At 38.4% G+C, this 72,089-nt stretch overlaps 1 protein-coding gene across 2 annotated transcripts; it reads right to left on the bottom strand.

Annotated features, from left to right (window-relative positions):
- Nucleotides 1–20,681: 20,681 nt before the first annotated feature.
- Nucleotides 20,682–67,925, bottom strand: GASK1B (golgi associated kinase 1B). Of its 2 annotated transcripts, none has more exons than XM_020994069.2 (5): nucleotides 67,659–67,925; nucleotides 65,291–66,407; nucleotides 45,072–45,286; nucleotides 27,619–27,845; nucleotides 20,682–23,515 (listed from the first exon to the last, which is right to left on the bottom strand). In XM_020994069.2, the coding sequence occupies exons 2-5, from the start codon at nucleotides 66,165–66,167 to the stop codon at nucleotides 23,308–23,310; spliced, it is 1,527 nt and encodes a 508-aa protein (XP_020849728.1). In that variant the 5' UTR covers nucleotides 66,168–66,407; nucleotides 67,659–67,925; the 3' UTR covers nucleotides 20,682–23,307. The 2 variants fall into 2 exon arrangements, with proteins under 2 accessions (XP_020849728.1, XP_020849729.1); XM_020994070.2 differs by lacking the exon at nucleotides 67,659–67,925 and adding an exon at nucleotides 67,146–67,206.
- Nucleotides 67,926–72,089: the final 4,164 nt, after the last annotated feature.

Raw genomic sequence — 72,089 nt, 5'->3', positions numbered from 1 at the left:
AGATCTACATACATAGGATAAATTGGAGATGGTCAACAGAGGAAAGCACTGGCATTAAGGGGTGTCAGAAAAGACTTTTTGAAGAACGAGAGATTTTGGCTAGGACTTGAAGAACCAACAAAGCCAGGAGACAAAATTGAGGAGGGACAGTATTCTAGGCATGGGGATCAGGCAGTGAAAATGCCTAGATTTGGGAGATGGAGTATCTTGTACTAGGAAAAACCAAGAGGTCAGTGTCAGTGAATACTCCCACAGAGTATGTGGGAGGCAATTAAGTGTAAGAATTAAAAAAAAAAAAGTAGGAGGGAGCCAGGTTATTAAGACCTTTAAATGCCAAACAGAAGATTATTTATACTTGATCCTGGAGGTGAAAGGGGGTGACTAGATTTTAGTAAGTAGAGAAGGTGATTTTGTCAGACCTATCGATTTGACAGCAGTAGAAGACAGACTAGAGTACGGAGAGACTTGAGGAAAAGGAACCAAACATAGCAGGCTATGTGCACTACTCCAGGCATAAAGTGACAAGGGCCTGCACCAGGACAGTGGCAGTGTCAGAGGAGAGTCAAGAACACAGAGAAGGGATGGTAGGAAGGTAAAATGGACAGGATTTGGCAACAGATTGGAAATGGAGAATGTAAGAGAGTGAAGAATCAGGGTATGTGACCATAGGAATAGGGCCACACAGTTACATTCTTTAACTCCATGATGGCTCTTTAAACTTGATTTGGGTTGAGGAGGAGAATATAGGTTACCATTTCAGACATGTATAGAAAGCCCAGTTTGTGAAGATGTTGAAGCTTGTATCACTGTATCTGTGAGCATAGGTACTCTACTTGGATACATCCAAGACCATCCCTGGACCACTAAATTGTTAGCAACATATACTCATGAAATGGAAGTTATGATCTCCAGTTCTACTCTCCTTTATATTTCATTTAAATGCCACCTAACAAATATAAAAACTATTGTTAACAGTAAGAGCCAGGTATCTCCCTACATGTCCAACTCATAATATTTGCCTAATAAATATTCACTGAATGAGTGAACAAAAAGTAGAGAACACATCCTGGGATAAAGAGGTTAATTTGATCATCAGTCTGACTATTTAGAAAGAGAAAAGAGAAGGATTAGTGATTTTAGGTAGAGCTGGAATGTTGAAGGTAACTGAATATGAGCAATAGAAGATAATTATGCTAAAGTGATAACTAGAAGCATAAATGGGATTATATGGTAAACTCTTCTGATTGATTTCAATTTCATTCTCTCAAAAAATAGTATCTAATCCCACACAGAACAACACAGTTTCCAAAATGTATATTCATATGTTTTCTACTAAAACATTTATGTGAGCAAGAGGCCTTGTGGTAGAGCGGACAAGGTAATGGGCTCAGAATCAGATGATCTTTGTGTGGTCTGGTTCTGATACTTCATAGCTGTATAACTCTAAGCAAATCACATCAATTCTCTAAGCCTCAGTCTTTATATCTGTAAAATGGAGTGATAATACTTGTTCAACCTATTTCACAGCATTACTTTTTGTAAACCAAGTTTTTATCCTTGAAGTTCAAGAAATACGTTGGGTTAATAAGCTCAAAGCCTGATAGACTTAAAATCCTAACGTTTTCTTTATCTTTGCTGTGATTTTCTTTCTCTCTACACCGCCCTCCAGTTCTTTCTGCTTGCTTTTTTATTTGTTTTTTTTTCACCAAACTCAAAATGATTAAGATAGGAATTTTTAGCTACACAGAAACAAAAGAACCAGCACACATAATTTATGATAATAAAACTCACTTCAAATACTGTTCATTAAATAAATTTAAGAAACTGTTGGAAATGAAAATACATCTCAACCCACATGTCTAATTTTCTTACAAGAAGTGTTTCCTTTGTGAAAAGATTAGGAGATAAGATAAAGAAAGAAAAGGAGGTGAAAATACATGAATAAATGGAATTTTAACACTTTTCGTCTTTGTATCCCCACTACCTCTCATATAGTAGGTGCTTAATAAATGCATGCTCAGTTGAATTGATTTTTTGCTATTGACTACTCTTGCTATTGTGATCAACTTCTCACCATTAATCTTTTAATGCTTTAAATTTGCCTTCTGTCAGTGCTCCTTTAATGTCTTTCTTCCGAATAAACTATTTTAATCCTCGAATTAGTGAAAATACATAGCTACTCATGTAAAATACTTCACACCCACCACCACCCTAGTCCAGATTTTTTATTATTTATCACAGGCCCAAATTAATACAACAAGATCCTGACTTGTTATTTCCAGTTTCTCCTTAGGGTAGATAGCAAGCCCATGGTTTAAAGTAATGTGCGCTAGATTTGGAATCAGAGGAGGTGACTTTAACCCCCCAGCTCTCCTACTACTTATTGCCTGTGTGACCTTGGCTAAGTCATTAAACCCTCTAAGCTTCAGCTTCCTCACTTAAAAAGCAAATGGAACTATAATTACAATTCTATGATTAGTCTACATAACATCCTATAGTCCAAAATCCTAAATTCTGTTCTACTTACTTCCTTATCCCCAATTATACCTAACATGGCATAGTAAGAAATGTGAATTAGGGGATCAGAGTATGGTTGTCAGATTTGGGCATAATTTCTATTCTCTGAGTCTCCGTTTCTTCATCTATAAAATGAGGGGATTGGACTAGCCTAGATTTTTCTTTGGCCATTGTAAATTCTCTCTTCAGCAGCCTCCTCTCCCCCTGGGCTGTGCCAGAATCACCTTGAACTGACTTCCAAGAGCCAATTTTTGAATTTTCAGTGTTAGCATTTCCATCCCAAAAATGACAAATGCTACAAATCAGGACAAGATGTATTGTTTTGCTGATTGTCTAGGATTAAGAAAGTGATGGAGAAAACATTAATAATAGCAGATTAGATTTTAAAATATGTCACATGTACATTTTTGCCCAGAGAGTCAATTTTAAACATGTACCAGCACACCTCTGCCTCTCCCCACATCCTATATCCGTGCTCCTAGACCCTGGGGAAATTAGTGCATTCTCATTTAAAACTCACCCCAAATACCCAGTTTGTCTTGATAGGTGACTGAATGAAAACCTAAGTACCTTTCTTAACATAAATTTAGGAAGGTTCAGAATACCCATAGTACAGTACAAGGAGACAGGGGTTCACAATAAAACAGCAAAGCAAGCTAGCTTAACTGAGGGGAGATACATACAAAATGAAAGAGGGAGAATGATGGAAACAGTATCAATTGGCCTCTACAGAACTGGGCCCCCTTCTGGGGGCCCAGAGTGAATGGGGCTCCCTTTCTTCTAAATGGTAGAGTTTGATAGATTTTTATAGGGGTTGTATTTGGATCTAACAGAACCAGGTTCTGGAAGAAGGGAGTGAGGATCCTGGACCTGGGAACTGAAGCTGATTCATGATTCATGTGGCAAGGAAAAATTCCTGTGGAACTGAAGTCCAGCTGATACCCAGCCTCTCACCAGTGGGAATAGGAATTTTGGACTGTTACTACTATTCTTACATGACTCAATTTCCCTGTCAGGAGTTTTTGACCTAGATGTCATCATGTAATGGGAATAGGCTATCATATTTACTACATACAGCTGGTCCAACACCAAGCCATGCTTAATCTTCCCATCCAGTTATCTCCAGAGCACTGTGCCATCTGCCTGACACTAAACTCCCACCTCTTAATCTGGGTACAGTAATCAAATCAATAGGGTTCTGTCAACCAACTTCTCTATGGATCTACTCACCACACTTGTGACTCCTCAGACCCTCCCTTCCCTGGCCACCTGTCTTTATATGTTCCCATATTAGAACTTAGGCTCTCTGAGGTTAGGTACTGTCTCATTTTTTGTATTTGAATCTCCATCACTTAACATAGTGCCTCACAGACAAGTTTACTAAACATGTTTTTTTTTTTTTCATTCATTCATGTGAATATGCTCACCTTCCATCTGAGAAGCTTGATCTATACTCTCTCTTGCCTGGAATGCTCTTTGTCCTCCTCTCTGATTACCTGAATTCTGTCTATCCTTCAAGGTCTAGGTCTCAAGCATCACTTACTTAGTAAAGATTGCCCTTCATTTTGAGATCCGGCAACAACACCAAACAGACAATGAGGAGCAAAGGCTTTGGATTCAATTCCAAGACAGGAGGAGGCCTACTAGGTACTCTAACTCAAGGAGGCCAGAGGTCAAGTCGAAGCAATTTGACACAGGCAGGGAGAAACAGAAAGCTATTGTGAATCTATGCAAGGAAGAGCTCCAGAGTCTGGAATAGCCAAGGAGACAGAATCAAGAATCTAGACTAGGACAGAGGGAGGCAACATGGTAGAGGAGAAAATGTGAATCAGGGGATATGAGTGCTGTTTGCAACTGTTTAAACTTTGGGGATCACTTCTATTCTCAAAATCTCAGCTTCATCTACAAAATGAGAGGGTAGAACTAGGCTTTTTCAAAGGTCTCTTCCACCTTCTAGCTATGAATCTACTAATACATGAGATAAGGTCTGGATCTCTGATCTCATTGGCATAGAAAATTTCTCTACCAATGTAACTAAAGGAAGGGATGCAAACGGAAGAAGAATTTACTGAGCACCTATTATGTGCCAGGCACTGTGCTAAGGGCTTTACAAATATTATCTCATTTGATCACCATTTGATGTGTCTGGCACATTCTCTGCAGCTTATAATGTTGAACTCAGACAGTGATCTCCAAATTTTCTTTGTTATCATCCAACATGATTTTTTAAAACCACATACATATGTATGCATATATATTTGTTAATTATTTATATGTAGTATACTAACACTTGTGTACATTATAAAATTTACACTAAAATTTTTAAAGGATTAAGATAAAGATGAAATAAATAATATTTGATCCTAGAATCATTGCAATTAATCCTGCACTTTGAGAAAATTACTTTGGCAGCTGTGTGAATGATTGACTGGAGATAAGGGGGACTTCAGGCGGGCACTCCACGTAAAAGGTTATTGTCGTAGTACATTAGAGACGTAGTCAGTCATCAACTAGGACAATAGTCATATGAGTAGAAAGGAGACAACATGAGAGGGGAAAAAGGTGGAAATGATGAGTTTTGGCAACTGACTGGCCATGTGGATGGCGAGTGAGGCTTCTAAGGTACCAAGGAGGTGAGAACACGGGAGGATGTAAGGATGATGGTGTCAAAAAAGGGATGTTTGGAAAAGGAGCGCTTTGGAGGAGAGGGGTATGATAGGGTAATGTGATTGCAGATCACAATCCACTCATTACTACCACCTTCTTTGTGACTCACTATCCCATCCAAAAAGAAAAGGTGAGAGGCAAGGTCTTGGTGACTGCCACCATGGCAAAACCCAACCTCTGAAGGTGTCTGCCACATCCATGAGGTGATCTGAGAGGCAGGGAATTAATAGCTGTGAGTGCCTGAAACCTCTGAAGGGCTAACACCTAGCTCAGAAGGGAAAAGGTGGAACCTTGCACAGAGGGGAAGGGGAACTGAGGAGAGATGGGAGAGAATGGTTGGATGGTTAAGATAGGTATGATTATATTGTAGGTAAGCCCAACATTAGCAATCACAAATAGAGTGAAGTAGGCAGTGGTAATGGTAACTGTTCAACAACTCTTTCTATAGAAAAAAATAGTATGCACAGCACAATTTTAAGTTTAATATTGTCTCTGTCACTTTCTTAAGGCTAGATAACCAATAAAACAATAAATCAAGCCCTGATTTCGTTTGCTGGTTTCCAAGGTATAAATGCTCCCACTGAAAATTTAACAATCAACTCTAGATAGCTAGTATGAGCTTGCTACAGCACACCTCTGCACCCCTGAACTCCTGTAAGTTCACTACAAGAAGTCCTAAGGATCTTGGAGACCATTGGTCTATGGTACTGAGAGGCTAAGTGACTTACTTACTTAGAGTTATATAGCTATCATATCTCAGAAGCAGGATTTGAATCCAGTTCTTCCTGACTCTAAGGCTACCTCCTCAGCCACTGCTTTGCCCTGCTTCTTGTAATGACACATACTGACTGCTTTAATAAATGCTTTTGTACTGACTGCTTATTTGTCAACCTCCTACCTATAGTGGACATTTCCTCCCTGGTAATATTCTCTCTTCCCTTGAGTTCCATGGCATTATTCATTAGGTTTTCCTACTACTTTTCTGACTATTCCTCTATTTCCTTCACTTACTCCTCTTGCTTCACCTATGTCCTTAATTCATTAAGGCTCTGCCCTCCCTTTCTTGGGAACTTATCAGCTACCATGACTTTAAATATCACATCTCTCTGAATACCTTATTTGCCTCTTGAAGTCCAGATCCACATTTCCAACTGTCTCCTGGAAAACTCCCTAAGTAAATGAATCTTGGCAGCACCTGCAGTTAGGCACGTCCCTTAATCAGGGCAAGAGCTGTCTTTGTTGAAGAAAAGCAGAGGTCGGCAATTTGGGGCAGGTGCTAATAATTATAGCCCAAGGCAGATAATTACAGGCACATAGAAAAAGCCACATCAGAAGTTCATCACCACTAATGCCTAAGCCACCCCATTGATTCTGGAGATACAAGAGTCATTATGGTATCATCTGGGCTATACTTCATGCACAGCTGGTTAAGATGGGGCTGATAGATTAGCCTAGTTTTCAGGCCCCCAGTCACAGTAGAATCTTTTTTTTCCCCTTAATGTCAGTTTTTTATGGTTCCCTAAGGTCTGTTCCTTTGGAAATTAACCACAGGAATCAAGTTGCATTTATATAATCTCTGGGTGAATGAAGATATCTGAGGAGTCTTCCATCACTGGCATGTGTCCATAGTCATAGAATTAAGCTAAGAACTTGGTTTATGAAGAAAGTCAACCCCAGGTTCTCCTGGGTAGTATATCTTCTTTGCTGATCTTACATTTCTTTCATGACAAATGCTCCAGTTCTTACTGGCAACCTACTCACACGCACTAGGTCCCTCTCTGTCTCCTTCTGAGGGCCTCCTTTTCACTATTTTGGAAACTGTGGGTGTTCCATGTCTCGCAACCATATAACAACACTGGTGGCATATTAGCTTTAAAAAGATAGCCTTCCTTTCTGGGAGAAATTTGGGGTCATTAAGGGAATTTTATAGCTTGCTGAAGTCAACCTATCCTTCTTTCTTCCTTTTGTTGAAAATTGGGCCTAATTTATCCATTTGCAATGTCTGTCCAAGACATGCATGTATACCTATGTGTGTATATAATTATATATACATACATATATGTATATGCTTATATAATGACAGACAAGCTATATAGGTTATCCATCTAACTACATGTCATAAACTATATAGACAAGAGGTGCTTAACCTTGGACCCATGGACCCCTAAAAGCTTTATAAATAGATTTCAGGGGATCCTTCAACTTGAATGAGATAAAAATTACTTTATTTTCCAACTTTATAGATTTACTGCAATTACTTTATTTTCACTAATCAATAGTTTCCTTTGCAAACTTATGTATTTTATTTTGTGTTTAAAATATTATCCTGAGAAGAGTTCTGAGCAATAAAGGTAAACTGACGCACAAAGTTTTAAACATGATCAATTTATTAGCAAAGCTAGGAATTGCCAATAAATTGAATCCCAAACTACTCTATAGCAAAGGATATTCATGGCAGAATATAGAGCATTCTTATGATCTAAAAAAAGTAGCTAATCAAAGTACACATTCATGAGATTAGTACATATTCATGATATTAATGCATATTCATAGGTTTACAGGAATAGGGAAGTGGGTCAATTTTAACATTACGGCTGTAGATGTTCCCAGCTCTGTGTGACTTTAAAATCAAAGCTTAACTTTCTCATTGGCTTGGGTGTCTATGATTAATGAAGCAACTCATTGATATACTATGAGAGTATCATGGCTCACAAGAATGGGAAGTTAACTCTAACAAGTTCCTAATACAAGCTAGCTTAATTTAAATTCAATAATTCATAGCAGGCCTTAACTAAAAATCAAGTTTGATCATATTGATTGAATACAGTTTCCAATTTGCATTTCTCATCAAGGGTTCAGAGCTTTCATCAGATTGACCAAGTAGTTCATGATAGAAAAAATGTTAAGAATGCCTCATCTATACAAAAAGTATTCTTCATCCACTTTAATATTTTTTTCCTGTTCCTTGAGGTCAGAACCATGCTTTTTGCCATTCTTGCAATACACAGTGCTTAGCACAATCTTTGGCACTATGTAAGCTCTAAATTAGTATTTGAATGACTGGCGAGGACTAGGTACTTTGAGTGTTTACATATCTATTTCAGAAGGCTGTGCAGTAGCCTGGACCTTATTACTTGTTGCTGTCATCCACAAACAGGAGGATGTGAAGGACCTCACCATCTATAAGAAATCCTGCTTCACGGTCTCCACTGATTCTCCTCTAGAACAATAATGAGACCTTTGCTTATCTTCCATAGAGTATGTCACATAGCATTTACAAAGAATTTACAATCCTGAACAAAAGCCATCATGCCTCATCACATGCTCCATTTCAATACCACAATTTAGGCAAGAGAGCCTCACAGATCATAAGGTATAAGGGGTGGCTTCATTCTGGTAGGACATACAGGACACAGCAGGGGAAATAAAAATAACGAACACTCTCATGTTGCAGGATCATATGAAGATGTATTTATGGACATACTACATGCTACATGCTACATAATCTCAGCATCAATATGATAATACATCATATATCAGTTTATCTAACTATACTATATACATACACATAAATATATAAAATAAATAAAAATAGCTTCCCCACTCAGGTACAGAGTGAGTTTTATAGTAAGTGGAATAGCAATTTTTTATGAAATACACACACACACACACACACACACACACACACACACACACGCAAAGCTTTTTTTTTTCCCATTTCTGCCTTGATTTATGGGGGGCAAATCTCTGCATTTAGGTTTATGTGTTCAAGGTAACTGTAAATAATATGTTATTGGGCAATCAAAGCTTTGTTTCTTAAGCAGGACAAAGTTCTGGACTGTAGCTGAACTACTAAATGGATGGTGTAAGACTAAATCTAAGATTTAACGAGCTATAACAAACAGTATTTGTTCAGCTAATAGCCTGTGAAAATTGCATTTTCATCATTTCTTTAAAATAAAAAAATCTGTGATATAGTGAAGTTCTTTGAAAAAAATTAGTTCTCCATCTCATTTTTGGTAGGAAAAATGATAAATATCTTTAATTATATTCTATCAGTCATATTTTCTTCTCATAATAGAATCGATATTGTAAAGGATTCCCTTGGATTTCCATTCTGGGAATAGGGACCAGGCTTGTTTCCATCATGGGACAAGCATAATTTCATTTACTAAAAACCTAATAGGTGAATAGTTCTAATAGCTTTAGCATATATGATCCTGCTTTATGTCTTGTCTGATACTAATCTTTGGATTGATGTCAAACATGGCTCTTTACGTTGGTGTATCTTTTAAGGAATCTTGATTAATGTTAATGTATATATGGGAGACATTGTGTTGCAATATATCCAGTATCCCTCAATCCATCCACCCATCCATCAATTAACAAATATTTAATGTTCCAGGCACTCTACTAGGATCTGGAATATATATACAAAGAGTGATACAGTTGTCACTCACAACAATCTTAAATTGTAATGGAGGAGACAACAAGTACAAATAAAAATATATTCAGAATAAATACAAAGTTAATAAATTCAAAGTAGTTAAATGTAAAATAATTTGGGATGGAGGATATTAAAAGCTGGGGAGATGAGAAAAAGCTTCATGCAGAATATAGTAACTAAACTGCATCTTAACAAAAGAGACAGACTTGATGAGATAGGATAGGCAGGGAGTGCCTTCCAGGCATTGGGAACAGCCAGATGGGAGAAATTTTGTGAGTGAGGAGCAAAGTCAGTCTGACTGGATCACAGGATGTGGGAGGATGAATGATGTCCAACGAAGCTGGAAAGATAGATGGGGCCAGGGTGGGTAGAACTTTAAACCAGAGAAACATACGTTTTATTCCGGGGGAAATAGGAAGCCACTGGAATTGGTCAAGTCATATGATTAGATCTGTGCTTAAGGGAAATTACTTCAGCAATAGGATGTATTGGAATGGACTACAGTGAGGGGACATTTGGCACAGGGAGATGAGTTAGTTAGGAGACTGTTGCAATAATCTAAGTGAGAAGTGATGAGGGCCAGAATTGATAATGAGGGTACTTAGGAGTGAAAACAGATGTGAAAGATGTTGTGGGTAAAAACAGCTAGATTTAGCAACTGATGAAATACCTGGGGGTAAGATGTTAAGGATAAGGCTGAGGTTATCAGACCAAGACACTAGATCGAATCTGGTCCCTCTGGCAGAAATAGGGAAGTTTGTAAGAGGAAAAGGTTTAGGGGAAAAATAATGTTTGCTTTTAAATATGTTAAGTTTAAGATGTCTCTGAAACATTCATTCTCAAATGTCAAAATGGGGAATGATGATCCATCCATACTTTCCTTTCCATTTCCATTGTCCACCTTCCTAGCTCAAATCTACGTTTTCTCAACCACTGCAAAGGCTACTCAACCATCTCCTTGTGTTCATTCTCTACAATCTATCAGAGGATTGTTGCTAGACCAATCTTACTAAGCACTCCCCTGTTCAAAAGACTATGTTTTATTTTGTTCTGTAAGATAAAATTCTAGATCCGTACTTACTTTAGCAAGTGTTTTGTTGTGGTTTGTTTGAGGTTGGGTCTCCCTATCTTACCCAGGTTGGAAATGCAAAGATAATTTATGGGCCCAATGCTATTACTGATTGGCTTGGGGGTTTGACCTGCTCTATTTATGACCTCGGATGATTGCCTCCTTTCTTAGGTAGCAAGGAGCCCTGACCCTTTCCAGAGGGTACCACATTGGTGCCAGACTTAATAGACACCTAATAGGCTGCATTTGCAGCTCAACACTTCAGAATTCAAGTGATCGAACAAGCCTCAACCTCATGAGTAATAGCAGTTGTCATGTACCACCAAGCTGAGCCTTAGTGGGCCTTTTAAAATATGTCTTGAGGAAATACTGGGCCTTAGTATTTGTATAGCCACCATTTCATTGCTATAAATGATGTAACGCAAGAAGGAAATAATGCACAAAAGTATAGGTTAGAAAGTCTCTGAATGCTGAAATACTAAGTGAATATGGCTTCTTATTTATAAAAGGACTTTCAACAAAGGAATAAGAGATATAGAGCAAAGGAAACAGAACCAGGAAAACAGTTTACACCATGGCCATAACAATGGCAAATGAAACCAATACTGAAGAAAATCAGTGCTCTGATCAATTCGGTGATCATAACTTCAGAAGGCTGATAATGAAGCAAATCTCCCTCCTGTCAATTGGGGAAAGGTGGGCTCTAAATGAGGAATGAGGCATGCATAGTCAGACATGGCCAGTGGGCAGGTTTGTTAGACTTAACTGTACTTCTTTGTTATAGGGAAGGTGGTTCAAAGGCCGGGGAGGAGGAGAGTAATTGGGAAGTAACAGAAATGTGAGTAAAGAGCACCCATAAAACATTTTTAAGGACCAGGGGGTGATGTCTTTGATACTGAATCTGTCTCCTCTGCTGCCAAGCCAGATGCTTAACATAATCTCTCTCCAGCTGGTATTCATCGCCTGGGATGAAGAGAATAATGACATACCAGCAGCAAAAGGGCATTGCATATACTGCTTTCCAGTCCCTGTGCCCATGGGACAGCCCAGCATGTAATCAGTGGCCTGTGACCTGATCTGAGAGGAAGGGGGCAGGCTTCATTCTAGCTATAAACATTTTCATTGTACTCTTAAACAAGAGATGAACTGCCAATGGAACACATGTGACTATTCACGCTCAATTCCCACAGAATTAGAGAACAGAGCTGGACTGCTCTTTTCAGAAAAATGTACTTGGGGTGGTGGGATACGGGGAGGAGGGAGCAAATGTTGACTTCAATTTTAAATACTCCCTGAGGCCTGAAATAAGAGGACACAGAACAAGATCTCTTGGTCTCTGGAGCAATAGCTGAGCCAACTGAGTTGTGTGCATGCAGACTAACTACATAAGGTACCTCAGGAACCAAACAATGCCCAATGTCTCAGAGCTAAAGAAAATGTTGGCATAGCTTGCCAAGCCACAGCTGTCTCCATTTCACTCAGTGGTTATTCTCCCACTCTGGAGCCCACTTTGCCTTTTGAAATGCAGCAGAGATTTGCTTCAGCATGTGATTAGACCAAATGTCTAGTCAGGACTTCTTTCTCTTCAGCTCTCTGTCTTAAAATCATGAGAGATTTTTGACAAGCACTGATTTTTAAACACTATAAATTACTCCCCCAACCCCCACCCCAAGAAGGGTGAAATCGTGCTGTATTTTTGTCAGCTATGTGTGCAATTTGGCTCATGGAGGAGGAAATGGACCCTTCAGAAGTTTGGTTTTTTTTAAATACCCAACTTGTTTCTCTCTCGGCATCACTGTCATAAGACTGGATTTCTGCCATTTTTCTTCTCAAAGATGTATTTTTTTTAATTGTTGTTGCAATGCATGTAGTCTGCAAGGTTCTTCCATTTTCTGACATGAGCTCCTAATCACTAGCAGATCTGGGCCCCCTCCAACCAAAGCACAGAACTTCTTCCTTTTTTTTTTTTAAATAGCTGTCTCTGAATAGGAGAAGAGGCCAAAAATACATATGTACATAAGTTAATACTGAATAGAACAACACTCAGAACCCTCTCCAAAAGGGAAAGAAAGCTTTCTGTCGCATATTTCAAGGAAATCTTGCCCCCTGGAAAAAAAAAAGTAGTGATCTGGCTATATTGTTTTTTCCTCCATAAAGAAGCCACTTTAAGGTCAGACTAAAAAAGAAATCACTATGTGTAGGAGTTTGAATATAATATTATGGCCCAAATTAATCTACCATTTTTGAAAAAACAAAAGATCTCCATAGAATTGATGGTATTATAAGAGAAGTAACTATTAGGGCTTTCTGGCTATAATGGGAAAGTCTAAGATATTTTAAAATGTGAATCACACACACACACACACACATGTATATATATGTATATATCTGTAGGTATGTATGTCTTCATTGCTCGAGGTATCCCTTTCAATGACCCAAATCATGACGTGAAGATGCTATAGTCATTATCATTATCGTCACAACAACAACAATAATAATAATAAATTTGAATTGGTGTAGACTTGTGATCACCCTGCTGTGATAATGATTTCAAAATCTGCTCTGGTAAACTTTACACAGTCTAATACCAGGCCCATGCTAGAAGTATTTCCAGTTTGGTAGGACCTAGCAACGCTTATACTCTGTTGGCCCCAGTATCACCTGCATACCAGAATGAGCTATCAGAGGACTTGGTGCAAAAAATATGAAATAAAGAATAAAAAAAAAAGAAAACAAAAATGAGGCTCTATCCTTCCCAGGCCCAAATCACAAACTGATGGTGTGACTGAGGCATGAACTTCAATGGATGAAGGGGACAGAGGTTTTTCCTCTTGGAGAAGAAAAAACTAGAGGTGAGGAGTCAGGGAGGGATACAAACAGCACCTGACGTGTTGTGGAAGTATCCATGTTCTGTTTGACCTCAGTGGACTTTCCCTGGGCCTGTAATTGTGGATAGAACCTGCAAAATGATAAATTTAGAATTGGTGTAAGGGAAAACTTCTTAGCAATTAGAACTGTTGAAAAATGTCATAAGTTACTTTAGAAGATGGTGGGTTGCATCTAACTTGCTACAATACAGTAGCACAACTTATCTAGGACATGAAATTTACACATAAATGAATTTTTCAGTGTCAAAGCTTTCAAAAAACATTAAACAATTTTTTATGGCAAGCTCCCTAAAGTGTATTTCTACCTTCTTAAAGCAAGTATACTTGATATATTTTGATATAATTTATTCCTTTTTTATTTTTAGTTCAAATTTTTTTGTCTCTCTCCAGTATCTCCCTCACTCATTGAAAACTAAAGAAATACAATACCCATTATACATACGAAGTCATGCAAAACATAATTCCACATTAACTTTGTGGTAGGGGGAAGAAAAGCAAGAAAAAATAAAGTGAAATAAAATATGCTTTAATCTGTACTTAGACTTCATCAGTTCTCTCTCTGGAGGTGAATAACATTTTTCTCATCATGAGTCTTTTGGAATTGTCCTGGATTGTTGCATTGATAATTTAATCTTTTTGGATGGCATGAGGTCTTTATTAATCACAACAATTGTGGTATGACTTAGCATAATGAGAAGAGCCCAGGACATCAAATCAGAAGAACTTGGGGCAGCTAGCTGGTGCAGGAGGGGCAGCTAGGTGGCGCAGTGGATATAGCACCAGCCCTGAGGTCAGGACGACCTGAGTTCAAATCCGGCCTCAGACCAAACATTTGACATGTACTAGCTGTGTGACCCTGGGTGAGTCACCTAACCCCAATTGTCTAAAAAGAAGAAGAAGAAGAAGAAGAACTTAGTAAAAGTTCTAGCACTTCCTCGGACCTGCCATGTGACACTGAACAGGTCAATTAACCTCTCTGAGCTTTGTCTTCATCTTCCTCTTTTATAAAATGAAGGGGAGCTAAGACGGCCTCTAAGGTCCCTTATGGCTCTAAATCTACGATCCTATGACTGGTCATTTTTCGGTTGATGCAAGTACTTTATGAAAAGGATCAATTGAAAGGTAGCTTAGTGTTGGGGGGAAAAGCACTTTACTTCAAGTCAGATGATAATAATCATTATTGTTATTATTAGCAGCTAACATTTATATGGTACCTCTTACATACCAGGGCACTGTGCTTAGTAGTTTACAAATATTTCATTTGATCCTCATACCAACCCTAGGAGGAAGGTGCTAGTATCAGCCCCATTTTATAGATATGTAAACTGAGACAAACAGAGATAAAGTGACTTGCTCAAGGTCATATAGCTAGTAAGTGTCTGAGACTGTATTTGAACTCAGGTCTACCCTAACTTGGTGTTCTATCCATTGCACCACAAAGCTGCATTCATATTTGAGTCTGAGATCTGGTTCTTCCACTTAGCTTACATGACATTAAGCAAGTGAATGAACCTTCCCTAGAGTCAGTTCTCTCCTCAATAAAATCAATATGATTGTACTTATAACCTACCTCACAGGCTCACTGTGATGAAAGCATTTTGTTACTTGTTATTGGTCATTGTACTAGACAGTGATGCACTATGAGAATGTCAGAGTATGTAATGATAGGTAGATATCTGTGCTAAGAAATGCATGGCCCCAAATAGATGCACTTTTTGAATTTGGGGTTGTTTTTACCTGGTAATGAGGCTTTTGGCTATTGCTTCTTGTATGCCTTATGTCAGGGTGCTTGCATCTAGAAACATTAAACCCAATCCTTTTTGTCCCTAAAGCCTGTCGGCTTCCAGAACCGTGAGGTGGGAAACCCAATATTCGTGTTACAAGTGAGTGAAAGAAGACCCCCAAATGAGGTCAAAAGAGGGTTATCTCTGAAAGTGCGTGAACTCTAGCAGAAGAGCAATCTGTCATCTATTTGGATCACTCAGGGTTACTTATTTGGGGGTTTTGAGGCGGTAGAGGGAGATACTTTTCATTTATTTTCACTCAATTGCCGGTTCTTAGGCATGCTTCAGAGAGTTGAGTTTGCTGGATCAGCAGCATCTCAAAGAGTGAGTAAAAAAGTGATTGAAAAATCCTATTTTCACTCAGAATCACGGGATTTCATAGTTGGAAACAATCTCCGAAGCCCTCTAATCCAATCTGCACCAGAATAGAACTGTTTTCTACAATATAGCCAACAAGCGGTCACCCAGCTTCTGTTTGAGAAACTCTAGTGAAGGAATATCCACTATTTCTGGTAGCAGTACATCCCCTATCATGACAACTCTAACTTGGGAAGAAGTGTTTCATTCATATCTCTGCCCTGTATGGCCAAGCCTAGTCACTCTTCCCAAGAAAGACTTTCAAATACTTCAAGACATTTATCATGCCCTCCCCTCCATCTCTTGATGCCCCAACCGACTCACATATAGCATGATCTTGAAGCCCTTCAGGGGTGTGCTGGAACCTCATAAGAGCTGATTCTTAAATTTTCAATTTCAGTCTTTACACCTCAGAAATTGTCAAATGTGACAAATGAAGACTTAATATACTGTTTTGTTGTTTTACACAACAAATCCTTTTGTTAGGGGGATTTCTTCTATGAAGTTTGGATTCAGTCAAAGGGCTACACTCGAGGACCTAGAGGGCTACATGTGGTCTTGAGGCTGCAGGTTCCCTACCCCTGGTCTTAAGAAAGTGATGGAGAATATATTAAAGATTCAGATTAAACATAAAAGTGTATCCCTTGTATTTTTTTTTTCATTGTCCTTGGCCCTACGGCTTGCCCACTTCTGGACACTCTCCAAATTATCAACATTATTCTGAAAATGTGTTGCCCAGGACTGCCTTCAATAATCCAGACATGGTCTGACCAAGGAAGACTAACAAGATTAATGCCTCCTGAGTCCTAGAAACTAGATGTTCCTTAATGCAGCCTAAGATCACGCCAGACTTCTTGACTGCCACTTTATACTGCTGACTCATGCAGTCCACAAAAAGCCTTAAATCTTTTTTTTTTCTGTGAACTGCTGTCTGAGTATGCTGCCTTCATCTTACATTTGTGAAAATGAGGTTTTTATTATTTTTATTTTAACCCAAGTGTAAGACTATATGTTTATCTCTACTAATTTCATTTTGTTTGATTGGACCTAGTGTGTTAGCTTTTGGAACTTACTGAATTCTGTATCTATCACCCAGTCAGTGCCTTAGCTATTTCTCCAAGTCTTGTGTCATCTGCAGATTTTATGAGTATGTCAAGTATAACTTCACCCAAATTACTGATAAGAAGGTTAAATAGCAGAAGGCCAAAAAGAAACAGTTGGGGCACTCTACAAGAAACTTCTTTCTAAACTTACATGGAAAAAGTAATGACAACTCTTTGGATTTGATCCCTTCATCCAGTTCTTAATCTACCTAACTGAATTATTATCTACCCCACATCTCTCCATTTTCTTCTGAAAAAATAATATGAAAGATTTTGTCAAAAGTTTCACTAAATTCTAAGAAAACTATCTGTACAATATTCCTCTCATCTAACTAATGATCCTGACATAAAAGGAAATCCAGTCTCTATTTTTAAACCCAGAAAAAGAAGAAAAGCTAAGGAAGAAATGTCAATATTCCCAATATTCCTGCTTCTGTGCTATAAAGATAATAACTGTTCTTCAACTTGAGAGTGCCTTCTCCTGAATATATGATTTCATGGATTGCTTTGGCCAAAAAATTCATCACCTAAGTGGCCAACTCTTGAGTGATTAGCTGTTATGAATTTAGCTAGGCTGGTCCACAGACAATAGACATAGAGCCTATATCTAGGCCCATAACCAAAGCCTTTCCAGATTTGTAAGACCTGCCAAAGCATTTGCACCAATGGCATTGGCTTTAAGAACCAAGAGTCACATTCTCATCATGATGAGGAATACAGACGAACAAATCAGTGGAAGATTGTATTTCATAATCAGTAACATTTCCAAAAGCAAATGATTCTCCATAAAACAATGAAGTTCAAATATGTTTACTTTTAAATATGAAAAAATGCTAATGTGTGTAAACCATAGATTTTTTTTCTCAGACAGCTGCATTCTCCCTTCCCAATAAAAAAGTGTATCTCTGTAAAAAGCTTTTTAGGTGGCCTTGAGTGGTCTAATTAGGATATCTTCACCTTAAGAATTGGGTATAAAACTCCGGTATGACTTGGCATAATTCCCTGTGACTAAGAATAAAAGTACCAAAGGAAACATGGTCAGGAATGGGCCAAGGATGCTGCCAGGATATGTTACTAGCCAGAGCTGAAACTCTCCAGCCTACATGCTTTCTTACCTCCTTATTAGGAGATTTTACCTGTATGTCTAGGTCAAATTCTAATTCAGTAATTTCCCCCATTGCTGATATCCCCCTCCACTTAGCATTGCCCTACAAGACCAGAAGGTTATGATGCTAATGTTCCTATTCACAAGAAGGGGGTGATGGAGCTAAATTATTTCTACACTAAAAGAAATTGCTAGTTTCACAGTAACTCCATTTCATTAATGGTAGATGAAATTCTCTTCCTGTAAGATGTTGAGAAGCTTCCAAACATTTAGAATTCAGTAATACAATTGCCAGAGTTTCATAAAAGAGGAATTTGTTCCAAAGGTTTACTCCCCCAAGACTCCAAAATTAAAACACGCACTAGAACTTTTTGCAATATTCTGATCTACAAGTATGTATAGAAGAGTAAGTGAGAACTTGAAAAGACCTTAGCTTAAAAGGACCAAGGTCTCCCCACTGCATTCTGGGCCATCTCCAGTCATCTTGATGAATATATGGCCACTAGACCAAGATGACTGTGGAGGAGAAAGTGAGGCTGGTGATTTTGCACTGCCCTCCCTCACTCAAATCAAAGTCAATTTCAAGTTATGTCATCATCTCCCTGATGTCATGGTCCTCTTCAAGAACAAAGAACAAACCACAACCACAAAGTCTATGCAATTACTGTTATTTTTTTTCTTTTGTAAAGTATGAGGTCAATTAACCATATTCTGACTTTCTGACATTCAAATTCTATCATTCTAGAGCAGAATATTGGCATTTCTGCCTGAATCCATGAGCTGGAAGATTTGGACAGATTTTGGTGACCTGAGTCTGCATCTCAGCACTATTATACACTATCTGCATAGCCATGGGGCTGCTGGGAGGCTCAGTAGATAGAGATTCAGTGGTCCTGAGATCAGGAAGACTGGTGTTCAATTTGGCCTCAGTTGTGAGACTCTGGACAAGCCATTACACCTCAGCCTCATTTCTTCAGCTGTAAAACAGTGAAGATCATTGTGCCTACCTCCCAAGCTTGCCATGAAGATCAAATGAGATAAGTATTTGTAAAGTGCTCACAGAGCCTGGCTTGTAACAGGTTTAATAAAATACTTTTTCCTTCCACAGGCAGGTTCCATCCTTTTCAGATCTCCCTTTCCTGCTCTGTAAAATGAAGGGGCTAGATTAAATGAGCACTAAGGCTCCTGTGATCTTTACAGTCTCTGGCTTAAACCATGTCATTCCATGGATTCATTTTTCCTTGCTCCATAGCACATTTAGTTCTTCAGTATTGAAACTTGCTCTGACTCTGCCTTTATTTACCCTTCACTCAAATGAGGATTGTTTAAGTTCACAGGACAGTGTAGCAATGTGTCCATATCTAAGCATTTTTTATTGGCTGCATCCCATTCATAGTGGCCCCAGAGATTTAAAAGCACAGCAACATCAATCAGACCACTACACAATTTAACAGAGGCTGGTAAACTCTTAGAGGTTAAAGACCATGTCTTCTTTATGCTCTGGAAAGTTCCACTAGTACCTAATAAACTCAATAAATATTGATGCTAAAAAATAGCTTGTAAACATAACTGTCCATGTCATCCTGCAGGCATAAAAATATACACTCAGACTCTAAGCCCTCAAAGGAGTTTACAATGTAATTTAATTTGCTGCGTATACCACCTCATACACTAGAGCATGTAGACTGACAAATCATTGAATTTTAGAGCTGAATGGACCTCAGTGGCCATCTGGTGTAGCCCATACTATACACAAAAGAAACCCCCAAAATCACAGACCTAACAAATGGTCACCCAACCTCTGCTTGACCACCACTTAAGAGGAGGAGCCAGGGCAGTTAGGTGGTGCAGTAGATAGAGCATTGGCCCTGGAGTCAGGAGGACCTGAGTTCAAATCTGGCCTCAGACACTTACTAGCTATGTGACCCTGAACAAGTTACCTAAACCTAGTTGCCTTTAAAAAAAAAAAAGGAGGAACCTGCCCACTCTAGATGACTCATTCTACTTTTGGATACCTCTAATTGCTAGGAAGTGTTTCCTAACATGAAGCCAAAATGTCCCCTCTGCAACCACTATCCATTGCTCCTGGTTCTGCTGTCAGGGGCCAAATGGGATGTCTAGTCCCTTCTTCATATGTCAGCCTTTCAAATACTTAAGGATGGATTTGAAAGCCTAAAGCTTTCTGTAGATGAAGTTGTCAACTATCTACATAACCAGCACACATTGCAATTAACTGATAGATAGCAGGTTCAGTTCATTGGTGAATAAAGATTGATCACGTGGGATGTGTTGAACTAAGCCTATCTCCAATGGAAAAGGAATACCATGATTTGAAAACATCTCATCTATTTTATATCAGGTCTTGGAAAGATAGATTAGTCACTTTAACATTATCCATTTAAAAAAATGAATCTTTCAGGAATATTCCTTACTTGACATATCTTTCTGCTGAGGTTAATCAACCTTTTCAAATTTGTTACCAGCTTATAAGTAAGCCAGGGAATTTGCTGATATGAACCAAACCACAGAGGAAGGAAGTAAATTCATTAGAAATAAGTAGAGTTTTCTCATTATTAACACCATTTTTGCTTTCAGGAAGAAAAATGAAGGACATTAGCTCTGAGAATTAAAAGCTTGGTCTTTAGCAATTCGTTATTCATAAATAATACATCATGAATTATTCACCAGTTTCATTTTAATAAAATAGGTAATAAAAGAATAAGGATAGCTGAAATGAGCAGATGTTCCTGGAACTTGTATTTATTTGCTTCAAATTATACATTAAGCCTTTAAATTAACATGGGCCTCCTTAAGTGTAGGAAGAGGAGGCCACCCTCAATATAATACTTAAAGGGCATCACAGAAGTTGTCTGCCCGATATGTGCCACCCATGTGCCACCCATGTTGCCTGGAATTCCCATATTAAAATTACACCTTTGGATTGAAGTATTCGGCTTCCAGAATATCTCCATTAAAATTTCAAATATGTTATCCAGAAAGAATAATGTTTCAAATCAGGACTTTTTTGGTCCTGTGCAGGAAGCTCTCCTTTGAGAAAAATCCCCCCACCAAATTCTGCTCCCCTTGTCCAGTCCTTACCCCCCATTTTCCACCTTTTACTCTGAAAACCTTAATCAAATCAATACTACCATTGCTTCTCAAAACAGTGTGTCAAACGACTCCCTTGTGGCTCAAGTCACCATCCCTGTGAGTTACCAGACCAAAATACACTTCCCCAGCCATCACTCCCTTAAATCATAGGACCTTAGAAGTGAAGTTTAACCCCATCATTTTATAGATGAAAAAACAACTGATGACCAAAGTGGTTAAGTGACTTACCCAGGGTCACGCAGCTAGAAAGTATCTGAAGAAAAGGCACTAAGGAACATGATAATAAATAGGAATGCAGAAGACAAACTTCAATTACCATTTTGCCAAAGCAAGTCCCACCAATAAGCATCTCTTGAAGGTGATACATGACTAAGTGCGTGAGAACTAGCAGATCCAATAATATCTTTCCTCCAATTTTTTCTTATATTTAATTTTTGTCTTACTTTTAATTTCTGCAGATAAAAATTAAAATCAATGTATAGGAAAAAAATTTACTTCACTAAAATATGATGCTAATGTTATTAATATTGCTATTTAGTTATTCTTTCTTTTCAAAAAAAAGAGAAAATGAGGAACATTAAGAGCAGTTATAGCATACAGGTGTGGGCAGCATTTTTTGTGAACAATTCTTAAATGAGCTTTCAATATCAATTTCTCAAGTAAGCAAAAAGAAGCTAAAAGAGAGTAGCCCTTCCAAAACTATTTCAAAAATAAAGTTTAACGGTGAATACCAAAATGCCTACTTTGCTCTTCAAAAATATTCAAAAGCAGTGAGATCCGATAATCACTTTCCTCTACTGTAAAATGAGGATAATAAGAGTACCTACCTCACAGGGTTGTTGTGAGAATCAAATGAGATATTTGTTAAAATTATTTAGCATAGTACCTGGCACATAGTAGACACTACATAAATGCTTACCCTTCCCTTTCTAGATGCTTAGATTCATTTTAATATGAATCAGATATGAAGGTAGGGCACTGAGAAAGGGATGGGAACTGGCCTTGAGATTAGAATTGTAGTGAGGAGACATCACAAAAGTCAAGACTTAACTCATGATATTTTCTCTTTGAAAGAAGAGAAATAGGTTTAGATGTTACAGTTGATGTGAACTAGCTTCAAATATCAATTCTTATTCTAAACAAATCTTAAGAAATGTTAATAGACCATAAAACTGACTTCAAAAAAAGTGACAAACTAAATTCTCTCCCCTCTGCCCATAAAAAGAAACACCCTTTATAAAAGCCTCTGTGTGTGTATATATATTTTTTCTAAATACCCAACTTCCAGTCTAAGAATCACTTGGTTCCAAGTCACAAGGTGCAATTTAGATGTCTCTTTAGAAAGAGAGAAGCTATGAATATAAGTAGTCAAATTTGAATTATTTCTATTCTGAAAATGCAATTTATTTCTAAAAGACCTGGGAATATTATTTTTTGCTATAGGTATGGCAGGTTTTTTGGGGTTTTTTATGGTGGAAATTCTGGAGGTTTTTACATTTTTACAAATGATCCAATATGTCTATGCAGATCATCATTGAAGTCTTTGAGTTTTTTTGTGAATCCTAGATATGCATTTGCCAGTGCTGAGAGAGCTACCATGGGCTACTTTGGGCATCTCTGTTCTGAATGGAAGGATCATAAACCTAAGGTTCCCCCAAACTGGGGAGCTCAAAAGGCTCTAAGAACCAAGGTAACTTTTGGTCACTATAATCATTAAGATCTTTCTTTATGGTGTCATTATAGAAACAACCAATATGATATGTCACGTTTCCTCTGCTAAGCAAAGGAATCAATGTAAGCACATTCAGGACAAGGACTGTATTGTTTCTGTTTTTACATTCTCAGTGCCTTACACATAACAGGTGCCAAAAGGTGTTTGTTGAGTTGAATTGAACTGAATTTAGTCAATAATACTGACTGGTTTGACTAAAATTCAATCAGATAATCCTTGAAGCCATTCTGCAGTCAAGTATTTAGGTCAATCCAAAACAAACAAACAAAAAAAGTATTTAAAAAGTACAAGGCAACATGTTTAGGGTATTGGGGGGGTACAAAAAAAAGGTCAGCTCCTGCCCTCAAAGAGGTTACATTCTACTGGGTCCAGTTTAATATTTATGGAAGAAGAGAAAAATGGTTGTTTTCTGTGAAGGCAGAATATTTTCAGAAATATTTCTACAGGAGTCTTGTAGAAGTACTCAAGTAGTTCCATGTCCTAATACTTTTGTCTCAATTTTTACATTAATAACAAGCCCTTCAAAGTCATTGATTCATAGGCAATACTTTGGCTCCATGTGCATTGATGTAGGTGAGAAGAATCTTGGCCCTCTGTTCTATCACATCAATAAGTTTTTCTATTCCTTGTCGACCTCCTTGGCTTTCCCAATAAACTTTGTCAAGAAACAAGGATTGAAGGAGTTTCTCCCTTAAGTGCTGACTCTTCAGAACTGAAACTGCAGATTCAGGAAACCTGAAAAGACAAAATGGATTATAATCTAGCCAATAGTTCTGCCCATCGTTGATCCACCATAAATCATAGTACCTAATTATCTCTTTAAAAAACAAACCATTTACGTCACTGTCACACTACTAGTATGTCTTTTAACAATGACATATTAGAAAAATGTGATCCAATTTAACTGAGTTTTCATATCTTAATATCTGGGATATATCCATATAGGCAAAGTGAAGAGCAGAATAAAGAATCATTAAAGTTTCTATTGGGTGGGTTGAATACATTTCTTTCTTTCTTTCTTTCTTTCTTTCTTTCTTTCTTTCTTTCTTTCTTTCTTTCTTTCTTTCTTTCTTTTTTTGGCTAGGCAATGGGGTTAAGTGACTTGCCCAGGTCACACAGCAGGTAAGTGTGTTATGTGTCCAAGGCCACATTTGAGCTCAGGTCCTCCTGAATCCAGGCCTGGTGCTCTATCCACTTTGCCACCTAGCTGCCCCAATACATTTCTTTAATCATCTATTTTGCTTTATCTATGGTGATAATGTTCAATTATCAGGAAGGATGAGTGTCTATAGACCAACAGTTAAAAGTAGGGCAGGTTGTTTAACAAGAACTATGTTAACAATTTCAGCACATGTATTTTTCATAGACAGTAGATAAAGAACTAATGTGGGGGCTCTCTACAACTTCCTCCAATCTAAATCAAGTGGGCAGAGAATGGCAGTTTGTTTGCTAGAAGCCTTGAAGCATCTGTCTAGCCACCCTATGTGTGGAGAGGCAGGTAACTTTGTCCTCCTGAAAGAAGGCACAAAAAGGGGTCATTTGAGAGATCTGGGAATGGGAGGAGCAGGGTGTTAAATGTGGAAGTATGTACTTACACGCTGTTTTGAACTCCCTGGAGAAATTTACTATGTAAATGAGTGGCTATGTCATTAAATAAAGATTTCATGCAATGAAGTATTAAAAATCCATGATTTGTGAAGTCTATAGATGTTAAACTAATTTAATTGTAGCAGGAGAGAAGAAACTATTGCAATAAGAGAAGAGAGAGAGGAAGTTAGCCTAAAAACAAATCCAATCTTCCCAAAGAGAGGAAAAATATTTTCTAAATACAAAATAGCATGCATTTCTTAATTCTTCAAAACAAATTGATTAATGAATCTATTCCATACTTAAATCTTGAATTAATTACTTTTCCATTTTGCTTTTCAGTGTACAAGTTGTATATATAATATAATATTATGTATATATATATATATATATATATATATATATTTAAGTTTTCATTTTAAACTCATTCCTCACATATTAAAGTCTAGTTCTAGTAAAAGAGACAGCTGAACTGAAGATGGATGGGGGTTTTTTGTTTGTTTGTTTGTTTGTTTGTTTGTTTTTGCTAGGCAATGGGATTGCCTAGCTGGGTCACACAGCTAGTAAGTGTTATGCATCTGAGGCCGCATTTGAACTCAGGTCCTCCTGAATCCAGGGCCAGTGCTCTATCCACAAGATGGATGGTTCTTAATAATGTCTTCTGGTGACTATTATTTCTAGAGAGCTGGAACTTAAGGAGGCATCTAAAGTGACCTATTTATTATGTAACACACTTTCTAATGGGCATATGCACTAAATGACAGTCTGGGTACCTAAATCTTCCTTCCTACAAAAGGTACACTAAGGAAGAAAATCACTACATGCCAAACCTTCAGCCTCAAGTCCACAAAAAGATATGCAAGATGCAGACATTAATAAAGCAGGCCATGTAGATAATTAATTAAGATGAGACTTTGAAGAATATTATAAACATAGGATTGCCTCAAATTCCAAGTGTTTTCCCCAAAACCCATATTCTCTAGGGGATTATACTTCAAAAGTATCATTTAAATATGCTAGCAGAAGATTGAATAAGAGTGACATTATTGGCTCTTCCTTGTACCACATGTCATGGTGAAAAGAGTACTGGCCTAGGAGTAGTTTTCTTATTGTCTGCCACTTATTAAGCATTTCACTTTGGGCAACTCATTCAACCTTTCTGAGCCTCTGTTTCCTCATCTCTAAAACATGGATAATCATAACCCAGTGCCTGTAGGAATAATTATAAAGAACGAATGTGACATAGTAGATGTTAAAAAAGATTTCTAAAAATATGTATAATATACCTTATATTTCCACAATACTTCATGACTTACATATATATAGTGTGCATATATTATATATTGTAATATATTGTATATTATATTGTGTATTATAATATACAATATATATAATTATATAATATATAATTATACAATATATAAATATATTATATGTGTTTGACATTTATTAACATGTATATAATATATATATAATGTATGTATATATGTGTATATATATACACACACGCCTGTGTGTGTATGTGTGTGTATGTGTGTGTGTGTGTGTGTGTGTGTGTGTGTGTGTGTGTGTGTGTATAACAAGATCGATGGTAATTTTAGGTGGTAGCACCAGTGTCCGGGAGCTAGCCAGACTTGCTCCCAAGAGCTGACTGTTAAATGTTCATAGTGAATATTTACACCTTAGAAATTGACAAATATTCAAATAAGGGCCTGATTTATTATTTTGTTGATTATCTAGACTTAAGAAAGTGATAGAAAGTATATCAATAATGAATATTAAATTTTAAAAAAACATCATGCATATTTTTTTTTCCCAAAGACCTTATCATTAAAAATTTACCAGGCACATCCCTGGATAATGATTTTAGTAGCTTCTTTAGTAATTCAAAAATCTATAATTGTGTCACTGGGAGTACTCCTTCCACCAACATAGATTGCAGCTACTCTGTAACTTATTAGATAGTCTTCAAGAGGTGTTAGAACCAAGCAATTCATTATCCTATATCCATACTAGGGATGAGATTCTCCTAACTTAGCTGGGACTATCATGGTACAATAGCAATGCCTTCTTTCAACAGGCCCACACTTTGTAGACTCTACATGGTCTAAAAGATAAATACTATACATGACCAGAAAAGGTGATGGGCCCATCATACTGCTGGAGATTGAAACTCCACAACATCTCTCATATCTGATCACTTCCCTCTACTCACATAAGTTGAAGCTCTCATCACCCGGACTACCATGATGGCCTCTTAATCGGTCTCCCTGCCCCAAGTCTTCCCCTATTACAAGTCTGTCCTTCACATAGCTGACAAAGAGATGTTCCTTAAACTCAGCTCTAACCACATCACTCACCTACTCAACAAACTCCAATGGTTCCCTATAGCCTCTAGGATAGAATATAAGTTCCCTTATTTAGCTTTTAAAGCCTTTCACAGTCTGCCCTGCCCTGTCTTACCTTTCTATTCCCATTATCCATTACTCTCCTTTACTCTATAGCCCAGAAAAACTGGCCTTCTATCTGTTCCTTACGTGACACTCCAACCCCCACCTCAATGCCTTTGTATTTGACTTATCTCCAATCCTAGAATAGACTTCTTCCTCACCTATACTTCAAAGAAGCCCTCTTTTCTTTTTCTTCAAGACAAAGCTTAGGCACTACCTTCTATAGAAAGCCGTCCTAACAGGTGCTAGTGCCTCCCCTTCCTAATACCTTGAATTTAACTACCTTGTATTTTATGCAAGGTATAAAAAAATACAAGATATTTATTTTCTATTAATTCTGTACATCTATACTAGATATACTTATATATGTCAATGGCACCTTCCCAAACAGAATATAGGATTCCTGAAAGTAGGAATTGCTTCATTCTTTATTTTTGAATCCCCAGTGCTTAAAGTACATTGTAATCACTTAATAAATGCTGACTTGATTTGACATTCAGGATGAGAAGGGATGAAAGGGCTTTCATTTGCATTGGTGAAAGGAGTACTGGCAACAATGAAATCACCAACCTTTGAAAGTGACAATGTGTTAGGAGCCATGAGATGGTAATGGGGATAATTCCCGTGTACCTAGGTTTTGCTCTACTTAGCATTACTTCCATAACTCCAGCTTCCTTCCCTAAGAGACACAAATTATATTTCTGTTAATAGTAGGGCCTAAAGCCTAATTTCTCTCAGCCTTGCTACTTTTCAGCACTGAAAAGAGTATGAGCTCATTATTATTATAATCCAAAAACTTACTCTTTGATTCCTTCTAATAATTTGAAATTTAAATTATCTTCACTTCGGTCAAAGAAACCTTTATTGTCTATAAAGACCAAATGCCTTGGGTCATGCTTTCTTTGAACAATGTGTGTTAGCTCCACAGTGTCTTGGTTGTCACATTTCTGCCTCGCTCCATTCTGACCACAGGCATCCTCCTTCCGAGGTCTGAATCCACAGCAGTTTACATCTAAGCGGTTGTAGATCTGAAAATACAAAGGTTGAAAAAAGTAATAATAAGCCAGGCTACTAAATGTCACCAACATTTATAAATACCAGGAGAGTTTTACAAGGGATCAGGGCTATGCTTTATTAAGAAATGATTAACCAAGATCAAAGAGAACAAAATAATTTAATTCAAGTCAACTGTCAGTGTAAATTCATAATTTGGGACACCATGATTTAGCCATGACTAGCCATATGGTGTAAGTGACAGAGAGCTGGATTTGGAGTCAGGTGAAACCAGAGTTTAAAAACCAACTCTGATCTTAGGCAAAACATTTAAGCTCTATGAGCCTTGCTTTCCTCACTTATACAATTGGGGTAGTAATATCTATAGAGTTGTTTTGAGGCTCTAATGAAATAACATGTGTAAAATATTTTCTGAACTTTAAAAGCCCTCTCTGAGTATTAACTAGCTCTAGCTTAACCTAATATTAACAAGTCCAGATCAATCAGCTCAACTTGGCATCTCTAGCCTTTCCATATAAAATCTCCATTGATATAACACGTAGATAAGTGGCCCGAAGAATCCCTTGCTTCATTTCTGGTACCAAAGGAACTGCAGCTCCTAAAGCATAAAAACTTCAGTATAATTAAAACTTAACAGATAGCAATATCACAATGAATAAAACATCCAACTTGGAACCGAAAAGGCTCGGATTCAAATTCTGCCCCTAATATTTGCTAGCCTTGGGACTATGGGCAAGTAAGTCACCTAACCTCTCCTCATCTGTAGAAAGGGCAGGAGAGGAAAGAGAAAGACTTTTATATTAATTTTTTTAATTAATTTTTGTTTTGGCAAGGCAATTGGGGTCAAGTGACTTGCCTAGGGTCACACAGCTAGTACATGTCAAGTGTCTGGTCTGAGGCTGGATTTGAACTCAGGTCCTCCTGACTCCACAGCCAGTGCTCTATCCACTGTGCCACCTAGCTGCCCCCAGGAAAGAGAAAGACATTGATAATAATACCTGCAGTACCTACTTCGTAAAACTGTTTTGAAGTTTCAAATGAGGTAATATCTATAAAGCATTCTGCAAACTTTAAAGCTTTCTGTAAATGTTATCAATTTTAATGATGATATTCAAAGTTAGGTCCCTCCCAAAGACCAAGTGCAATCTACACATTTTCTCTTTCCTTGGGGAGGAAACACACGAAGAAGACAGACAGCATCTTCCAAACCCAGGAGTGTTCTCCCCATCTGTGGTCCAAACCACTTATACACTGTATTAGTAGTATGACAGGATTGTAGATTCAGAGCTAGAAGCAACTTTAGAGATCACCTAGTTCAGTGCTTTTATTTTACTGATATGCCATGTCTAAGGTCACATCCTCAGTTATGTTCTGAGCACTGTGCTGAGCAGCAGGGATACAAAGAAAGGCAAAAACATTCTTTGCTCTTAAGGAGCTTATAATCTAGTCACAGAGACACATGTGACCCACACAGGCAAGAATGTGGACTTAAACAGACATCTTTTGATTTCAAATCCAACACTCCATTTCCACTGCACCATGCTGCCTTCCTAGTACTGCCAGCTTAAATTTGAAGAGTCCATAACTTTGTCTGGAGAGAACTAGACTATGTGCTGGGCACAGTCAAGGCATAGGTCTGAGTTTCAAGTCCCATTTACATGTGTCATTATGCAGTGCATCAAGACCAAGAATATTAGAACCACTTAAATAAGTTCATGGTCACTCAAAAATCCCCACGGGAGAAACCAAATGGATGAAGAATGTTTATTATCCAGACTGTGCTAGGCAAATGAAAAGGTAGCCTATAGAGATTGTCCATCAGCCTATATATCTTAAAAGGGTACCGAAAACAGGCAATAAATTGGGCTCAAAAGTGAACAAAAGGAGGGAAATTAGTTAAAAGCTTGGGTGGGGGGGGGTTGGCTTGTTTTTAGTGGTACCCTACTATCACTGAAATAAAGGTCTCCTTTTTTTCCTGTCAACATTGTTCCAGAGTGGTAAAGTGGAGACATCAAGGACCTATTTAGCTTACTTGGAAATGTTATCTAAGACTGATCACCATCCTCCCACTTCTGTTGTCTCTCCTTCCTTGCCCCCACCATCCCACCGTCCCTGGCACTGTCTCTTCTACCTAGAATAGGCAGTGAAAGGATAATCCAGTCATAGCGAGCTGGCTCTGTAACAATGCTTAATTAGGAATGATCCATGCGCTTAAAAGAGAAGTAGTACACGGGAGGAATTTGATGCCCTACATGGCTATTTACTTGCACACAGCTTAGAGCAAACTGCTGATGAAAGAAGCAGATGTTCCAAGTGCATTGACCAGCAGTTATAAGAAGAGTCAGAAATTTCATACAAGGGTGGCATTAGTATGGTCAAAAGAACAGAGATATGCCTAAGTGGATAAACAGAAAGCCAGGGACCTGCCTTGAATGTGGGCAAGAGTCCAAGAATCTGTCCCCAAGTTGACAGAAAAGCAAGTCAGTTGCCACAAGGGTCCTGATGATAGAACAATAGTTTGTCCAAAGAGTCACATGTGCTAAACAACTGATACAAAGGTCATATCATATAGGCTTACCCATTATCACTTTAAAGGGAATAGTTAGTCTAATGAGGATAATCGATAAAATATTTTGATAACATCATTGAACCATTTCTATAAAGCCAAGTTTTATTTGCATAAGTAATTTCTTGGCTATAGCTGGGTGAAAAGGAAGCATAATCTAAACAGAACAGGATCTGGAAGCCATTGCCGTAGTTCTGTTAAGTACAGGAAAAAAAAATGAATCCAGAAATCTGGACCTCGTTCAGTACAATTCCTTCTCCCCACACAAGCATTAGCCAAGAAATATTATGGAGTCCCCATGCAATTCACCCATACTATCTTTCTATACATCTCTAGATATAAATTCACTGATGTAGTACAGATGGTCAGACCTGTCTGCAAGCCAACAACTGTATATTGTATATCTCTCAGTACATTTTTATTCATTCTGAGGACAACATCCTACTGTGGCGCCTCCCACCATACCCTGAACACTGGGCTTGCTGTATCAGTGTTGTTGACTAGCGATTATCATAGGCTCATGAAAACACATTTGCATTTGGATTATTTTTACTCTGCACTACAATTGCTAACAAAGATGTGGCTATAAAGAGCTTCACTGGCATTAAATAACAATCACTCTATAGAATATGTCCCCTTTCTCAGTGAATGGGTATTTATTCTACCAATCTATTTTCAAACTACATGAAATCAACTAAAATTGGAGATGGAAACAATCTATTTGGGTTCTCTTTTCTATTCCCTTGACAGCAGTAGGTTGTTTCCTGTTGGTGTATTTTTTAAGTGCTTTGTCCAATCTCGTTCTGAATGACTCAAAAGATGATGCTTCCGCCATTCCTCTTGGCAGGCTGCTGCAGTTGGAGGCCGTCAGACCTCACTATTAAGAAATTTTTTTGTGTGTTGAGCCCAATTTCCCTTGTGCAAAATGTTAACGCAATTACATTCAATTATTCCCATTCACATAACCAGTAGACAGAAAGAGCAAAGATTATTCAAAATAACATTAAGTATATACACATGTATGTATGTGAACATATATATGTATATATGTCTATTGTTATATATTGCTTTTATAAGTGATTATATATGCACATATGTGTGCTAGTAGTCACATATATGCACATGCATATGTACTTATAAAATCAGTAGATATATACTCAAAGAGATTGATATATATAAATATATTTATAGACATATAAATCTAGACAAAAGAGGCTTTAAATTTCTTGTTTCAAGTCTTGCCTCTGATACTTATTAGTTGTGTGAGTGTGATTGAAACATTATGTCTCAGTTCCCTGAGGCAATTCTCTAAAACTAAATGTTACAGATGAGTGACCCATTTGCGATGGAGGAGAGAAATTCTATACTGGCTATATTCTATACCAATAAAATCACAGGTCAGACACCCACCCACCCACACTCCCCAAAAAAGATAGCTCTTTATACATATTTGGGGTTCCTTTGGAACAATCCCTGCTCTTCTTTATTATACTCTTCAAGAAATGATAAATAAAGCCTCCGTGCCATTGCCATCATCTAGACAATTAATAACCAGTGCATCCAGTCGTTCTCTCCAATCCATTGTCTTTAGACTGTAAGATTTTTTTTTTCTCCCAGCACTTCTCGGAAATTCATCTAGATCTTTCTATTTCCATTCATAGTCAGACTAAAAATAATTCACCCTCGTCCCTCTAATCCACTTCTTAAAGTTTAGTGCCTCTCTGGCTGCCAGTTAGTGGAAGAACATTCTGTAGAAACTTCTGCTTATTTTTTTAAGGGCGAGCACAGCTTTGTAAACTCAAATAGGCCAACTCTCACTGATGCAGAAGTAGACTGCTCATGTTGAAACACTCCCATTTTTGACTGGTACATTCCTAAGCGCTGTAGTTCATGTCTGCATTTCTGTTGTGGTGGTAGTTAGGTAGTCATCCCCAAAGGAAGTGGTGTTTAGGGAAAGTTCTAAATTTTTTTTTTTAATGAAACAGCTTCAAACTGACTACTAAACTTCAGAAAGGATCATGATATAGCATGATGAAATTCCTGTCTTCTCATCTCTTTCTTGAATAAAAAGGTACATTTTTGCCCACTGTAATTTGCTATATTTATCCATTTCTCATCATTTAAGAAAAGTGTGTTTTAAGCATTTTGCTAACTAAAATTACCTCAAGAATCCAGGTGTTTCTGCCAAATTTTCTGTTCATGGGGATATTTTTAGACAGATTTACTTCGACCAAGGTATTTTTTCCCTCTTTCCTTTTTGGTACCATTTCTTTTACGGCTCAGCAAGAAAACTTTCCCAGTTGGTTATTTAAGTTAGGCCTACAGAATAAAAATAGAATGACCCAAACTTCATTCTGTCCTTTTAAAAGTTCCACAAATATCTGAAAGAGACCACCTTATGTTCTAGCCCTAACTGCTATGCCCCACATACACCCTGTTCCTTTCCTGGGTGCCTGTTACACATTAAACCCCAGACAATTCTAGCCAAATGATTATGTTGCTTATGGTCTATCTCATTTTCTAGCAAAAATATCATCAAACACTGCTTTCTTCATAGCCAAATGCATTCTGAATAGGTCCCATATCTGAATGATATCTGAATGACTAATAACTTTACTAAGGGCAGCTAGTGGGGAAGTACATAGAGTGCCCAGCCTGGAGCCAGAAACACTCCTCTTCTTGAGTTCAAAGCTGGCCTCAGACACTTACTAGCTGTGTGTCCCTGAGTAAGTCACTTAACTTTGTTTGCTTAAGTTTCCTCATCTGTAAAATGAGCTGGAGAAGGAAATGGCAAACAGTCCAGTATCTCTGCCAAGAAAACCCCCAATGGGCTCACAAAAAAATTGGACGCAACTGAATAGCAAAACAACAGCATACTTCTGTCATCAAAAATCACTGGTTAAGAAAGAAGCAACATATGAGACATTCATTGACATTTTATATTTTCTTCTACTACATTACCTGAATGGTTCTGTGCTCAACACCTTCCCCATCTTCCTCCAAATTCTCCTTCACAACTTCTAACTATCCCTTCAGATCTCTTGATATCAATGAACTTTTTGGCTTCACTGATTCTGGCTACAATTCAGCACCAACATTTTTTTCTTCATATAGTTATGTCCATACCTTCTCAGTTCTGTTCACTGTCCTCAATCACCATCACTCTTCAGTACTATCCTTGTAGAGCCTAGAAATGCAGTACTTTGTAAGAAGTTCCTTTCCTCTCCTCTCCTCTTCTCTCCTCTCTTTTCCTTTCCTCTCCTTTCCTTTCTGTCATGCCTATGCAATCCTGAAACAAGCAAATGTTCAAGTTTTTTACAGAAATTCATTTTTGGCCATGTGAAATTCTATTCTTACTGTCTCTTGCTTGAAAAAAAAATCCACAATGCCTATAGGATAAAACTCTAGATTCCTCAGCCTGGAATTTCACAAATTAGCTACAAGCTACATTTCTCTATCGTTTTCACACTTATGTTGCCCTAAGTGAACCCTCCCATAACACTAGATATGCATGGTCTTTTTGAATATACCTGGCACTCTTCTACATCCCTGTCTCTGCTTGAAACATTCTCCTACAGCTCACCTCCATCATAGAATGGGCATCATTCCTATCTATATAAATATTGTCTTTCTGGGTCTATCTAAAATACTTTCTCTTCCTTGAAGACTACCTGATCACTCCAGACAAGAGCTCCCCCTCGTCTTAAATCTAGGAACCCATACATTTTTCATTCTACTAAATCAGTATTAGGTACACATAACCCACACCTTTAGACACAATAAATTTCTATGACTTAAATCTATAATGATGTCCCTGGCTCCTTGGCCCCACATTCGTTCATTCTACATTTTTGGAGGCAGTTAACTGTCACCTATTTGCTTAGTTCCAACCCAGGCCCTGGGCCCAAAGCAGTCACAATGTAAGGGAAGTACAAAGACTGGTGAATTTGTAATTTAGGTGGTTCAGCCTCAACTCAGACTTGATGCTGATCTTACTCTAGGTTTGTACCTCAGTTCTGATAACTTGGCCCTTCATTCGTTCATTTGTGACTAAGCTCCTCCATCTCATTTTCTTTCTTTTTTAATAGTATTTTATTTTTCCCCAGTTATATGTAAAGAAAATTTTTAGCATTTATTTTTATAAGATTCTTTGTGCCAAATTTTTCTCACTCCCTCTGTCCCCTCCCTCTTCTGAAAACGATAGGCAATTTGATATAGTTTATACATGTGGTATCATGTAAAAATATTTCCATATTAGTCATAGCTGTGAAAGAAGAAACAGATTAAAAGGGAAAAAATGAGAAAGAGCAAAGTAAATGAAAAAAAATGCCTCAATCTGCATTTACAATACTTACACAAAGTAAAAGCAAAAATAGAGTTAATTAAAAGAGGAAGGAAACAACACCTTGCTAAAAGGTACCATAGACAATGAAGCGATACCAATACTAAACATATATGAACCAAGTGGTATGGCATCCAGAGTCTTAAAGGATAAAGTAAATGAGTTATAGGAAGAAATAGATAGCAAAACTATACTTGTGAGGGGTATGTGATGGCATTTTCCTTCATGAGTCCTTTGTACTTGTCTTGGATCACTGTGTTGCTGAAAGGAGCTGAGTCATTCATAGTTGATCATCACATAATGTTGCTGATACTGTGTACAATATTTTCCTGGTTCTGCTCATTTCACTTTGCATCAGTTAGTACAAGTCTTTCCAGGTTTTCCTGAAGTCTGCCTATTCATCATTTCTTATTGCACAATATTATATTCATATACCACAGCTTGTTCAGCCATTCCCCAATTGATGGGCAACTTTTCAATTTCCAATATTTTGTTCAGCACCAAAAGGGCTGCTATAAATATTTTGCCTTTTTTATGATCCCTTTGGGATGCAAACCTAGTAGTGGTATTGTTGGATCAAAGGGTATGCGCAGTTTGGTTGCCCTTTGGGCATAGTTCCAAATTGCTCTCCAGAATGGTTGGATCAGTTCACCATTCCACCAACAGTGCAGTAGTGTTCCAACTTTCTGACATCCTCTCCAACATTTATCACTTTCAGTTTTTGTTATATTAGCCAATCTGATAGATGTGACGTGGTACCAAAGAGTTGTTTTAATTTGCATTTCTCTAACTAAAAGTGATTTAGAGCACTTCTTTATATGCCTATGGTTAGCTTTGATTTCTTCATCTGAAAATTGCCTGTTCATATCCTTTGACCATTTATCACTGGGGAATGGCTTGTATTCTTGTAAATTTGATTCAGTTCTCTATGTATTTGAGAAATGAGGCCTTCATCAGAAACACTTGCTGTAAAGATTGTTTCCCATCTTTCTGCTTTCCTTCTAATCTTGGTTTCACTGGTTTTGTTTATACAAAAGCTTTTTAATATAATCAGAATTATCTATTTTATATTTTTTAATGCTCTCTAGCTCTTATTTGGTCATGGATTTTTTCCCCCTCCCCATAGATCTGACAGGTAGACTATTCCTTGATCTTCTGATTTGCTTATGGTGTTACCTTTTATGTCTAAATCATGCCAAAGGTCTGTCATAACTAACTTTTCTAACATCCTATTTATCTCCTTAGTTTCTTTCTTGTTTGGTTGGTTTTTTTAAATTGTATTTATTAGATTCTGAGAGGGGACAGTTGAGGTCCCTCACAAGTATAGTTTTGCTATCTATTTCTTCCTATAACTCATTTACTTTATCCTTTAAGACTCTGGATGCCATACCACTTGGTTCATATGTTTAGTATTGGTATTGCTTCATTGTCTATGCTACCTTTTAGCAAGGTGTAGTTTCCTTCCTCTTTTAATTAACTCTATTTTTGCTGTTACTTTGTGTAAGGATTGCTTCCCCATTTTTTTTTGTTTGTTTTTATTTCAGCTGAAGCATAATATTGAATTCTTTATGGGTTTTTTTATGTTTTCATGATGTTTTAATGAATTCTTTATGTTTTCTTTTCCCTTTTTACCTGTTTATTCTTCTTTTGGGCCTTGATACTAGAGGTCAGTTTTTTGGTTTAGTTCTGGTTTTTCTTATGAAAACTTGAAATCATTCTATTTCATTGAATGACCATTTTTCCCTTCATGTATTATGCTTAATTTTGACAGGTGATTCTTGGTTGTAATCCTAGTTCCTTTGCCTTCCAGAATATCATGTTCCATGATCTTTGATCCTTTAATGTTGCAGCTGCCAAGTCCTATGTAATCCTGATTGTGACTTCCCAAAATTTGAATTATTTCTTTCTGTCCAATTGTAATACTTTTTCCTCTACCTAGGAGTTCTGAAATTTAGCTATGCTGTTCTTTGGAGTTTTTATTTTAGGATCTCTTTCCTGAAGTGATTGATAGATTCTTTCAGCATCCATTTTGCCCTCTAGTTCTAGGACATCAGGGCCATTTTCCTTGATAATTTCTTGAAAGATGCTGTCCAGGTCTCCCTTTTGATTATGGCTTTCAAGTAGTCTAGTGATTCAGATATTATCACTCTTGGATCTATTTTCCAAAGTCAGTTTTTTTCCCATGAGGTATTTTACATTTTGTCCATTTTTTCATTCTTAGGAATTTGTTTGATTGTTTCTTGATGTTTCACAGAGTCATTAGCTTCCACTTGCCTAATTCTAACTTTTAGAGTATTGTTTTCCTCAATTAGCGTTTGTACTTTCTTTTCCATTGGTGAATTGAATTGTATTCTGGGGGGGGGGGTTCTCCAGTGGATTTTTGTATCTCCTTTTCCATTTGGCCAACTCTATGTTTTAAGCAATTTTCCAATCTGTTGCCTCTTTTTTTTCATAATTCTCTTGCACCATTCTCATTTCTTTTCCCACTTTTTCTTCTACTTCTCTTATGTGATTTTTAAGCTCCTTTTTGAGCTCTTCCATGTGTTCTTTCAGGGCTTAAGACCGTTTCCCACTTTTCTTTGGGATTTTGCCCATAAGTGTTTTGACATTGTCGTCCTCTTCTGAGTTTGTTTCTTAGTCTTCCTTGTCACCAAAATAACTTTCTATGGTCAGATTCTTGTTGTTGTTGTTGTTGTTGTTGTTGTTGTTGTTGTTGCTGTTTGCTCTTTTTTTTTTTTGCCTTTTTCCTTTCTTTTAAATTTGAGCTCTACACCTGGGGTTGAAATGTCACTGCCTCAGATTTATTGTGCCAGAGCTGCTGTCCCTGGCTATTTACCTATACCTTGTTGATGTTGCCCTGAGGACCCTGAGGAATCCTTGTGTCTGGTGCTGTACTGAGGGTGTGAGGGTTGGCTGGTGCTGCTGGAGGCCTGGGTCTGGTAGCTTACCTCTTGCTGCACTGGAGTCCTAGTGGTGGTGTCCAGCATGTGCTGGGGCCCAGTGAGGTGTGTCTACATTCCACCAGGGCTACACTGAAGCACATGGAGTCTGGCAGCTGGAGGATGCCGATTTGCTCAGGGCTTGGAGCTGCAGTCTGCTGGTTCCCCTGTTTATGCTAAGGTACATGGCAGATCCTGACATTGGCATTTGCCATCTCTACCGCACTGGGGCTCAGGATCTCCCACTGGTTTGCTGAGGTGGGGGCTTGCTTCTGGCTTGCTGGGATGCTTCCTGTCCTGGAATACGCTCCCCTTTTACCTGAGTGAGATGGACCTTTCTTGACAATCTTCTAAGTTTCTTTGCTAAAAGATTGTTTCACCCTTTCTTTTTGCTGGTTATGCTGTTCCAGGATTTGTTTGGGGCACTATTTTATGGTTGTTTGGAAGTGAATATTGGAGAGGTACAGTGATTTACTACTTACTCTGCCATCTTCACCCTCTTACTTTCAATGTGATGGAGTAGAAAGAGAGCCTGACCTGAAGTCAGGAGAAACTGTTCAAATCCCATTTCTGAGCCTCAATTTCTTCATTCATAAAATGGGGAGGGAGTAAACTAGGTTGTCTCAAATATCTTTTTCTAATTGAAATCTATGATCTTCTGATAAGAATCATACCTATGTCTCAAGATTGTTGAGAAAAATGAATGTAAAGCAATTCTAAAACTTTAAAGTGCTATATACATTTTAACTCTTTATTTGTATGGAGGCCACCTGGCAGAATGGATATAGGGTAATCTCAGAGCTGGCAAGACCTGGGTTCAAATCCTGCCTCTGACCAATACTGAGTGAACCTGGGAAGGCTACTTAAATTTTCAGGGCCAAAAAAGTTGCTGACCTGCACTGGTAAAGGGCATTCCTTCATTGAGCGTTCCCTACCTCAATGACAACATAAAGCCAGACCAAAATATTTTTGGTACTATTACTAGCCCACCCTCAATCATAGGTTGTCTGTTCTATTCCCCTATGCTTATAATCAAAGCTGGGTACTCTGCCCTGCATTCTGTACTCTATAAGACTGGAACCCTTGCTCTGTTCTTGATGGTCCTTCCAAGCCCTAGAGCCCTGTCTCTGAATTAAAGGCTCTAGGATTGTATTCATTCTTGCTATGCCCAGCCAGATGTCCCTGACACCAATGTCTTCCTGGATCTCTGCTGTTGTCTGCTGCCATGCTCTTGATGTGTCACAGAGCTCAGCCTGCCTACCCACTGTAGGACCACCCTCACTATTCCCTACCACATCTATCAGAAACACATGCTGCACATAACTTTGCTTACCTTTAAGCCAAGAACTCTTACAAGCTATTTCCCACACATAGTTGTACCTGAATCCAAATCCTACCATGTTATAAGCATGTCATTTCCAGTTCTCTTTTGGTATGAAAATAATCAGAAACTAAAGTAATGTGCCTACACACACACACACACACACACACACACACACACACACACACACACGCACACACACATATGCTCTGACTGTGGTGCTGAGGCTGTTCCTACCATCCACAAGCCCTCCCTTTTCCACAAGCAGGGACAATTGGGAGCACAGACCATTTTCAATCTGGTATCACATCCACCAGGGCTACAGTCATCCAGCAATATGCACCACCATTGCCCTTCAAATGATGCTATCACCACTCTCTAAAGATTGTTTGGGGACTCAGCACATGTTTGACCTCAGGGTTCAATGTATCAGTGGAGTGGGACAGTCTCCACCTAGCCCCAGAACCCATTCCCTCCACACTGTTAAACTTTCTGAATTCCACAACTCAAAGTCTGAAAGGCATCCTCAGCTTCCCAGGATCTTGACCTGTCCTTTCAAACACTCATGATTCACACTCCACAGACCCACGCAGTAACTCCCACCACTTTTCTCAATCAACCAATAAGCATTTAGTAAGCACCGGCTTTTTGTCAGGCATTGTGCGAGGCACTAGGGATTCAAGGACAAAGAATGAAACAAGCAGGATTTTCAAGAAGCTCATACTTAGGGGGAAGGAAACAGTTGCACATATAAATAGACAAAACACAAACATAAAGTAAATAAATATAGATATATGCAAAGTATGTATGGAGAACAAATACAAAATTGGGGCAAGGTCTTGTGAAAATAGTTATTAGGAACAAAACAGTAGTACTGCTAATCACAACTAATATTTATATAGTACCTTAACATTTGCCAAGCACTTTACCATATATTACCTAATCAAATCTTCACAGCTCCTCTGTGAGATAAGTGCTAATTGTTATATCCATTTTACAGATGTGGGAACTGAGGCTTGTACACATTCAGGTAATTAATTTCTCTCTCTGCTTCTATACTTTCTCTCTTCTGCTTAACCAGGTCACAAACATCCAGAGTCTTGCTTCAGACCATGGTTATTCCACTGATTGCCTGCCTTTATATCTCCACTACCTTGGACTTTAACCACCTGTCTCTTGTCTGGCATCCCTAGGTCTCATTCCACTTAATAGAGTGGAAGGAATTCCACTTAATAGAGCCCAAACTGGGCTATTTTCTATCCTCTATTGTCATCCTGTTTTCTTCTTTCCCCATCTTTGCTCACATCATTGCTTCCACCTATGGACATCCCTCCATTCCTTCAAGACCCACTGCAGGAGCCACCTCCTTTCCAAAGTCTTCCCTGATCAAGTTACATCTTTCTGGAGGAAAAACATGCACACAAAATGCAAGATATGTACAAAGTAATTACCAAGTAAATGTAATGCTGAGGGTATAGAAAGGAATGCCCTTCCACTACCTCCTATAGCCATCTCTTGAAGATTCCGCCTAGGAATGTTGGGAATAGTATGATGTGCTAAGACCACAAGGTCATTGATTAAGAGCTGGAAGTGACCTTAGAGGCACCAAGTCCAAACCTTTCATTTTACAGATGAGGAAACTGAAACTGAGAGACATTAAGTGGCTTGTTTGGGGTTGCCCAGCCAGGAAGCGTCTGAGTCCATTATTTGAACTAGGTGTTCCTGAGTCCAAACCCAGTGTTTTTTCCATAGTACCATCTAGCTGCCTTCTACATGCCATGGCAAATAGTGCTATCTGAATAATGATGTGTGTATATGGATATACACATACATGCATATGTAGATACGTATATTACACATATACATATACAACTGGCATGGCAACATATGACAAGGTGAAACAAGTGTCAAAGACATTTGTCTTTGAAATACCTTCAGGGGTCTTCAGCTTCCATCTGCTGTCCCCTTCTGCTTGGAATTCACTAAACAGTAATCATTCTGCTAAGCGTTATCTCTTCTCTAAAGAATGTCACACTTTGAAATAAATGCTGCTTCTGTACCTTAATTCAAAACAATCCCCCACATCCATGAAGCAGAAGCATAGACAACATTTCTTTAATTTCTAAGAAGCAGTAATACTTAAATTTTTTTAAACCCAAAGCCTACTTCAGTGCCTCATTATAAGGTGAGGTTAACCCAAGGCTCTCAAAGGCTGTTTCAACAGAGCCAATGAGCTCTCTTTGACAGGTACTACACCAAGCTGAAAAGTACATGTCCAGTGATAAACTGGGTGTCTGTAGTCTGAGGACCACCTCTGTCAAGTTCAGATAATCAGCTAGCACAAGATGAATTTAGCCCTTGAAGCTCACGGGAACTGTTTATTAGGATGTGGAAAGGTCGTTGCGTTGTGCCTAAAAGGAGGGTGCACCCACCCCAATGAAATCAGGGGCCTTTTAAAGCCTTACAGAAGTATTTTGATTCTATGACATATTTGATGCTATTTCAATAGGGCTCCTGCTATGTTTAGGATCAATATAATCCACATCTGACTTTTTATCAGATGCCAAACATTGCCATGTCACTGAGAGGCACAGAGTTTGCCAGACAAGTGACAACCTATTTTTAGGTCAAAAAAAAATTCTAGTTCTCTAATTTACACAACTAGTGTTGCATAAAAATAACTTCTCCCAACTGGCCACACCCACTCATTCAGTAAGGATTTGTGAAGGGCAGACCCCATGGCCTAAGGAAAACCACAATCTTTGCATTTTAGGAAATGGGGATTTATATGGGGAATGTGGGATCATATGCTATGCTCCAGTTTAAAAGAAGAACTTTATAAGACTTTAATTCAGGAAGATGAAAACCATTTCAGCCACAGTGTTGATGCCTTTATGGTTTTTGTTGTTGGTTTTTGTTTTTTGGTTTTTGGTTTTTAGGGTTTTTTTATTCTTAGCCCTCCCACAGGCTTAACAAACAGACTCAAATCTTTCACAGGCACCCCTGTGAGCTAGTTAGGTAATGTTACCATAGAAACCTGAAATCTTCCTTGTCCTCATTTTTGTGTGTATGAAATTCCAGCCTTCACATAATATTCCCATCAATTTCCTTTACATAATGCTTTTAAAAGAAAAACACTAAAGAAAAAAAGAGCAAAGAAAAAAATATCGGTCATGCTAAAAAGTGATTTTCCTAGAATTGACACTAACCCTTTTGGGCCAAGTCGTATAACTGTTTGACTCACACAAAATAATTTAGGGGAGGAAGAGAATGACTTACATTTGAAAAAAAAAAAAAGATTTTTTTTTAAAATCAGTAGAACTAGGACAACTACTTTAAAAATCAGTGATATGGGGAGGAGAGGGCAGGAAATGAAAAAGCTGGATTCAGGCAAACTGATTTGGGGTATGAATATGTAATCTCTAAAATTCAAAGCTGATCTGGAACAAGTCCAGCTGAGGGCTCCCAAGGAATTTGCTCCCATTAGTAGTGATTCAGGGGTTTTCAGTCTCTGAGGGGTCTCTAAGTGCAAGAACTTCAGGCAATCTGGGTGGTTTGAATCACTCTGCCAATGAGGGTTCTAAAATCTTTTTATTTCTTTTGCAAGTAGACTCTGACTGATAGTTGTGGGTGCAGCCAATGATGCCAAAAATCAAGCCTTACTATATGAGTGGTGACTTTCCACCTTTACGTCTTCCTTCAAACCAATGTTTTCTTTTCACCACATGAACAACAAAAACAAAGGTGACTTTTGGCCCATACTGCAATGAGCTTTACAATAGACAGTGCCACAGAGGCAGGGAGATGATGGAGACAGCTCATACTGGCTCCTTATACCTCAGAAATCAAAACCGCTACAAATCAAGACTTGATTTGCTGTTTTATTGATAATCTAAACCTAAGACAGTGATAGTGTAGTACTCTTTTTTGAGAGCAGATAGTTAAACATTTACCAGCATACCCCTGGATTGATGACATCTCTGCCACATGTTTCCTTGGTGCTCTCAGATTAAAAAAAAAAGTACAGCATCTGGTACATAGCAGGTGCTTAATAAATGCTTGTTGACTGTACTTGACTATCCCTTCCCCTTTATTTCTCCACCAACTGCTGCCCCTCTCCCCCATTAGTACATAAACTCCTTGATTTAGGACTTTCTAAGTCTTTGTATCTGTATTCCCAATTCCTAGCACTTTACCTTGGCACTGAGTAGGTACTTGATAAATATTTAGCTACTGCAGACAGATTTGTGACCACGGGCAAGTCACTGAACCTGTCAGTGTTCCCAAGAAATTCTCTAAGGCTTTAAGTCACAAAGAATGTGCTCATCTGCTTCAGTGTAGTGAGTTTCCACCCCTTAAATCCCCTATACTCATGAAAAATCTTTGCTGCATCCCCTAAAAATAAACTTGGATATCAAAAGAAATAGGCACTGAATCCAAATGTGATGTTTTTATGCATTTAAGGTGCTTTAATAAAAAGTAATTCATGTAACTTAAATCAAACCTATGTCCCTTCCTTGCTTTCTAAAATAGCCCAGAACGCCTCAAGGTACTTTTCAGTGGATTCAGCATTCTGAGGTATGCAAATTATCTCCTCCTTCAGTGCATTCACACACTAATAAAACAAGGATATGACTCAGCACCTTTGTGACACAAAAAATGTCCAGATGTACCAATGGAAATGGCAGTAACAGACTGATGATCACACCAAAGTCTAGGAGACTCTATAGGGACAGGTGGCAGAAGGGGAAATATGCTGGGGAGTTGTTGAAATGTATCCCTGTTAAAGAAATTCATTGGCTGCTGTACCTCTGAGTTTCATAAACATGTTTGCCCAACTTTTCCATAATTGTGTCCTTTCTAACAACACCAACTAGTCATAGACCCTGGAAGTCAGGAATCCTAAGGGAAAATCTTGGAATTCATCAGTTGCTTGTATTCTTTTGATTCAATCAGGGATGTTTAGAGCATATGAGCAAAAAAATTGAAAACTCAGAAAAATATTGTTCCAAATCCTTTAAACGTTTTTAAATTACCTAGTTTACTAAGCTTGCTAAGGGTTAATGATTCTTGAGGCTCAGATCTACGTGAGAAACATTCAAAAGGCAATGGAGAGGAATTAATCCACAAAGAAAAAGGAGAAGGCGCTGCCATAATATCAGAAGTCTAGAGCTGGAAGGATATTGGAGACAATCGAGTCCCACACCCTCATCTTATAGATGTGTAAACTGAGGCCCAGAAATATTAAACTATTTGCCCAGTGTTGAAAAAATGTCTGGTGGGCTTTGAACTGATTCCATATCCAGGGCCATATTCATTTATACCTAGATCCTCCCACAGTAGAGTATCTTTTAAAATCTTAGTTTATATATTCATAGAGGTAGAAGGGACCTAAGAAGTTATCCATCATTTTACAGATGAGGCCAAGAGCAACTAAGTGACTTACTCAATGTAACAGAGACATAGCCTAGATTTGAGCTAAGGTTCTCTGACTCTAGATTCGATGGATGTATAATTATATGATGTTTCTTCTCTAAAGTCTTTGCTAGCTGTACTTTACCAGTATTTCAAGCACTGCCCAGTTAGAAGCATAGCACTGCAGTACTATTCATCTTTGGGCAAACTAAGTGGTGCAGTGGATAGAGTGCCAGACCCAGAGTCACAAAGACTCATCTTTCTGAGTTCAAATCTGGTCTCAGACACTTACTAGCTGTGTCACACTGAGCAACTCACTTAACCCCGTTTGCTTTAGTTTCTTCATCTGTAAAATGAAATGAAGAAGGAAATGGTGAACCACTCCAGGACCTTTGCTAAGAAAACCCCAGAGGAATCATAAAGAGTCACACACAACTGAACAACAACCAGAAAAATTCATCTTTCAATAAATTACAAAGAGCTTCCTAGAACTTTTGTTTGGGAATCTAAAAATTCTAGCTCTTCTATCAGACTAGAGTTTAAATGCAATTAAAATTCACATGAAATTCCTCAAAGTGCTAATGTTCACCATTCAAATGTACCATGATTAGAGAATTCAAATATTTGTTGGACCCAACTATTGACTTGGCTTCTTACCTGAAGCAGAAAATCAAAAAGTGCCATCTTAGACCATTCGTGGTGATGCACTTCAGTACATCCCCATTCCGCTTTGGGCACTCTACCATTTTGCCAACATTTTTGCTTAAGTAATTGTTGATAAGCACTCCAAGTGAGAGAAAGAGAAGAATGACTTCCATTATATGCTGGAGACAATGATGAGTCCCAGAGAATCACAGGGCAGGGACGGCCATCTAAAAAGGAGACAAACAAAAATAAACAATATTTACGTGTCTTAGATAAATCACTTCCAAACTCTCTGCCCCAATTTCCTTAACTGTAAAATGAAGAAGTTATTGAAAAATAACTGTGCCCATCAATTGGGAAATGCCTGAACAGATTATGATATAGGTATATAACTGGATATTGTTGTTCCACAAGAAATGATGAAATGAAGAGTTTCAGATAAACCTGGGACCTGCATAACTAGTGAAGTGAACTTGAACCAAGAAAACAATTTATATAACAACGAATTCGTAAAAACAAACAACTTTGAAAGACTTAAGAACTCTGATCAATACAAAGACCAACCAAGATTCCAAAGAACTGGTGACAGAATCATTCTATCCTCCTTCTGATAGAGAAGTGATAGACTCAAGGTGCAGAACGAAACACATTTTTTTAATGTGGCCAATGTGGGGATTTATTTTGCTTGAGTGGACTATGTGTATTTGCTACAAGGGTTTCATTTTTCTTTCATTTCCGTGAGGTAGGGGAAGTGAAAGGAAGATTAAATTTCTTTTTGTTCATTGAAAAAAAAAATTTTAAATAAAAGCTTTTATCTTCTAATCTCTGGGGTGGGGGAGGGGAAAGGAACGTTATGGGAAATCAAAGTGATGTAAAAACAAAAAATAAAATGTTTGAGAAAAAAATAAAACAAGATGAAGGAGTCAGACTAAGGGATCTCTAACTTCCCTTCCAGCTTCAGTATTCTCTGATCCCAGAATTCTGTCATACGATCTTCCCTGATAGAATCTTCCACATTTGAGAATCATTTTTTTTACAAAGATATTTTATAGATGTGGCAGGAACTGGCTCCTAACCACCAATAACAACGTCCTTTGGTTAATGTGGTCTTGCTCCACTTCTAAAAACAGCCACCATAGAGGAGGAAAAAACCCAGACATTTAAAATTGTCTATTCAATGTCTGAGTAGAGCTACTCTCCATTTGTAATAACAGCTGTCTGCTTTTCTGAGGCCACATTATGATGTCAGGAAGACAAGGATTTTTAGAAGCTACAAGTGAAATTGTCTGGCCTTCCTAACCCTCCAAAACAATCTGAAAAAAAAAATACAAGCAAACTCAGCAAACACCCATTAAACTTCTATTACGTGTAAGATGCTGAGCTAGATACTGGGGATAGAAAGCTTAAAAACAACATAATCCCAGGCCTCTAGGAGCTTAGAATGGGAAGGATGAGAAAAGAACACAAGTAGCTCAATATAAGATAGAATGTGATAGAGGCAAAACTGAAATCTCAAATGCTTTAAGAAACTTGAGTGGGAAAGATCTCTTTCAGTTAAGGGGGATGAGGGAATCCTTCACAGATGAGGTAACAGCTGAGCTTGACTTTGAAGGATAAAAGTAATTCTCAGCAATTCAAGATGAAACTGGCATCCATTCCAAGAAAAAGTATTACTAGGAATTCCAATACCTGAGGAAAAGGTAGTGAAATAGGATATTGAGACCAAAGGAGAGAGCTTGGGCACTGAGATACAAACCAGAGACTCTGAGAAACCACTACTGGGGAGGGCACTACTAGGGGAGAGAGCAGTGCAAGACTGGGCTGGGGAAGCTCACCTGGAGTATAAGTAAGTCTAAGAATTATAGAGAGTCTGCTGGTCTTCACCTTCCTATTTCCTGGGTAATTTATCATCATTATTTGTCCATTCTTGGAAAAGATCATGTCACCAGGAAGGTGATGTTATGACTTGTAAGTGAATTGGATTTAAGTGAGGGAGGGCTGTATAAAGTCACCAGCCTCACTCTTTCCTCCCAAGCCATCTGCACAAGTCACTAACGAGCTCTGCTTTCCAGTGAGTCCAGCCTAAGTTCACTTGATGCATTATGCAATGTGAAGCTCACAAAGACTCATTAGAGAAAGGAAGCATGCCCCTTCAGTTACATGCACCCTGCCTGAGACAACCTCCAGTCACCCTGCCCTAGTTAAGGCTGAGTTGGGAGAGAACACTGAATTAGGAGAGGCAAAACTGAGATCAGCAAGAATTCTAGCTTACCCAGAACACAAAGTAGGTGAAGGGCAATCATTGAAATAAGCTTAGAAAAATAGGTTGGTACCAGACAGAAGAAAATGGATTGTCAGGTAAATACTATAGTTTATTTTCTGGGTGACTGAAAGAGCTTTTATAAATTACATTGAAGAGACTTCTCTTGGCCCTGAGTGGGAGCATATAACTCAGCTGTGTGACTTTAACCCCCCAGTCTAGCAAGGTGAGCAAGGATGTGTCCCCCATGTGCTCAGGTCTCATCTCCCTCAGCAGGCCCCACTGGTTCACTAAAGGGAAGCCCCATGAAAACACTACAATTGCAATATGTTAATTTTACTTAGTGAAGAGGTTCACAATCATTGGATTAATTATGTTGGGTTCTTTTGGACCAAACCTCTTAAGTATAGAGTTGGTCATTGTTTGTGATTGCATGTTTTCTTTAACTCTTTCCTCTTTGGCATTCCAAGTGGGAGGGAAGTGAGAATCTCCAAGGTAATAAGGCTCTTATGCTTTTGTGCATTGTCATTTTCAACCGTATTGATAATAAAATTCTCTTTTGAATAGTAAATAGATAAATGTTATCCCATGATTTGGAATTGACTGGATTTTGGGACAGGGGAAATATAGTAGGAGAGCGAAAGGAATGAAAGATGATGTTGAGGTTCTGAAACTGGATGCCTGGGAGCATTTCAGTGCTATCCTCAGAAATAGAGGAGGTGGTAGAAGGAGGGGTTCTGGCAGAGCAGAGGCTCGATTTTGTAGACGGTGAATTTGAAATACCAATAGAACATTCATGCAAAGGTGTCTAGGAGGTAGCTAGAAATACAGAATTAAAGCTCAGGGGAGTGAATGGGATCAGAAATACAGAGCTTTCTAAGCAGAGGTATCACTTGAAGCCATGGGAATGGAGGAGGTTATTGAGAGAAGAAAGCAGAGAGACAAGAGAAGGTCCAGGATAAAGCTTTGTGGGCCCCAAGAGGAAGAACAAGAACATTTAATTTGTCTGAGAGAAAATGCCCAAAGCAAAAATATCAGTCTCAGTAACGGATCACATTTCACACCTTGCCTCAGAAATAAAGTTTCCCCGAATGTCATTTCTTCTTAAGCATATGTCTAGACAGTAAAAATCTCTCACCCAAATTGCTATTTTTTCCCTTGCTAATGGCTTTTGAGTGCTGAAAGCTTTTTTCCCATTACTAAATTAAATGGAGAAAATGGTCAAGTAGACCACTCACAAGCCAAGACTTACAATGCATGTGAGCTCTCTGGGCCTCAGTTTCCTTATCAGGAAGATGGAGTTGAACCACATGAACTCTTAAGGTTTCTCCCTTCCACCCCGAAGACATCAAGATGCTAAGATAGACAGAAGCAGCATCGTAAAAACACATTAATGCATAAGGTTGGAGCTAACCACTCCCAACCTCTCCCCTTCTATACAAAGGCACAGAAAGTGAGTCTAGAGCTTCACTTTTTATTCTGCAATCCTAGGAAGAACCTTAAAATAACCCAAACAGACCCCCACACACATTAAAAGAAAAGCATCCTCACTGAGCTGTAAGCATAACCTAGTCAGCTCATTCCTGACAGACTCAGAAAATAAGCAGATTACTAAAGCCTCTGAAAAGACGATCGGAATGTCTTGACATGTTAGAAGAATTTTTAAAGTCCTTTTTAAAATAACCTCAAGTGTTCCTGGGTCTTGCTCTTTAAAATTTCCCTCACTTGTTAGTGGCTTGGATTTCACCACCTCAATCATTTGCCTTAATGTAAAAGTTCTTATCTCAAGCCTTTAATACAGGAAACATTCTTCTTCCTTAACTACCCTCTAATTTGGTATTAGGGTGACCTCAATAACTTTAACAGCACAGACTCAATCATTCTAATCACCTCCTTTCCATTTGGGGTTCTTTTCTTCCTGCAGTTAGCTGAGAAATGAGGGGGAGTGCAGATCATGGCCTTTGATAAAGGCCTGTAGAAATTCCTTCGTATGAAGATAAAAGTGAGAAAATGTGCGACCAAATTTTATTATTCGTTTTCACCTAATCACAAAAGCCAAGTAGAGAAAAAGAACATAAAACAACATAGTCATTTAAAAAGTCCTATCTCCTTTTAATATTTTCACTCTCTTCTTTTGACATTTCCATCTAATGTTTGACTTTACTGAAGACTGTGAAGCCTTCATATTTAACTTAACACCTTCCTTTAGTGGGGGGGGGGAGGGAGGGAGGGAGGTAGAGGAAAGTGATCAGGACCTGTGATTTCATTCATTTAGGGAACTCCTGGTATGGCAAACCTCTGGCATGGAGGAAATTAGAATTGCCTGAGACACTGGAAAGTCAGATAGGCTGGCCATGATCACACAGCTAGTTAGAAAGAAGAACTTAAACCAGGTTTTCTTGACTGGGATTGAGGGCAATCTTCTATTAATTACACCATGCTATATCTCCTAATTAGTGTCTTACATATGAAAGAAAATATAGTGAATAGAGCTTTGGACTTGGAGTCAGGAAAACCTAGATTCAAATCCAACTTCAGACACTTCCTAGCTATGCGACCCAGGGTAAACATCTTAATCTCTCCTTTGTAAAATGGGGGTAATAATAGTACCTACCTCTCAGGGTTGTTGTAAGGAACAAATAAGGTAATGTATGTAAAAGTTTTGCAAACCTAAAAGCACTATATTAACATGAGCTCATGGAATCATAGATCTTGAGCTGGAAGAGAGATGTGAGGTCATTTAGTCCAAGGTTATTATTTTTTTTAAGATGAAGAAACTGAGGCCCAGAGAATGACTTGCTCAAGGTAAAACAGTGGTTGAACTGGAATTCAGATTCATATCCTGTTCCAAATTCAGTCCTCTTTCCATTTTACTTCTCTGTGTTTAGTTTCCAAAATGCTGCTTCAATGCTTCCTCTCCTCCACCCCCCTCCCAAAATAAATATTCAAACAGAAGAGTCCCACATAGAGTGAAGAAACATCTAAAAACCAGGTCATCCAGGAGATTCTATCACTTAAACAAAATATTAGACAAAAGCATAAAGAGACAGATGAACTCTCTCAGCTCTCTTCTTTTTGGAAGAATATCAACTTGAGGGTGACCAGGAGAGAGGATAGGTTAGACCAGGGATGGGGAACCTGTGGCCTTGAGGCCACATGTGACCCTCTAGGTCCTCAAGTGTGGCTCTTCAAAGGGCCTAAAGGGTTACATGTGGCCTCAAGGCTTCAGGTTCCCCACCAAGATTCTAAATCACTCTAATTTCAGAGAAGATTTACAGATGGAATGAGTTTTGCATCTGTTAATTCTTGGGCCACCAGGATTTGGGCAAATCTTTGGACAGTGTTTTGAAGTCACACCAAGTAGTCCCACAATTATTATTTCAAAATTAAAATGCATTAATAAACAATGGAAAGAGACATCTCAATGCCCTTTCACTGAGGAAACTTTTTTTTTTAATTCCAAAGACTCCAAAGTAATCAAAGAGAGTCAGAATATCACACAGAAAATAATACATTGACCTAAATCAAAGAATTGGCTTTGCTGCTTTCAGGAAACCATCACAATTACATATTAAGTTTTAGAAAAATGTTCCCAATTTTTAAACATTAAGCACCTTCCTAAACCACCCACACACAGTAGAAGCTTCAGATAAGAGCCTAGAATTAATGTTTGAATTCTTCCCCACACTCGTGCTTATTTTTCAAGAAGCACTCAAATTCTTCTGGTCATCCTCTAGAAACACTCCCCAGCTACCCTCCTGGCAATAATGCCCCAGAGGAAGGAAGCAGTACCCAAGGCAAATAGGTAATGAGTAGCAGTTGAAAACTGAGTCCCATAGAGATCATTGCCACGTAACCTGCAGTCCCTTAAGATTTTCAATTGTTTCTTTAGAATATTATGCTATAGTCTATGGCACAACTCCATCGTGCCTCCATTCACATTACTCTTTAGGTTAATGATGCTATTTGCAGATATGGGCCCAGAGTGAAGGAACTGTAAGTACCACTGATGAGAAATTGTGATTTTTTTTTTTAAGAAATAAATAGGACTTGGTTGAATTTGAAGGAGTAACTATGGAATACAGCCTATAAACAGGACACTGGTTCAATCAACATAGACTGAACAATTTCAATAGGTTTTTCTCTTCTCATTCTGGCCTGTCAAAATGATGTACTGTTTTACTCTCCAGAGATATCTTCATGGTGGGAAGATAGAATTCTAGCTGTCACAGTGGAGAGAAAGTAAGCTTTATGGGATGAGGGAAGGTTCAAAGGAACTAAAGGCTATAGTTCTGTCTCAAGGATTGAGACTTACCAGTATTTCTTGTCTTTTGTTGTTCAATTGTTTTCAGTCATGTCTGACTTTTCATGGCCCCGTTTAGGGTTTTCTTAGCAGAAATACAAGAAGAGTAGTTTGTCATTTCCTTCTCTTTTTATAAATGAGAAATTGAGGGAACCAAAGTTAAGTGACTTGCCCAAGGTCATATAGCTTATAAGCATTTGAGGACAGATTTGAACTCACAAAGAGGAATCTTCTTGACTCCTGGCCTAGCACTCTATCCACTGTACCACACAGCTGCCTATGTATCTTGCCCAAGCAAGCTGAATACTTCTGAACTTTTCTTTCTTCACAAGTATTTGTAAAACAATTCTACATGATAAAAAGCAAAAAAAAAAAAATTCTCTTGAAGTAAATAAATATATAAATCGACAATAATGATACCACATTAAGGTATGCAAAGTGCTTTACAACTATCATCTCATTTTTTCCTCACAACACTCCTGGATTATTATATTCATTTTACAGATGAGGGAACTGAGGCAGACAAAAGCTTAAGTGGCTTACTTAGGGTCACAAAGCTAGGAAGTGTTTGAGTCTAGATTTAAACTCAGGTCTTCCTGTCTCTGGCCAACTCCAGTGCTCCATCCACTATACCATCTGCTACCTACAATTAAAAAGCCTTAATTTTTCCATTTTGGGGAATGTATCATCAAATTTTAATTCAAAGATGACCATATCGATATTATTTTTAATTGCAAAAAAATGGAAATAAACTAAGTGTCCAATCATGGGGCAGGAGGTGGGGAGGTGGGGAGGAACATAAAGAATATTACAAGGAAATTAAGATGGAGGCAGCTAGGTGGCAAAGTGGATAGAGAGCCAGCCCTGAAGTCAGAAGGACCTGAGTTCAAATCCAGCCTCAGACCAAACACTTGACACTTATTAGCTGTGTGACCCTGGGCAAGTCACTTAACCCCAATTGCCTAAAAAAATTAATTAATTGATTAATTAAGATGAATAAATATGGAGAATATAAGGAAACGTGTTGACATGCTTGAAGTGATACAGAGTAGGAAAATAAAAAAGACCCAGAAAAGTATACGCGAATTTTGACCATATTAGAGGAGAAATCAATGGGAATAGACAAAGATCCCTACCAGAGATCTGAAGCAAATAAAAGTTATTACAACAGTTTATGGGTTGAATTACATTTATTTAAATGTAAACACTTGCAAAGCAGACCTGAGCATGTTTTCCCCCACCCAATAAGCCCTGGTGGCTTTACATTGCCTATAATATCAGATGTAAACTCCCCCACTTCCTTAGTTTAAAGCCTTGCACAGTCTTGCCCCAGACTCTTTATCTAGTTTCGCTGGACATTATTCTCCATCTTACACTCTTCTATCCAGCCAAGGGGGGCTTCTCTGTGCTCCCAAAACATGATTCGTATTCCATGTCCTCTCTGTGGTCTTTGCAGCCTTCCATGTCTGGGATGCACCTCCTCCTCCCACTGATTTCACAGAATCCCTCTATTCTTACAAAATAGCTCAAGCATTATTTCTACATGAAGTCTTTCCTGATTCCACTTAACTACTAGCGCCCAATTGTTTTGCATTTATTTCTATTTATCCCGTAAGTTAAATATAAATGTCTATTGTCCATATATTTAGAATTTAAGCTCCTTACTAGTAAACTGTTTTATTTTATTTTATTTTTTAATCATAAATGCCTGCCGCATAGTACACAGCTAGGTGGCCTGGATTCAGGAAGACCTGAGTTCAAATCCAGCCTCAGACACTTACTAGATGTATGACCTCGTGCAAGTCCCTTAATCCCTGCTTGCCTCCATTTTCTCATCTGTAAAATGAGGGATAATAATAGTACCTACCTCCCAGGGTTGTTGTGAGAATAAAACAAGATAAAGTATGTAAAGTGCATGGTGCAGAGTAGGTGTTATATAAATGTTAACTATTATTAGTAGTAAGAGCATAATAAATGTTTGTTGATTGATGTGTAAGTTTTTGTGTTGTTGTTCTTGTTTTGTACTGTAGGAGGTAGGTTGCACAGTAGATAGAGTCAAGGACTTGAAGTTAGGAGAACCTGAATTCCAATCCTGCCTCGGTCACTTGGCAAGTCATTGACCCTTCCTCAGCCTCTTTCCTCATCTCTAAAATGGATATAATAATAGCACCTCCCTCACCAGTATATTATATATATATATATATATATATATATATATATATATATATATATATACACACATGTATATATATGATATCTATATATACTATATGATGTATATTATTATCAACATGGTAAATTTCTAATGTGAAAAATGGCTCTAGAGAAGGTATCAACTTAAGTATTATTTATTATGCAGTTGCCTTGGTCACTGAGTGTTTAAGTAACTTGCCCCTGGTCACATAGGTTATGTGAAGTGCATAGCATAGTGGAAAGAATGTGAGATTTAAAATTAGAGGATCTGTGTTTGAATCTCAGCTCTGCAACTGTGCTACCTCGAGCAAATCACTTAACCTCTCTGGGCCTCAGTTTCCTCATCAGTAAAATAATGAAGTTGGACTAGATAATTTCTAACATCCCTCCCAGCTCTAAATCTATCATCCTTTGAACCTGTGTCTCATTGAAAGCTTTGAACCTAGGTCTTGCTGAATATTCAAAGTCAGTTCTCTGTCACCTAAGCCACGTAGCATCTTATTAATTTTTATTATTGTTTACAATATTTTTTAATTCAGAAAGAAGCTCAGCAGCATCCTTTGCCTGATTTTAACATCTATACCCTTTGTTTTGAACATTGGCTCCTAGATTATGCCAGACTTTAGGCGAATGCTAAGCATGTTGGATGTAACTGAGAATATCCATGTCTGCATTTCCCAGAGTAGATTCAATAAGAAAATATCCTAAGAACTTTCACAAGAAGCACTTTTTACTACACATGCCAAATTCCCAACCTCTATTTGAACAAGACAAATTAGAAAGTGTCAACATTGCTCATAGCCCTTCATTAAAAAAACAACTTTACAAAGCACAGTAAGGGAAAGAGAAGAGGACAAATGAAAACTATGGCAAATTTTCATTATAGAAAATGAGTTCTGTGTGACTCTGAGGCAATTGTCAATAATCCATTACAGGGCACTGACGATAATGTAGCTATTCCCTAATTGTGGATGGCAATTGTCAATCCATTATGCAGCCTCAATGATAATGGAGCAGTTCCCTAATTGTTAATGAGCTCCTCCGCAGTACCATCTATCTCTCTTTTCCTACAACACTTATCACAGTCAGACTCTGACATTTAAAACAAAAATATTAGACAGGAGCATAAAGAGGCAGATAAACTCTCTCAGCTTTCTTCTTTTTGAACAAACATCAAACTTGAGGGTGATCAGGAGGGCGAATGGCCTAGGCTCTTGAGATTCAAAACAATTTCAATTTAAATTCAGGGAAACTTAGGAGATGGGATAAGTTTTGCGGCTGCCTACTCTTGGGCCACAGGGATTTAGGCAAAAGCTTTAGACAGTATATTGAAAGTATATTGAAAGAAACAAGTCTTTTTCATAGTTGAAGAATTAATTAATTCTAAGGAGAGGGCAACATGATATATGTCACAAGAATCGGGAACAGAAGATCAGGTTAAAGACTTGTGTCTGGTGCACCAAATATGCAGGCCTTAGCCCACTTTGTGGCAGCAGCCGAGATATCTCAACATTCCAGTGTGAGAGTGAGGAATGCTTCTTTCCCTCTGCCAAGAGCATCATCCAGAGAAGGAGAGGCCATTCTTGAGCTATCTACAAATGGAAAAAAGTTTTTTTTAAATCCCCCTAAAGTTCTTAGGGAACCAAGCATGAATTGTATATTGAATAGCACCTCAAAAATAGCCACCCAGTAGTATAATACCTCTGCCAACAAGAGTAATATAAAGTTAAAGAAGGAATTGGAGTGTGTGATGTAGGATGAGATCTGGTAGAAAGAACATTTGATTAGGAGTAGAAGGATCTGATTCTAGCCCTGGCTTTACCGTCCTTTCATCTTTCTGTGCCTCATTTTTCTCATAGGGACAGTACGGGAGTGATGACTCTTGTACTACCTCACAGGTTGCTTAGAAGAACAAATGAAATGATAGCTATGAAGCCATTTAAAAAAAAAAACCATAAGGATCTGGGGGCAGCTAGGTGGCGCAGTGTATAGAGCACTGGCCCTGGAGTCGGGTGGACCTGAGTTCAAATCCGGCTCATACCAAACACTTGACATTTACTAGCTGTGTGACCCTGGACAAGTCACTTAACCCCAACTACCTAAAAAAAAAAAAGCATAAGAATCTGGGGGCAGGGGATTATAAGGTCTTTATAATTTTTTTAAAAGGATGGGCAAAATGCTGGAGTAACCTAGCAATCTAAGCCAAAGCCAACCTAAGCAACTGAGCCCTTTAGTCCATAAAGGATATTGGAAAATTGAGTATTCCTTGGTTACAGATTGCCTTAATGTGTTATGATACCTTTTCTCAATTACATAAGTTACTGAGCAGTGTGACTTTAGGAGATTTATGGAGTATACTAGGAAATTAGGTAAGGATGAAAATGGCAAAAAAGAGGCATGCCCCATTTTTTAAAAAAAGCTTGCACCAAACTAAACTATCTGCTTCTCTTTTAAAATGAAATTATGTTCCCTATTCAGAACCTGGCTCAACAGGCAAGAACTTCTGCTCTCTACATCAGCCTTTGACTTCCTCCCTGGCTATGGAAATTCTCTGGCTTTCTATGTTTCAATTTTTCCCCTCTGCAAAATGGAAGAAAATATTTGACTTTAGAAAGGAACAACATGACACAGTCCTGATGCCAGACACTCCACCCCCACCCCCAAATCACCATACTAGAGACCTTGACTGAACAGATGAGAATCTACTTGTATCAAAGGCTTTTCTTTACATGAGGCCTTTTCTGACCTCTCCAATTGTTAGTTCTTTCTCTCTCTTAATATTCCTTTTTGTTACTTAGTATATTCTTTATTTTTCACTTCTATTTGCTTTTTGTAATGCCACCATACCAAGCAAAATGTAAGCTCCTTGAGGGCAGGGACTGTTTTGCTCCTGCTTTTGTAACCCTATCAACTAATTCATATATCATGCACATATGCAATTAATATATTGCTGAATATTCTTTGCTTCCTGGACTCACTAGCACTGATATGGAAGTCAAAGGTCTACTTCTAGTTCAGGATCCTTACTGGTAAGGAGCAGCATGTAGGCCCAGAACAAAGGTATGGCTATTGTCAATGGCCAAAGACAACTATATACAAAGTAAAACTGTAAATTGCTTAGACCCAATGAGGTCAAAGCAGCTTGCAAATTTGTGGAAGTCAGCATGTTTCTGAAAGCACTGCAGTGCCAGAGCTATTTTCAAAACTCCCCTATGCTCTACTAGACTCACCTGTCAAGCTGGAAGCAAGACCAAGTTATGCGATTCTCTTCTCCCCTCCACCCTCTCTCCAACATCACCTAGCAACGGATTGTATTTTTATCAGAACCTATCAAGGTAGGGAGGATAAAGCAAAGGAAAATAAATACCCCAAGATGATTGTCTCTTCTTTTCTATCATAATAAGTATATGGCAGGTTGAGAAACAATAAGACTTTCAATGGGAGCTTGTGGAGTGCCTGTGGTTTATCAGCTAAGCAGTCATGACACGCAGAATTCCTGGAACCAGCCACCTTCATTTAACATGACAGCTCTGTGGCCATAAAGCCTCATCCTAAAAATAACACAGGCATCATGTATCTTCCATGCTGGGCATGAATAATACTGGAGTGCTAAAGGCTGCCCCAGCAGTGTCTCTTGAGATCATTCACACTGTTAAACAGACTATGAGGGTAAGTTTTGGCAGTATTGTTAAATTGTTCACAGAAGGGGGTTTTATTTTATTTTTCCTCTGTTCTTGGCTTTCACAAAGCCAATGTCAGTTTTATCTTTTCTGAATAAATTTCAAGCTACTTTGAAAACATTTTTGTTTTTGAAAAAGCCATCTAATTGATGTCAGAAACACAAAAGAATGCATCCAATGATCTTTGCCATGGACCGTGTAGAAGCAACACTGTCCTTGATCTGAAACTCTGTAAAGAACAGTTTGACACATACACGTGGTACATTATAACATGGCCAATACCACTGATAAAATTTTGATTTCTATGTAACACAAGCCAATGCTGATTTTTAAAATTGCATTATTCTAACCATTTTGGAGAACAATTTGGAACTATGCCCAAAGATCTATAAAACTGTGCATACCTTTTGATCCAGCAATATCATTGCTAGTTCTACATCCCAAAGTCAGCCAAAAAAAAAGAAAGGAAAAAGACGTATTTGTACAAAAACAGTTATAGCAGCTCTTTTTGTGGAGGCAAAGAATTAGAAATTGAAGGGATGCTTATCAATTGGGGAATGGCTAAACAAGCTGTGCTGTATGATTGTAATGGAATATTATTGTGCTCTGTGACAAGCAGGATGATTTCAGAAAAACCTGGAAAGACTTACATGAACTAATGCATGGTGAAGTGAGCAGAACCAGGAGAACATTGTACACGGTAACAGTAATATTGTTCAATGAGGAATTATGAATGACTTAGCTGTTCTCAGCAATATGATGATCTAAGACAATCCCAAAGGACTAGTGATAAAGCACACTATCCACCTCCAAATAAAGAACTGATATTGTTTGAATACAGACTGAAGCATGCTATTTTTCACTTTCTTTCTTTCTTTCTTTCTTTCTTTCTTTCTTTCTTTCTTTTTCTTTCTTTCTTTCCTTATTTATTTATTTTTCTTTCTTTCTTTTTCTTTTATGTCAACCTTCCTGTACAAAATGACGTAATTGCACATATATAACTTATATTTGATTGCTTACCATCTCAGAGAGGGGGGAGAGAAGGAAGGGAGAAAGGGATAGAATTTGGAACTCAAATAAAATGCTAAAAAAATAATTAATTATAGCTATAGTTTTCCTAATGTCAAAAAGTTGCTTTTTTAAAATAAAAACATACATTTCTAAGCGTTCACAGCTATATATGTGTTTGCCTTTCTTCCTAACACGTAAGTATCATGAATGTTGAATGTCAAAATGGATTAAATTTATCTGAGAATAAAGATGAAAAAGGAAGATAAGGCATGTAACTTCTCTGGTCTTCTCTGGTTTCTTTACCTATAAAATGTGAAGGTCAAACCAGATTTTGTCAGAAGTCCCTACTAGGGGATCACCTTTATGATTCTAAACTAGAAATCATCACTTAATAAGATATCTGAATCAAGATTATGGTGGAACCACTAGGGCTTTGCCCCAGGGCACAAAAATTGAAAGGATACTAACAATACTTGCAGTCTGAAACTGCTGGCCTCGGCATCTAATTAATAAAAGTTGTTTAAAGTGATCAGTTCTAGGAGCTTTCTTCTCCTGGCAGCTGTATCCCAAATGAATTCCTTTCTAGCCTAGCCCTATCCACCCATACACAGGCTTCCTGTTGGACCAAGGATAATACTATCAGAGATCAAAAGCTGGAAGGGACCTCTGAGACCATCTAGTCCAACCATCTCATTTTACTAAGGCCCAGAAAAGTTAATCAGCTTACCCAAGGTACAAGGGCACATAAATAGTAAGCATCAAAGGTGGTATTTCAACCTTCGGTAGCTGACTCTAGAACTCCTTCCAATACACACGCATGCACACATTGCATACATGCACTCAGAGAGTGTTTCAAAATTGCTTATCCCAAGCCCAAGAATTACACGTTACAGTTGTGTGACATGGGTTATAATGTCTAAAGTTGGTTTCTAGCTGGAATTATACCATGCTACAGTTTTATAGTTGAAGAAGTAGATTCGTCATTTCAAAGACCAAATTAAAACCATCTCCTTAAGACTGAATTTCAGTTCTTTTGGTCAAGTAGTGAATAAACAAATGTTGGATGAGAGGAGGCCTGATGTAGTGGATAGAAAGCCAGTCTTGGAATCAGAAAAGTCTGACAGTGTGACTCTGGGCAAAGAATTTACGCTCTCTTGCTCCAGGAAATTCTCTGGGATTATAAATTGCATTGTTACAGTGGGTTTTCTCAACTGGAGTTCCTTGGGCCAATGAAATCACAGGTTCAATACTTCAATACACAGTTACACAATCACACACCCACATAGAAATCAACCCAATGGTGGCTGCTAAGTTTTATAGTAACCACAGCCCTCTCCCACACCACCGCTAAGTATTATTCTTTCATGGTTTGCTTTCTTCCTTTTATACAATTCCTGAACAAATACACCCTTTCTCTTTTCTGTGATAAAGTCTGGGGTTCACTTCTCACTAAATGTTCTATTAAAAGGAACTGTGGTTACTATCATTGTGTGTGTGTGTGTGTGTATGTGTGTGTGTGTGTGTGTGTGTGTGTGTGTGTGTGTGTGTGTGTGTCTTATGTGTTTGTGTGCATCCTGATACTTCGAGATCTAGGTCGCATAGTGGAAAGAGTACTGAACTTATAGTCATAAAGACCTGAGTTCAATTGCTTCCTGAGAACCTTATTAGCTGTATGACCCACAGGAAAGTCACAATTTCTCTCAGCCTCACTGTCTTCTACTATAAAATGGGGGTAATCATAGCATCTATTCTCATAAGCTTATTGGGAGAATCAAAAGACATAATATAAGCAAAATGCTTTGCAAACCCTAAAGTACCATATGAATCTTAGCTGTTATTATTATGAGCATAAATTTTGCTTTGTAAACCAAAAAACATCGTAGATACATATGTGCATATGTACATACACACACATATATTTAGCTATTATTATGTTATAAAGTGCTTTGTAAACCTTTGAGTATTATGTGAATGTTAGCTATAGTTATTATTATTATATGTGTAAAGTGCTTTGCAAACCATAAAGCATCATAGATATATATATAGCTATTTTTGTATTATAAAGTACATTACAAATCTTAAAGTATATATGAATATTAGTTATTATTATTATATTATAAAGCATTTTGCAAACTCTAAAGAGCCATATTAAAGATAGGTATTATTAAACATGTAAAGCACTTTGCAAAACTTGGCTAAAAATTTTAGATATTATTATTATTACATGTGTGTGCATATACATATAGATGTATATACACACTACAGTGTTAAAACCCAGACTTCTTACAGATTTAAACCAATTGCATATTCAGTGACAGAAGGCATGGCCCAGTCTGGACTGAACGAGCTGCTATGTGCTTGGTTTACACATCCATATCTAGCTTTAGTTACTTCAAGTGCACTGATGGTCAACATTAGACCTTACTCCTGTTAGCTTTCTGTCTCAGCCACTGGGAGGGTTCTAAAGTAATCATACCACTGATTCCTAACTTAAAGGAGAAGAGGCTTTTAAGGTTACATCTCCCCATTGTATGTGTATCTATATTTCACATATATTTGGATGCTGTGCTTTGAGCATTCATATTATAATAATAGCATTTATCAAGCAGCATATATGCAAGGCACTGTGCTAAATGCTATTTACAACCATTATCTCATCTGATCTTCACAACAATCCTGGGCAATAGGTGCTGTTATTATCCTCATTTTACAATTGAGGAACTGAGGCAGACATTGCTTAAGTGATTTGCCCAATGGCACCCATCTAGCAAGTATCTGAGGCTAGATTTGGTCTAAAAAGCTCCTGACTTGAGGACCAGCACTACCCACTGAACCACCTAGCTGCCTGTCATTTTTATAATCTAAATGTTTAACGGATCTGCAGTCTTGATGGCTTGTTTCCTCCACTAAACCAAATAACATTCTACTTCATGGCTGTGGCCCAAAACGTGCAGGTATCCAATTTTCTTCTCCACTATTAGCTAGGTTTTCCCCCGAAGGAAAGACTGCCTGCCTGTCATCCAGGCCGTATGTGAAGCCTTGCCAGGTTTGTAGGGCAGACCAAAGCTTCTGCTCTGCTGACGTGTCTTTGAGAATCCCAAGTTACATCCATATGAAAATAAGGCATGTAAGGACTTTTGTGGAGGTAATTGAAGAAAAAGAACCATCCAAAAAGTGGGAATAAAATAAAAATATAATAATGTTCTTATAATAAGATAAGAGATATAAGATAAGAGATATAAGAATAAGATAAAAACATAATATAATAAGAAGAGCTCACACATATTGCACTCTAAAGTTTATTAGGGAGACAGCAAGGGATGATGGGAAAAGCAATGACTCTGGAGTCAGAAGGCCTGGCTTCCAATTCTGCCTCTGGATAAGTCATCAAACCTCCCTGTGACTAAGGATTTTCTTCTTCCCATCTCTACATTACACTAGCCCTTGTCATCATCTCCCATTCTTGCCCCATCCTCCTGTCTTTGATGAAGAGAAGGCCAATCTCTTCCCTGAGGCCAACCCTTCCACATCCACCTCTGTTCATACTCCCTCTAAAAATCTGCTCCCATAATCCTCTCCCTTTCTCCGTATCTTCATTCTCTCCCTCCCTATTTACTGGTTCTTTCCTGGATGCCTATAGACATGTTCAAGTTTCCGTATCCTTAAAAAAATACTCTAAATCCTACCATCTCCCAAGCTATTCTCCCTTTCTCAGCCAAATTCCAACCAAAAACCCTGCCTTTACTCCCTCTCTTCTCATCTCTTCTTAATATTTTGCAGTCTGACTTCTGACATCATTGCTCAACTAAAACAGCTTTCTCTACAGCTACCAATGATCTTTCCACTGTCAGATCAAATGGCCTTTTATTAATTCCCGTCTTGCTTGCCTTTTTCTGCAGCTTTTGATATTGTCAACCAGCTTTCCTCCGGGATAACCTCTCCTCTGGATTTTCATGACACTGAGCTCTCCGGTTCTCCTCCTACCTGTTTGATCATTCCTTCCTAGTTTCCTTTTACTAGACAATCATCCATATCATGCCCTCTGTGAGTATTGTCCAAAGGTCTGTCCTGGGACCTCTTCTCTTCTCTCTAAAGCTGCTGTTGTTGAGCTCATCAACTCACATAGGATCTGATTTTCATCTCTGTTCTGAGGACTCAGAGAACTATATTTCCAGCTCTTGAGTTCTAGCTGACCACCACAAATTGCCAGTTGGATATTTCAAATGGTCTGCCTCAAATTCCACATGTCAAAAACACAACTTATCTTTCCTCTAAAAACTCCTTTTCTCCCAATCTTCCCTGTTTCTCTTAAAAAACAAAAAGACTTCTCATTTCAGCCACCTAGACTTGCAGCTTCAATGTTTCCTTGACTCCCCATTCAATTTTTTTCAATGTACATACCCAATCAATTGCCAAATCACGGAATTTTTTTTCTTTACAACATCTTTCATCTTCTGTCCCCTTTTCTATACTCATTCAGCTATTGCTCTATTTCAGGCCATCATCACCACCCACCTGGTACTTCGAAATACACTTTTTTTTATGGAGCTCACAGCCACAAGTATCTCCCTACCTCAGTCCCTGTGCTACAAAGCTGCCTAAGTGATTTCTCTAAACATGTCACCTTTCTGCCTCCACCAGCAATTGAAAGCTCCAATGGCTCCTAATTATCTCTAGAACCAAAAATAAACTCCTGTGTTTGTCATTTAAAGCCCTTTACAACATGGACTCTTTCCAATTTGAATACATTACTCTCCTCTACGAACTTTATAATCCAGCAGTATTAGCCTACTTTCTGTTCCTCACACACATGCTCCATTCCCCACCTCCAGGACTTTGCACTCATTGTCCCTCATACCTAGAATGCTCTCCCTCCTCATCTCAGACTCATAGAATCTATGACTTCCTTTAAGACTCAAGTGCCACGTTCTCCAGAAGCCATTTCCCAGTCCCCTCAGCTGCTCAAGTCTTCCCTTCAAAAGTTTACTGTAAAGCTTCTTGGGATTCATCTGATATGTACCAATGTGTGTATATGACGTTTCCCCCATTAGAATATAAGCTCCTTGAGAGTTTATATTCTAATATTCTAATAATCTAATTCTAATATTCTAATAAAATCTAAAATTTGTACAAAAAAGTAAAAATAATGAAAAAGTTGACCAGAAGCATCCTAATTTGAATCAGCATTTTGGAACCACTTCATGGATAAGATTTGGGGTCTGATTATATCCCCTGGCCTGGTATGGCAGTGACACAGTGCTCTTAGCTAGAGCTCTCTCCATATGCAGTGATTGGGCCCTTTCTGGATTGTGCCAAATGGTATACAACCTACATAGAGGATTCACCCCACCTCCAAAAAAATTACAATTCTAGAATCAGTAATGAAAGGGACTTTGATTTTTTGTTTTTTGGCTAGGTGATGGAGTTAAATGACTTGCCCAGGGTCACACAGCTAGTAAGTGTTATGTGTCTGAGGCCCAATTGGAACGCAGATCCTCCTGAATCCAGGGTCGGTGCTGTACCCACTGTGCCACCTAGCTGCCCCATGAAAGGGACTTTGAGAGGAAAACTAATTCATTCTCTTGCCTTTTAACTACACGTCAGTCTTCCAAGAAGGAAAACTACCCTATTTTTAAAGGCTACTACCTCATAGGACAATGAAGATCAAATGAAACAAGGTGGATGGAGGGGCTTTGAAAACATCCGTATATGTGGAAGACATTGCAGCAAAGGGCCCATCCTGATTAAGTCTCAGGAACTGGATTCCCAGGAGTGCCAATGGCTATTCCAGCTACTCTACACTAGCATCTTCCTCCAATGCTTTAGTGTGATTTAGAGGTGACCCTGGTCCTTGATAGATTTGCACCAATGGAGTCCCAGAACATGGGTTCAAATCCCACATCTTACACAACCTGAGTGACCTCAGGCAAATCATTTCACCTTCTCAGGCCTCAATTTCCTCAATTGTAAAATGAGATTATATGGTTCTAAGGCCCCTTCTAGCTTCAAGTCTGAGATCCTGTTTAAAAAGTTCTGGCAGGAGCTATTGATTGGAAAGGTTTCATGTACTAGCCTATCCTCACTAATTTTGGAGAAGTTCATGACCAGGTTGGTCTCAAGCAAATGAATTCATCAGCCACAGCAAGTCTCCAACACAGACTATTACACTGTGGAGGAATTCTTCTTGATGCCTGTGAAGGTAGTGCCCACACCAGAAAAATGACATCTTGGAAAGACTGAAGGTATTTAAAGTGGATTTGCTTGTGTGTTTTAATGGTGTAGTCTGTTAACAACTCTGCTTGCCAGCAAATTTGTTTTTGTATTTTGCTCAAATCCAGAGCAACGGTAGGTTGAACTTAATTCTCTTCCATTCTGTCTTTAGTAAAGGTATTCAATAATCCTTAATATACTTAAAAACAATAAACTCTGCCCCTAGGTTGTTGATTAGGGCAGTCACTAACTCTTCCCTTCCAGCCACCTCTTCTCCCTAATTACCATTGGATATAATAAGCTTTAATAAGCCACTGGGAAGTAGACTGAGATCTCTAGGGGTGCCCAATTAGCCAATGAGTTCATTTTTTTTCTCCAAAGCCAAACTTCTCTGAAACTCCCATAGTCTACTAAGATATTAATGAATGATAACTCTATGGAAAGAAATTCTGCTGATGTTGTTGCTGGCCAATAGAGAAATATGAGCAGGGAAGACCATTTAGAAAAATAAAGAGAAAGAAAGAGGAGAAAAATCTAAGAGTTCCCAGAAGCTGCAAAGGGAGAGAAAAGTTACCTTGAATGAACTCAGACTTCCTGCTCACAGATGGCAGGGTTCTGTTGAGGCCCAGGATACGGTCCAGGTGGAAAGCAAACACCTCACTCATGTCCAAGGGTCTCTTGAGCAAACCACAAGGACTGGTACCACAAGAAGGCCATTTGTTCTTCGAGTTCCCCTCCAGCACCAACAAGCGGGCCCCAGTCCAAGAAGGCAATTCTTGGATGTCTCCAATGGCACTGTCCGCCAACAAACGCATCCCACGGATGTCTTCTTTGCTCAACCATGATGGGGCACTCTCACTATATATCCTAATGTTGCTCTCTACAGTTCTAGGCAATTGGAGGGCTGGTCTCTGGGCCAGTCTCCAGGGACGCCCCCAGCCCCTGTCCACCTGTTCCTTGTGGACATCAGCATCTGCTGTCACTGCCAGCCCATGGGGCCGGATGGATGGTTTAGTCCACAGCTCCTGTCTCTGGGATAAGGAGGCCAGGGCATATTTTTTTCTGCGCTTGGGCTTCACTGTACCTCGAATGTTAGCAGGTTTGCTCCTCTTGGAGCGTAAGGTGATGTAGACCACATTGGGTTGCAGGGTGGTCCCATTTCCTTGGCTATCAGGAGGTGCCAGTGTGCCATCCAAGGGCAATTCCAGAAAGGGTGTCCCAGCAGCATCCAGGTTCCGGTGTGGCCCCTTTTCTGGTGTCCTTCGATGCTGGGGTGACACATGCCCAACTTGGCTCACCAGGAAGCCCAGGTAGAGAGCACAGGCAGTCCCTAGCAACAGATTTCTCCTGGTCCTTGGGCGTCTGCTACTCCAAAGCCTCAGCACCCTTGGGATGCACAAGGAGCAGACAAACCAGTTTATGAGTTCGCCTGGCTTGTCTGGGCAGGTCATTTCTCCGGTGCATCCACATGGTGAAGAGACTTTAAAGTCTGCAGACTGCTCCAGCTGGGATGATACATGCTTTCCAGCATTCAGCAGACCCCCTTCTTTGATTCCTAAGTAGTCTCCAATGAGTAGTGGCGGAAGGAAAGGGTTGGGGACGGGGCTGGGAATGTTTTAATGACTGTGAAACTTGGCCACAGCAAGCTTCTGGATTCTTATCAGCCTCCCCAAGGGAAATGTGATTTGTTTCTGAGAATGAATGGAAACAGAATTAACTGAGTCACCAGCTCAAACCACTCCAGTTCCTCCCCTACCAGAGTGAAGGAGATGAAATTGACACTCTTTTCCTTTCATAAATATACCCACTAATTGTTGAAAAAACAAAATTGAGAAGAAAGCAAATGAAAAACCCAAGATTCAAGTGCAGATATGACATAGAGCAGTTCCCAAATCCAAGTTAAAATAGAATACCCACATCAAAGAGCAGATTGCCACTGCCAAACCAGAATCAATTATTTTTGTACTGAATGTGCCTGTCAAGCACTTCTCTTTTTGGTTCCAGAAAATATATGACACAGGTAATGGACAGTTTCTTTAATTTTTTTTTATGTGCTGCTGTGACACATCTGCATTAAATACTTTTGTATTAATTAGGTTTATAGCAGCTCCAAATATAAACATTTAGATTTTCAGAAGCATGCAATCTTCATCTGCTCGGACAGAGGTTTCTTGACATTTTCTTCATCACCTCACATTAAAAGAGCTTAGTACAGTCAAATCACATACTGATGCCTTGTAAAATTAGTTATGTTTTTCTCCTATCCAGTCACACAAAAACTCAGCTGGTTTTTAAAAATATACTATTATTATTATTATTACTACTATTATTCCTTTCCTGTCCTCCAAAAGTAATTGAAAAACAAATAAAAGGGGACATTGGTCTAATTTTCTTTCCATTAGAAAAAAAAAAGTGATATGCAGCCTTACCTATGCAGCTGGTCCCATGCTTTGCTCTAGGAAAGTGGAAGTCCCTGACACTAATGCAAAGAACTTTCTAAAGGCTGAAGTATGTAAGTAGAGCACATTTCATGGGCAAAAGTAATCCACATTTCAAATATTTCAATCTAGCGCAAATACTCCTTAGAAAATTTACTAATTGGTTATGTATGTATAAACTAGACAGCGATACACTCTTATGAACCTCATTTATCTTTTTTTCCCCTTAATACATATATTTTAAAACACAAAACATCTTTTTTGAATTGTGAAACAAACAAAAAAAAGCCCCAGGGGATGGACTAGGTTTTATTTGAAAGCACATTCCACCTATTCCTAACTCCTGAGAGCCCTCTAGTGACCTGCTAACAAATAGCCGGAGAAATCTCAACCAACAAAATTAAAGGGATCAAAATTATTTTCTCAGCCTTATTGAAGCATTCGCAGGGGAATAGGTGAATTGTTAGGTCAAAAATGTCACCCAGCTCCCTCAGCCATACCCACCTGGTGATGAAGTCCCGGAATTAAGAAGCACCAAGACTGCCAAAATTGCTCTGCTCCCCTCATCATTCCTGCCACTTTAAAAACTTACTTTTCTTCCCCCACTTTAGTCCTGGGGAAGAGAAAAAAAAAAAAGGTCCAACTGTAAGTGGGGAGAGAAGACCCAGACTGGAGGAAGAGATCAGAGAAAATGAGCAAACCATGAAACAGTGAGCTCCAGAGCTGTATATGAGCAGGGGAAAGGCATTTGAGAGTGTGCACTTAGGCACCGGGAGAGTTCACATGGAGAAGTTGTGGGATGTTTCTGATTGGAGACTTTCAAGAGTAGGTCAGTGATTGGTCTGGAGAATTAGCAGGTCTCAGCACAGAGGCAATAGCTTGTTAACCTGGGGTCTCTTCCAGTCTCGTTTCTTGAGATTCTGTGGCAAATAGGATCAGGAGGATGTTAGGATTTTTTTTTAAATAGTTTATGCTAACTGGAGGATGAAAGAACAAATAAAAATCCTTAAGATTAACATAGTGAACATATTCCTAATCATTCCTTCTGTTTTAGTACAATTATAAAAGGGATGAGAAGAATTGAAGAATACATAGGAAAATAAAATAATCAGCTTGTAAGTGGTAAAATTCCAACAAATTTGGCAAGATTTGTATAAACCCCTCTAGAAAGACTAGAAAGTCTGTTTGCCAAATGGAAGGAGGAAAACGATGGACTCCAATTTTTACAGCAAACAGACTAGCAAGTTCCTGTAAGTTTTGGCAGTGAGATTAAATAATCACACATTGTGAGTAGCAGATTTTTTACACCCCTTAATTTTAGTACCCTCTGCCCCTCTCCCCCCCCCCATTTTTTTTGCTTCAGAATTTCTTAAAGTGAACTTACAAAAGCACTGTGTTTCATCACTGGAGTAAGGCAATCACTCAGTTTCACCAATGGAAAAAATTAATCAACAATTTTCAAGTATGTTTTTAACTTTTGAAAATAAAAAGAGCACAACCTCTTTAAGAATTAAAAGTAAGCCGGGCAGAGGCTAGGCTGGAAAGTTCAATAGACTGTTCTAGCTGATAGAAAGGGGAACAAACAAATAAACCAAAATCATTCAGCAGAAGCAGGGGAGAGATTTGAGCTAGTTAGTAAATTTGGTTGTCAGACAAAATGTTATCCTGACTGAAAAAATACCATCACAGGGTAGATAAGGCTCTGCAGACGCAGTTCTAACGTATTTCCATAATGTTTCTTCTTCTAGGCATAACCGATCATGGATTTATAACAGAAAGGGGCCTCCGGAAGCATTTAAATGCAAACTCTTCATTTTGCAGAGAGGGTGACTTCAACTTGACCCAGATCATATGTCAGGCATAGGATTAGAATTCAGGTCTTCTGACTCCACAGTCTGTCCTTTCCCCTTGCTACGTTGCTCCACTTTGAGGGCTACCTAGAACACAGGAACACCAGGAACTACACGTATCTTTTCCCTGTGGGGGAAAAAAAAGGCAGTGTGAGAAAGGGGTTTTCAAAAGACAAAGATTAAATACTCACATGATAAATAAACTCCTTCTTTCTCATAAGTTGCAAGCAAGTAGTTAAAGGCCTAAATGAGGTTACCAGGGAAGGCCTGCTGAAGACAGAGTTTAGCAGAAACTTCTTAATGGCTCTGACCCTGAGAAAAGATTCAGAGTGGATGAAAGCTGTGAGAATATCAGTTAGATAAAGTAAACTGTCAGAAACTAGCTACTAGCCCTTTTTGTAAATAAAAAAAAAAAGTCAGACGCTAGCCTCTCACCTGTCCCCTCACTTTCTTAGTCTGTTTACCTATTCATGCAATAAGCACTTAAGATAGCTAATATTATGTCTAGACAACTTCGAAGAAGCAGCTAGGTCTCACAGTGGATAGGAGGACCTAGGTTCAAATCCATCTTCAGACACTTTATGGCTGTATGACTCTAGATGAGTCTCTTAATGTCTGTCTGCCTCAATTTACTCAACTATAAAATGGAGATAATAATAGCACTTACCTCCCAGAGTTATTGGGAAGGGGAAAAAAGGATATAATATTGTAAAGTATTTTGCAAACCTTAAACAACTCTATAAATGTTAGTGTGATAGCATTACTACTAATATAATTATAATACTAATTACTACTAATAATACAATACCTCATTTGATCCTCTCAAGGCCCTGTTAGGTAGGTAATCTTAGAAATCCCCAATTTACAGATAAGGAAATTGAAGCAAACAAACATGAAATGACTTTCTCAGGGTGTTACAGCTAGTTAAAGTCAGAGACAAGATTTGGGCCCATGTCCTCCTACCTCCAACTCCACTGCACCAAATGACCAAGTGTTCCTATTTAAGCAAAGCTGTGGTCTCAGGCTCATCTATATTCTGAAACCAGTTCTGGTGCTGTGGAGAAAAAAAATTCAAGGATTCCCTAGCTCAGAAGATAGCTTGGTGCAAGGAGTCATTCTTGGTGGTAGTGAGCCTGTTTTAACTTTTACTTATGGAATGAGGACTACAAATCCCCCCCTTTTGTGGGGAAGGCAGGGGGGGGGGAAATTGACACCTGGGCTTAGAGCAACTAATTGCTATTTCTCTCATCCATCTTTCCATTATGAAGATCTGGTTTCAAAATAGTCCCAGGGTAATTAGAATAACCCAGCCATGCTGCATCTAAGGGGGATATGAGACATAAAGACAAGTGAGAAGAGAGAGGAGGTATCTCATCAAATATCAATACACAGTGGGAGGTTCTAACAGGAGTGGAAGACATATCACTCAAGGATGGGGGAGACAGGAGACAGACTCACAATAAACAATTGTGGAATTATAAGCCTATCTAGTCAAACAAGGCTCCTTCTTTTTTTTCCAATTTAATATATTTTACTTTTCCCCAATTACATATTAAAACAATTTTAACATTTTTTTTAAAGTTTTGCATTCCAAATTGCATCATTCACTCCTTCCCTCCCTTTCTCTCCTCCCCCCTCTCTGAGACAACAATCAGATATTGGTTGCATATATGAAATCATGTAAAATATTTCCATATTAGTCATTTTGTACAAGAAGACTCAAATAAAAGAAAAATAATGAAAGAAAGTGAAAAAATAGCATATTTCAGTCTGTATTCAAACTATATCAGTTCTTTCTCTGGAGGCAGACAGTATAAGCATACTGTCCTTTATATACATCATTAGTCCTTTGGGATGGTCTTGGATCATTGTATTGCTGAGAATAGCTAAGTCATTCACAGTTCTTCATCATACGATATTGCTGTTTCTGTATACAACATTCTCCTGGTTCTGTTCACTTCACTTTGCATCATTTATGTCTGTTTTTTTTTTCAGAAATCATCTGTTTGTCATTTCTTACAGCACAATAGTATTCCATTACATTCAAATACTACAACTTGTTTAGCCATTCCCCAGTTGATGGGCACCCCTTTAATTTTCAATTCTTAGCTAACACAGAAAGAGCTACTATAAATGTTTTTGTACAAATAGGTCCTTCCCTCCCCCCTTTTTTTGATGTCTTGGGAATATAGACCTAGCTGTGATATTATTGGATCAAAGTGTATGCACAGTTTTGTAGCCCTTTGGGCACAGTTCCAAATTGCTCTCCAGAATGGTTGGATCAGTTCACACCACCAGTGCATTAGTGTCCCAGTTTTCCCCCAACCCCTCCATCATCCAACATTTTCCTTCTTTGTCATATTAAAAGCACATTCTTCTAGAGGCAGACACTAAGACAGAAATAGCTAAAGTGACCAATAAATCCAATAAGCACCAAAGAAATTTTTACCGACCGCTATGCACATCCTTACTTAACTTACTCATCATTGGTTAATTCAAATATACTTAGAGTTGCTTCCTTGAAATTGAGTTTGTTTGGGTTTTTTTTTATCTGTTTCACTTATTTACTCCTGAGTATAAAATGATGCAAGCACCAAAGGCCCGGAAATTCTCATGTTAGCTAGCAGTCTTGGCAGAGCTGACCAGCTGCTGGGTCAACCTCAAGTGTGTCATGTCCTGGATTAAGGCAAAAGGGTACTAGATAGCTGTGTCACAAACTAGCATAATATCTTGATTTTAACATCAATAAATTATAACTGCAGAAATTCCCTGTGCTTGATGGTTGAGGTTTATCATAAACATCTTGGCAGACCTTTTCTGTCTTCCATCCATTTAATGTCTTAATTAGTTTTTCATGAGAAAGTTGTGTCAATACACTTAATTTTAACATTAAGGTCCCAGATGTGTTTATGGTGCTCATGGAAATGTCATTGGAGAAAAAAATGGAAAATGATGCTGGACTAAACCAATTATCCAAATAGGAGATCTATGCCAGAGAATACACAGTTCTAAAAATATTAAGAAAATAAATTCTCAAGATAAATGAAGGAGGGAAAGACACTCAAGGAATAGGAAAAAATATGAA

This window comes from Phascolarctos cinereus, unplaced genomic scaffold, assembly GCF_003287225.1.
Source record: "Phascolarctos cinereus isolate Bilbo 61053 unplaced genomic scaffold, phaCin_HiC Scaffold_9;HRSCAF=440, whole genome shotgun sequence".
NCBI classification, from domain to species: domain Eukaryota; kingdom Metazoa; phylum Chordata; class Mammalia; order Diprotodontia; family Phascolarctidae; genus Phascolarctos; species Phascolarctos cinereus.
This window is presented reverse-complemented; position numbering and strand designations above follow the sequence as displayed.

Coding starts and splice junctions, on each gene's coding strand:
- GASK1B (XM_020994069.2), bottom strand. CDS start 66,167: ATGACCTGCCCAGACAAGCCAGGCGAACTCATAAACTGGTTTGTCTGC. Junction 45,287..65,290: donor GAAGTCTGAGTTCATTCAAG/GTAACTTTTCTC, acceptor TCTCCTTTTTAG/ATGGCCGTCCCTGCCCTGTG. Junction 27,846..45,071: donor TTTTTGATTTTCTGCTTCAG/GTAAGAAGCCAA, acceptor TTGTATTTTCAG/ATCTACAACCGCTTAGATGT.